Genomic DNA, 72,089 nt, shown 5'->3' with positions numbered 1-72,089 from the left:
CCTCTTTGACCATCAAACGTCGGAGCTCCTGTGTACAGTAGTGCCAGTCCCCCTTCCTCTGGGTACATTGCGGTCATACGGGTTACCTCCCTCTGTGTACACTACGGTCATACGGGCTACCTCCCTCTGGGTACACTACGGTCATATGGGTTACCTCCCTCTGGGTACACTACGGCCATACGGGCACCTTCGTCTGGGTACACTACAGTCATACGGGTTTCCTCCCTCATCGCAACACGCTGTCACAGGTTCATTGTACGTCACGCCAGTGGACAAACCGTCCCTCGAAACAATACGACTGGACGTGTTTGCAAATAGCTGCTCTGAGCCGCCCTGTTGCCCCAGTGAAACTATTGCTGACTACAGTCAAGAAATAAATATTAAACAAACTTCAGGCCATGGTAGCCCATCTGTTTTCACGTCTTGCATCAGCACAGATAATCATCGCAGGCACAGACAGGAAATTTGTTGAGCAATATTCCAGCTATATGTCAATAAAATATGTAAACAATGGATAAATAGGTGACTTGGTGGGCCAGCTGTCTATGACGCCAGGCAGTGATTCAGCGAATTTAGGTGCCGGGATCGAGCCCAATTGTAACCGGGTATAAACACCTTTCAGTCAACTTTGTGCAAAGGTTGTTTTAAACAGTGTTGTCACAACCCTTAGTGTACAGTATACACCCTGTCACTAAAAAGAACACACGAATCTGTTGGTATATGGTAGCCCATAAAAATACTTGCAAACACCTAGGTCCGGGTACAGGCACTTGCTATAAACGCGGAAGGCCTGCGACAATGTATTCCAGACCATACGGCTGTGATTGGGTACAATCACGAGGATGATAAAACCACATTAGCATAGTGCACCGAAATGGCTGTAGAATAGTATCATCCCCAGGGAGTTGAGACTGAACTTTACGATGTTCCTTTGAGATTGACATCCAATGATTGAGGGAAAAACAAAGCGCATTTGAGCACCTGAGCTGTGCTAGACATTGGCGCCCTGCAAATAAAAAAAACAGACCAGACAATCCGCTGATCAGCATGAGTATCGATATACTCATTTGGTATACTATCACATGTGTGAACAACGAGTCTGACTAATCTGACTTGATGTGGGGACGTGTCAAGTGAAGAGTTTATCCAACACTGAGGTGGCCTGCGTTCACAAGAAGGAAATTCTGTTCCTCCATTCATCCACGTCAGTTCTGTGTTTGGACATTTTATGGAAGTCAGCACTTGTCCATGTCCCGTGTGTTGCTTTGTTCTTGTTGGTCAGTGTCCAGACGGTTGTGACCCTCGGGCAGGAATACCAGCAGGAATATGGACAGACAGAAGACGGATACCAGGAACCAGTTCATCCAGGCCGTACCTAAACGGAAAGCTGCCAGTTACTGTGGACTTAGCACATGGATATATCAGTTATATAGTGTGCACAATACATGATAGTAAAACAGCCATCTAACACCATGTCGTTTAGTTTTACGCCACACACAGAGCAATATTCCAGTTATATGGCGGCGGTCTGTAAATAATCGAGTCTGGACCGGACAATCCAGTGATCAACAACATGAACATCGATCTGCGCATTTGGGAACCGATGGCATGGGTCAGCCAAGTCAGCGAGTCGATCACATTAGTCGTCTCTTACGACAAGCATAGTCGCCTTTTCTGGCAAGCAAGGGTTGCAGAAGACCCATTCTACTACGGATCTTCAAGGGCCCTAGCGGCTTGAAGGATATAGCGACATCGACATGGGTGTTAAGAGTATGCTGAGATGGTTCTGTTGACTACAGCACTATATGGCCGACTACATAATAATCTCATTCCAATCACTCTGTAACATTCTGTTCAAGTTTCACTTTATTACATCCATTCTTACTCTTCTTCTAACTCCTATGTCAGCCTAGAAACATCTTTACCTCTGTCACATTTGGGATTCAACGATATCCCAGACAATCCCGTTCGACGGGACTTTTGCCTCACACTGCCTTATGCTATGTTATCCTATCTCCTTTCACTTCAGTCTACAATATATCATCCAGCCAGGAGTTTATTTTTTCAAAAGCCAATTTCTTCATGGCAAGCGACTTTTAAAATGTAACTTATGATTTTATGACATAATCACGAAGATGTAATTATGAAAGAATAAATCAACATGGTATTTGATGTAAGCGTTTACTGGACTATTTATCGAAAAGTGATAAATAACCAAGAAAGAAAACCCTACTTTATTGTCATTTAATAGCTTTTGAGCACACATACAATGAAATCTAAGTTTATTTGCAGTTTGAAACTTTAAGCAGAAATTATTTTGTAGCCCACGGACAAGTAAGATACCAGAATTGGATTGCCCGAAATGACAAATGACTTGTCCCGGGAGTCGGGCTATGAGACCTGTTAACCCCAGCAAGCGTATGCTATTTTATTCTATATCAGTCATATATCTGTACATATACAGGAAATGAGCAATATAGTTCATGTATTCAATGTGTAAAATCAGAGGACAGCATTTCCATTACTCCTACAGTTGGTAGGGTACTCCATTCTTACCATTTAGCTAGGGTTCCGAGTTTCGGCAATGTTGATTATTGCAATAATTACAATTTTTCGACTAGAACTGGACTTGTTTTCATTTTACCTATCCCAGCCACAGACATAACTTCCGAGAACATATCTATCCCAGGGACAGACATGACTCCCAGGAACATACCTATCCCAGGCACAGACGTGATACCTAGGAACATAACTCTCCCAGGCACAGACATAACACCAAGAAACATACCCATCCCAGCCACAGACATGACACCAAGGAACATACCTACCCCTGCCACAGACATAACATCCAGGAACATACCTACCCCAGCCACACACATAACATCCAGGAACATACCTACCCCTGCCACACACATAACATCCAGGAACATACCTACCCCTGCCACACACATAACATCCAGGAACATACCTACCCCAGCCACACACATAACACCAAGAAACATACCTACCCCAGCCACACACATAACATCCAGGAACATACCTATCCCAGCCACACACATAACATCCAGGAACATACCTACCCCAGCCACACACATAACATCCAGGAACATACCTATCCCAGCCACACACATAACATACAGGAACATACCTACCCCTGCCACACACATAACATCCAGGAACATACCTACCCCAGCCACACACATAACATCCAGGAACATACCTATCCCAGCCACACACATAACATCCAGGAACATACCTATCCCAGCCACACACATAACATCCAGGAACATACCTATCCCAGCCACAGACATGACACCAAGGAACATACCTACCCCAGCCACACACATAACATCCAGGAACATACCTACCCCAGCCACACACATAACATCCAGGAACATACCTACCCCTGCCACACACATAACATCCAGGAACATACCTACCCCTGCCACACACATAACACCAAGAAACATACCTACCCCTGCCACACACATAACATCCAGGAACATACCTACCCCAGCCACACACATAACACCAAGAAACATACCTACCCCTGCCACACACATAACATCCAGGAACATACCTACCCCAGCCACACACATAACACCAAGGAACATACCTACCCCAGCCACACACATAACATCCAGGAACATACCTACCCCAGCCACACACATAACATCCAGGAACATACCTACCCCTGCCACACACATAACATCCAGGAACATACCTACCCCTGCCACACACATAACATCCAGGAACATACCTACCCCAGCCACACACATAACATCCAGGAACATACCTACCCCAGCCACACACATAACATCCAGGAACATACCTACCCAGCCACACACATAACATCCAGGAACATACCTACCCCTGCCACACACATAACACCAAGGAACATACCTATCCCAGCAACACACATAACATACAGGAACATACCTACCCCTGCCACACTTATAACATCCAGGAACATACCTATCCCAGACACACACACAACATCCAGGAACATACCTACCCCAGCCACACACATAACATCCAGGAACATACCTACCCCTGCCACACACATAACATCCAGGAACATACCTACCCCTGCCACACACATAACATCCAGGAACATACCTATCCCAGCCACACACAAAACATCCAGGAACATACCTATCCCAGCCACACACATAACATCCAGGAACATACCTACCCCAGCCACACACATAACATCCAGGAACATACCTACCCCAGCCACACACATAACACCAAGGAACATACCTATCCCAGCCACACACATAACATCCAGGAACATACCTACCCCAGCCACACACATAACATCCAGGAACATACCTATCCCAGCCACACACATAACATCCAGGAACATACCTATCCCAGCCACACACATAACATCCAGGAACATACCTATCCCAGCCATACACATAACATCCAGGAACATACCTATCCCAGCCACACACATAACATCCAGGAACATACCTATCCCAGCCACAGACATAACATCCAGGAACATACCTATCCCAGCCACACACATAACATCCAGGAACATACCTACCCCTGCCACACACATAACATCCAGGAACATACCTATCCCAGCCACACACATAACATCCAGGAACATACCTATCCCAGCCACACACATAACATCCAGGAACATACCTATCCCAGCCACACATATAACATCCAGGAACATACCTATCCCAGCCACACACATAACATCCAGGAACATACCTACCCCAGCCACACACATAACATCCAGGAACATACCTACCCCTGCCACACACATAACATCCAGGAACATACCTATCCCAGCCACACACATAACATCCAGGAACATACCTATCCCAGCCACAGACATAACACCAAGAAACATACCTACCCCAGCCACACACATAACATCCAGGAACATACATACCCCAGCCACACACATAACATCCAGGAACATACCTATCCCAGCCACACACATAACATCCAGGAACATACCTACCCCAGCCACACACATAACATCCAGGAACATACCTACCCCAGCCACAGACATAACATCCAGGAACATACCTACCCCAGCCACACACATAACACCAAGAAACATACCTACCCCAGCCACACACATAACATCCAGGAACATACCTACCCCAGCCACACACATAACACCAAGGAACATACCTACCCCAGCCACACACATAACATCCAGGAACATACCTACCCCGGCCACACACATAACATCCAGGAACATACCTACCCCTGCCACACACATAACATCCAGGAACATACCTACCCCTGCCACACACATAACATCCAGGAACATACCTATCCCAGCCACACACATAACATCCAGGAACATACCTACCCCAGCCACACACATAACATCCAGGAACATACCTACCCCTGCCACACACATAACATCCAGGAACATACCTACCCCTGCCACACACATAACACCAAGGAACATACCTATCCCAGCCACACACATAACATCCAGGAACATACCTACCCCAGCCACACACATAACATCCAGGAACATACCTATCCCAGCCACACACATAACATCCAGGAACATACCTACCCCAGCCACACACATAACATCCAGGAACATACCTGCCCCAGCCACACACATAACATCCAGGAACATACCTACCCCTGCCACACACATAACATCCAGGAACATACCTATCCCAGCCACACACATAACATCCAGGAACATACCTATCCCAGCCACACACATAACATCCAGGAACATACCTACCCCAGCCACACACAAAACATCCAGGAACATACCTACCCCAGCCACACACATAACATCCAGGAACATACCTACCCCTGCCACACACATAACATCCAGGAACATACCTACCCCTGCCACACACATAACATCCAGGAACATACCTATCCCAGCCACACACATAACACCAAGGAACATACCTATCCCAGCCACACACATAACAAACAGGAACATACCTATCCCAGCCACACACATAACATCCAGGAACATACCTACCCCTGCCACACACATAACACCAAGGAACATACCTATCCCAGCCACACACATAACAAACAGGAACATACCTACCCCTGCCACACACATAACATCCAGGAACATACCTACCCCTGCCACACACATAACACCAAGGAACATACCTATCCCAGCCACACACATAACATCCAGGAACATACCTACCCCAGCCACACACATAACATCCAGGAACATACCTATCCCAGCCACACACATAACATCCAGGAACATACCTACCCCGGCCACACACATAACATCCAGGAACATACCTACCCCTGCCACACACATAACATCCAGGAACATACCTACCCCTGCCACACACATAACATCCAGGAACATACCTACCCCAGCCACACACATAACATCCAGGAACATACCTACCCCTGCCACACACATAACATCCAGGAAGATACCTACCCCTGCAAAACACATAACATCCAGGAACATACCTACCCCTGCCACACACATAACACCAAGGAACATACCTATCCCAGCCACACACATAACATCCAGGAACATACCTACCCCAGCCACACACATAACATCCAGGAACATACCTATCCCAGCCACACACATAACATCCAGGAACATACCTACCCCAGCCACACACATAACATCCAGGAACATACCTGCCCCAGCCACACACATAACATCCAGGAACATACCTACCCCTGCCACACACATAACATCCAGGAACATACCTATCCCAGCCACACACATAACATCCAGGAACATACCTATCCCAGCCACACACATAACATCCAGGAACATACCTACCCCAGCCACACACAAAACATCCAGGAACATACCTACCCCAGCCTCACACATAACATCCAGGAACATACCTACCCCTGCCACACACATAACATCCAGGAACATACCTACCCCTGCCACACACATAACATCCAGGAACATACCTATCCCAGCCACACACATAACACCAAGGAACATACCTATCCCTGCCACACACATAACAAACAGGAACATACCTATCCCAGCCACACACATAACATCCAGGAACATACCTACCCCTGCCACACACATAACACCAAGGAACATACCTATCCCAGCCACACACATAACAAACAGGAACATACCTACCCCTGCCACACACATAACATCCAGGAACATACCTACCCCTGCCACACACATAACACCAAGGAACATACCTATCCCAGCCACACACATAACATCCAGGAACATACCTACCCCAGCCACACACATAACATCCAGGAACATACCTATCCCAGCCACACACATAACATCCAGGAACATACCTGCCCCAGCCACACACATAACATCCAGGAACATACCTACCCCTGCCACACACATAACACCAAGGAACATACCTATCCCAGCCACACACATAACATCCAGGAACATACCTACCCCAGCCACACACATAACATCCAGGAACATACCTACCCCAGCCACACACATAACATCCAGGAACATACCTGCCCCAGCCACACACATAACATCCAGGAACATACCTACCCCTGCCACACACATAACATCCAGGAACATACCTATCCCAGCCACACACATAACATCCAGGAACATACCTATCCCAGCCACACACATAACATCCAGGAACATACCTACCCCAGCCACACACAAAACATCCAGGAACATACCTACCCCAGCCACACACATAACATCCAGGAACATACCTACCCCTGCCACACACATAACATCCAGGAACATACCTACCCCTGCCACACATAACATCCAGGAACATACCTATCCCAGCCACACACATAACACCAAGGAACATACCTATCCCAGCCACACACATAACAAACAGGAATATACCTATCCCAGCCACACACATAACATCCAGGAACATACCTATCCCAGCCACACACATAACATCCAGGAACATACCTACCCCTGCCACACACATAACATCCAGGAACATACCTATCCCAGCCATACACATAACATCCAGGAACATACCTATCCCAGCCACACACATAACATCCAGGAACATACCTATCCCAGCCACAGACATAACATCCAGGAACATACCTATCCCAGCCACACACATAACATCCAGGAACATACCTACCCCAGCCACACACATAACATCCAGGAACATACCTATCCCAGCCACACACATAACATCCAGGAACATACCTATCCCAGCCACACACATAACATCCAGGAACATACCTATCCCAGCCACACACATAACATCCAGGAACATACCTATCCCAGCCACACACATAACATCCAGGAACATACCTATCCCAGCCACACACATAACATCCAGGAACATACCTACCCCTGCCACACACATAACATCCAGGAACATACCTATCCCAGCCACACACATAACATCCAGGAACATACCTATCCCAGCCACACACATAACATCCAGGAACATACCTATCCCAGCCACACACACAACATCCAGGAACATACCTACCCCTGCCACACACATAACATCCAGGAACATACCTACCCCTGCCACACACATAACACCAAGGAACATACCTATCCCAGCCACACACATAACATCCAGGAACATACCTACCCCAGCCACACACATAACATCCAGGAACATACCTACCCCTGCCACACACATAACATCCAGGAACATACCTACCCCTGCCACACACATAACACCAAGAAACATACCTACCCCTGCCACACACATAACATCCAGGAACATACCTACCCCAGCCACACACATAACACCAAGAAACATACCTACCCCTGCCACACACATAACATCCAGGAACATACCTACCCCAGCCACACACATAACACCAAGAAACATACCTACCCCAGCCACACACATAACATCCAGGAACATACCTACCCCAGCCACACACATAACATCCAGGAACATACCTACCCCTGCCACACACATAACATCCAGGAACATACCTACCCCTGCCACACACATAACATCCAGGAACATACCTACCCCAGCCACACACATAACATCCAGGAACATACCTACCCCAGCCACACACATTACATCCAGGAACATACCTACCCCTGCCACACACATAAGATCCAGGAACATACCTACCCCTGTCACACACATAACACCAAGGAACATACCTATCCCAGCAACACACATAACATCCAGGAACATACCTACCCCAGCCACACACATAACATCCAGGAACATACCTATCCCAGACACACACATAACATCCAGGAACATACCTACCTCAGCCACACACATAACATCCAGGAACATACCTACCCCAGCCACACACATAACATCCAGGAACATACCTACCCCTGCCACACACAAAACATCCAGGAACATACCCATTCGAGCCACACACATAACATCCAGGAACATACCTACCCCAGCCACACACATAACATCCAGGAACATACCTACCCCAGCCACACACATAACATCCAGGAACATACCTACCCCTGCCACACACATAACATCCAGGAACATACCTACCCCAGCCACACACATAACATCCAGGAACATACCTATCCCAGCCACACACATAACATCCAGGAACATACCTATCCCAGCCACACACATAACATCCAGGAACATACCTATCCCAGCCACAGACATAACATCCAGGAACATACCTATCCCAGCCACACACATAACATCCAGGAACATACCTACCCCTGCCACACACATAACATCCAGGAACATACCTATCCCAGCCACACACATAACATCCAGGAACATACCTATCCCAGCCACACACATAACATCCAGGAACATACCTACCCCAGCCACACACATAACATCCAGGAACATACCTATCCCAGCCACACACATAACATCCAGGAACATACCTATCCCAGCCACAGACATAACATCCAGGAACATACCTATCCCAGCCACACACATAACATCCAGGAACATACCTATCCCAGCCACAGACATAACATCCAGGAACATACCTATCCCAGCCACACACATAACATCCAGGAACATACCTACCCCTGCCACACACATAACATCCAGGAACATACCTACCCCTGCCACACACATAACACCAAGGAACATACCTATCCCAGCCACACACATAACATCCAGGAACATACCTACCCCAGCCACACACATAACATCCAGGAACATACCTACCCCTGCCACACACATAACATCCAGGAACATACCTACCCCTGCCACACACATAACACCAAGAAACATACCTACCCCTGCCACACACATAACATCCAGGAACATACCTACCCCAGCCACACACATAACACCAAGAAACATACCTACCCCTGCCACACACATAACATCCAGGAACATACCTACCCCAGCCACACACATAACACCAAGAAACATACCTACCCCAGCCACACACATAACATCCAGGAACATACCTACCCCAGCCACACACATAACATCCAGGAACATACCTACCCCTGCCACACACATAACATCCAGGAACATACCTACCCCTGCCACACACATAACATCCAGGAACATACCTACCCCAGCCACACACATAACATCCAGGAACATACCTACCCCAGCCACACACATTACATCCAGGAACATACCTACCCCTGCCACACACATAAGATCCAGGAACATACCTACCCCTGCCACACACATAACACCAAGGAACATACCTATCCCAGCAACACACATAACATCCAGGAACATACCTACCCCAGCCACACACATAACATCCAGGAACATACCTATCCCAGACACACACATAACATCCAGGAACATACCTACCTCAGCCACACACATAACATCCAGGAACATACCTACCCCAGCCACACACATAACATCCAGGAACATACCTACCCCTGCCACACACAAAACATCCAGGAACATACCCATCCGAGCCACACACATAACATCCAGGAACATACCTACCCCAGCCACACACATAACATCCAGGAACATACCTACCCCAGCCACACACATAACATCCAGGAACATACCTACCCCTGCCACACACATAACATCCAGGAACATACCTACCCCAGCCACACACATAACATCCAGGAACATACCTATCCCAGCCACACACATAACATCCAGGAACATACCTATCCCAGCCACACACATAACATCCAGGAACATACCTATCCCAGCCACAGACATAACATCCAGGAACATACCTATCCCAGCCACACACATAACATCCAGGAACATACCTACCCCTGCCACACACATAACATCCAGGAACATACCTATCCCAGCCACACACATAACATCCAGGAACATACCTATCCCAGCCACACACATAACATCCAGGAACATACCTACCCCAGCCACACACATAACATCCAGGAACATACCTATCCCAGCCACACACATAACATCCAGGAACATACCTATCCCAGCCACACACATAACATCCAGGAACATACCTACCCCTGCCACACACATAACATCCAGGAACATACCTACCCCAGCCACACACATAACATCCAGGAACATACCTACCCCTGCCACACACATAACATCCAGGAACATACCTATCCCAGCCACACACATAACATCCAGGAACATACCTATCCCAGCCACAGACATAACACCAAGAAACATACCTACCCCAGCCACACACATAACATCCAGGAACATACCTACCCCAGCCACACACATAACATCCAGGAACATACCTATCCCAGCCACACACATAACATCCAGGAACATACCTACCCCAGCCACACACATAACATCCAGGAACATACCTACCCCAGCCACAGACATAACATCCAGGAACATACCTACCCCAGCCACACACATAACACCAAGAAACATACCTACTCCAGCCACACACATAACATCCAGGAACATACCTACCCCAGCCACACACATAACACCAAGGAACATACCTACCCCAGCCACACACATAACATCCAGGAACATACCTACCCCGGCCACACACATAACATCCAGGAACATACCTACCCCTGCCACACACATAACATCCAGGAACATACCTACCCCTGCCACACACATAACATCCAGGAACATACCTACCCCAGCCACACACATAACATCCAGGAACATACCTATCCCAGCCACACACATAACATCCAGGAACATACCTATCCCAGCCACACACATAACATCCAGGAACATACCTATCCCAGCCACACACATAACATCCAGGAACATACCTACCCCTGCCACACACATAACATCCAGGAACATACCTATCCCAGCCACACACATAACACCAAGGAACATACCTATCCCAGCCACACACATAACAAACAGGAACATACCTATCCCAGCCACACACATAACATCCAGGAACATACCTACCCCTGCCACACACATAACACCAAGGAACATACCTATCCCAGCCACACACATAACAAACAGGAACATACCTACCCCTGCCACACACATAACATCCAGGAACATACCTACCCCTGCCACACACATAACACCAAGGAACATACCTATCCCAGCCACACACATAACATCCAGGAACATACCTACCCCAGCCACACACATAACATCCAGGAACATACCTATCCCAGCCACACACATAACATCCAGGAACATACCTACCCCAGCCACACACATAACATCCAGGAACATACCTGCCCCAGCCACACACATAACATCCAGGAACATACCTACCCCTGCCACACACATAACATCCAGGAACATACCTATCCCAGCCACACACATAACATCCAGGAACATACCTATCCCAGCCACACACATAACATCCAGGAACATACCTACCCCAGCCACACACAAAACATCCAGGAACATACCTACCCCAGCCACACACATAACATCCAGGAACATACCTACCCCTGCCACACACATAACATCCAGGAACATACCTACCCCTGCCACACACATAACATCCAGGAACATACCTATCCCAGCCACACACATAACATCCAGGAACATACCTATCCCAGCCACACACATAACATCCAGGAACATACCTATCCCAGCCACACACATAACATCCAGGAACATACCTACCCCTGCCACACACATAACATCCAGGAACATACCTACCCCTGCCACACACATAACACCAAGGAACATACCTATCCCAGCCACACACATAACATCCAGGAACATACCTACCCCAGCCACACACATAACATCCAGGAACATACCTACCCCTGCCACACACATAACATCCAGGAACATACCTACCCCTGCCACACACATAACATCCAGGAACATACCTACCCCAGCCACACACATAACACCAAGAAACATACCTACCCCTGCCACACACATAACATCCAGGAACATACCTACCCCAGCCACACACATAACACCAAGAAACATACCTACCCCAGCCACACACATAACATCCAGGAACATACCTACCCCAGCCACACACATAACATCCAGGAACATACCTACCCCTGCCACACACATAACATCCAGGAACATACCTACCCCTGCCACACACATAACATCCAGGAACATACCTACCCCAGCCACACACATAACATCCAGGAACATACCTACCCCAGCCACACACATAACATCCAGGAACATACCTACCCCTGCCACACACATAACATCCAGGAACATACCTACCCCTGCCACACACATAACACCAAGGAACATACCTATCCCAGCAACACACATAACATCCAGGAACATACCTACCCCAGCCACACACATAACATCCAGGAACATACCTATCCCAGACACACACATAACATCCAGGAACATACCTATCCCAGCCACACACATAACATCCAGGATCATACCTACCCCAGCCACACACATAACATCCAGGAACATACCTACCCCAGCCACACACATAACATCCAGGAACATACCTACCCCTGCCACACACATAACATCCAGGAACATACCTACCCCAGCCACACACATAACATCCAGGAACATACCTATCCCAGCCACACACATAACATCCAGGAACATACCTATCCCAGCCACACACATAACATCCAGGAACATACCTATCCCAGCCACAGACATAACATCCAGGAACATACCTATCCCAGCCACACACATAACATCCAGGAACATACCTACCTCTGCCACAGACATAACATCCAGGAACATACCTACCCCTGCCACAGACATAACATCCAGGAACATACCTACCCCAGCCACACACATAACATCCAGGAACATACCTATCCCAGCCACACACATAACATCCAGGAACATACCTACCCCAGCCACACACATAACATCCAGGAACATACCTACCCCAGCCACACACATAACATCCAGGAACATACCTACCCCTGCCACACACATAACACCAAGAAACATACCTACCCCTGCCACACACATAACATCCAGGAACATACCTACCCCAGCCACACACATAACATCCAGGAACATACCTATCCCAGCCACACACATAACATCCAGGAACATACCTACCCCAGCCACACACATAACATCCAGGAACATACCTACCCCTGCCACACACATAACATCCAGGAACATACCTACCCCTGCCACACACATAACATCCAGGAACATACCTACCCCAGCCACACACATAACATCCAGGAACATACCTATCCCAGCCACACACATAACATCCAGGAACATACCTAACCCAGCCACACACATAACATCCAGGAACATACCTACCCCAGCCACACACATAACACCAAGAAACATACCTATCCCAGCCACAGACATGACACCAAGGAACATACCTACCCCAGCCACACACATAACATCCAGGAACATACCTACCCCAGCCACAGACTTGACTCCAGCTAACATACCTATCCCAGGCACATACATGATACCTAGGAACATACCTATCCCCGGGACAGGAATAACACCCAGAAACATACGTATCCCAGGTCAAGACATGACACCCAGGACCATACCTTCCCCAGCCACAGACATAACACCCAGGAACATACCTATCCCCGGGACAGACATGACACCCAGGAACACCAGGGCCGCCAGGTTGTTGATGGAGGTGAGGCTGACGTTAGTGATGCCCTCTGCTACTGGGTACGACGTCTCACACACAAGTTCATAGAACAACGGACTGAGAGACCCGCTACTCACACAGGTGAGGATGTAAGATGCATACATAGAGCCTGCAGACAAAGACACATGTGTCATGTCATATATAGAACCTGGTGTGAAAACGCCAGAGGCATACGATACTGTAAACCATTCAATATTGTATAATTACTTACCAGATAAATAACACATTTCGTCAACAATTTGGGCTTTGGTTTAGTTCAAAAATGGCACCGCCAACATTATTAGCGGAGCCGAGGCCAGCCTTTACCTTGTAATTCGTTGCTTGCTGTTATATCCAGCACTTTTGTCAGTAATCGGGTCTGGGCCAGAAACTCCACCTATCAAACGTACGAGCTTCGATCAATGCAAATGGGATACGAAGTCCAAGACAGCGAGTCTGACCATCCGTCAGTCGCCTCTTACGTCTAGCATACATGGGTGGCCAAATTGTTGTATTTCCTACAGTTACTGGGATTATATCAAGTTTTGCATAGCAACTGAAAATCAATTGCACTCTGCATACTACAATAAATGGTATTTTATACAATTGTGTTAACCCTATATGGTCGGGCTTCACGCATTCATTTAGCGGAATCCCATGGGGTTTGAAGGATAAATATAGTTGGTGGGATCCTAGGGCGAGATGATGGTTCACCAGGTGACTTCTTTACCAGCGTAACACTGCACTACAATAGTGGTGATCTTTCCTCATAATCATGTCATACTTTCGATTATCCGGATCAAATTAGGATTAATGACAGGCCGCCGAGATATACGACAATGTAGATAAGTGCGGCCTTCGTTAACCAACTTGATTGATTTGAATCGTTAACTATAAGACGTAGTTCTGGTAAGGGATTGAATATTATATGTATAATTTATGTATGACGGAGCATGGCACACTTGCTACATAGGATGTGATAAATCCCTGCAAGCAGAACCCGGTACACTTCCACCAACCACCTGTCTACGAGATATATCTGAGGTGTTAGGGCAAAGCACTTTCATTTGATAACTATTTCCTTTAACGTTTATCTTCAACTTTTCCTACCCTTTGACTCGGGTAAAATCTCCAGTATCAGCAACACCAACCACAAATAGGACACTGTGGTGAGAATCATCAGCAAAAAGATAAATGTCTTCAAACGTCTCTGGAAGTGATCGGCAAATCTGTGAAAGTAGATAATGTCAGTGAAACAGGATAATGCAAACCAACCCCTCACGCATGCATGTATGTATGTATGTGTGTTTGTGTGTGTGTGTGTGTGTGTGTGTGTGTGTGTGTGTGTGTGTGTGTGTGTGTGTGCGTGTATGCAAAAACAGACAAAAAAAACCCCACAAAATCATCGTTGCTAGGATACTTTCATGGCAAGCATGGGTTGCTGTAGGCCTATTCTACCTCTGACCTTCACGGGTATTTCAGTGGACTGTTCATGACTGTATTATGCCCTTCACACCAACCATCTGACTGTGAAGGAATGGTACCCAACAACAATGGTAATATGTCTCAGAGGCATCTCAACATCTCTCCAGTCAATTCCTTGCCATCGTTTTGCAGTAGACAATGGGAAGGTGGAGCGGTTGGCATTCTGTCAGTTGTTGTTAACTTAAAGGCTTCAGTATAGTTAGAGGACGTAGAACGACCGTTAATCGTGACCATTTGTGTGTGACGTTGATTCTGAAGGTGCCATACTGTAATATACATTCCTGAACGACTAGTGCCTTACCTTGCTGTAGTAATGACTGTTATTGCCCCAGCTATAGTCCCGTAAAACCCAAGCCATCCTGCCTGCTTCTGTGGAGCAAACGTTACTTGTATTAATACGTTGACACAGTGTTTAAGGATGCTACACCACTGTATACATACATCATTCTGTTTCTTGATGTTACACCACACCCATGTATACATGTAGCATAGTGTTTCATGATGCTATACAGTTGTATACATACAGAATAGCGTTTAGCCGTACAGCGAATGATGATTGCAGAGTGCGATGTTTGTTTGTTTTGTAGCGTATCAGGCTACGTGTCATCGTATGAAAGCAACCTAAATGTTTTCAAATAAAGACATAGCAAGAAATATCTCTATAAATGCTTGATTATGCATAGCTTATAATAAAATCGAAAATAACTATTACATTTTTATGTAAAATTAAATAGCATTTCCTATACCGTAGTGCCTTCTGATTGTCAAAATAGAAGCAAGCATATTTTTTGCTTGAATGTCTATAAGACATTTGAGGACATGAAGTTAAGACATCACCGTCAGAGGTACTCCCGTTCTTGGTGATATTTGGTGCCTGAATTGCACCCAATGTTGTTCAGTTGACGATTTCTATGAGCCCCATACGGCCTTTGCTACAGTGTTGGCTTTGTTGACGTTAATGTTCCGTTTTGACGCAGGAGTGATAAAAAAGACATTCGGTGCAATATTCTAATGTGACGTACTATCTGCTCTGCGTGTGCTTAAAACCTCTGAGCCTAATGCTATCACTAAATGACCTGTATCAAAAACAAAGACTTGTAGCCTTATTAAGTATCGGGCATGGTAGTGCTGTAGCTGGAGTACTTGCGGTATCCCGTGTGCCTTCAAATTGACGTCAAGCAATGAGGACCAGGCGTCTCGTGTCCCCGTGGATGCGCCATAGGCCAGTCCTATCTGCCAGAATCGTCCCTTCCTGTGGGTTTTATAACACAGTATCACACAAAACACAGAGGGGTCCATGAGAGATATAAACATCCCGCATTGCCATTGTATGAAGTGCTGACGCGTCGCATGTGATAGTATTATACATCGCAGTGTCACATGTGGCAGTATTACACATCGCAGTGTCACATGTGGCAGTGTTACACATCGCAGCGTCACATGTGATAGTATTATACATCGCAGTGTCACATGTGATAGTATTACACATCGCAGCGTCACATGTGATAGTATTATACATCGCAGTGTCACATGTGGCAGTATTACACATCACAGTGTCACATGTGATAGTATTACACATCGCAGTGTCACATGTGATAGTATTACACATCGCAGTGTCACATGTGATAGTATTATACATCGCAGTGTCACATGTGATAGTATTACACATCGCAGCGTCACATGTGATAGTATTATACATCGCAGTGTCACATGTGGCAGTATTACACATCACAGTGTCACATGTGATAGTATTACACATCGCAGTGTCACATGTGATAGTATTACACATCGCAGTGTCACATGTGATAGTATTATACATCGCAGTGTCACATGTGGCAGTATTACACATCGCAGTGTCACATATGGCAGTGTTACACATCGCAGCGTCACATGTGATAGTATTACACATCGCAGTGTCACATGTGGCAGTATTACACATCGCAGTGTTACATGTTCCAGTGTTACACATCGCAGTGTCGCATATGTCAGGGTTACACATCGCAATGTCGCATGAGGCAGTGTTCCACCTCGCAGTGTTACATGTTCCAGTGTTATTTATCTTACCTCATACATGAATGTCGTTTTCTGATTGGCTGAGCGCACTTCTGTTATTTTCAAAGTACGTAACCCCGCTTACAGGCGAGGTACTTTGCAATGTACCACCACTGCTCATTCTGTACTTCGTGGTAGTACTTCGTTATCTCGAATAAAATTGAATCACGCATGATGCACCGAAATTATCGATGTTTTGCAAATGGAGACTGATGGAAGGGAGATAACTCTAAATATGTTTCGCTTGTGTCTTCTGCAAAATCTATCGATGGCTACGAAAAGGTTTGCCTCGCATTCCAATAAATATATTTTGACGAAACGTTCAAATGTAGTCCCTGTGAATATTAAGAAGGGGAATCACACTGGGGCGATTTTACGAAGACAATGTCTGGGGGAAAATGAGCAGGATACAAGATTCGAATCGCTTGATTCACACAAGGTGGCTGAAGTGTACGATCCGATACCCATGCTTAAAATAGTTTTGGTTATTCGGAAAGATAAGTAAAGTGTTCTCTGGTCCCTCGGGGCCCATAGGTTGATGTACCATCGATATTTATTTATGTTCCCTGAGCCCTTCGTCGCAGTGTTACACGTCTCAGTGTAATTGGATGCAGTATTACACGTTGCAATGTTGCATGAGGCAGTGGTATATGTAGCAGTGTTACATGTGGCTTTGTCACAGGATGCAGTGTTACGTGTTGCAGTGTTACATGTCGCGGCATTACATGTTGCCTGTGTTGCAGGATGAGGTCTTACATGTGGCAGTGTAACAGAATGCAGTGTCACATTGGGCAGCGTTACAGGATGCAGTGTTACATGTTACATGTGCCAGGGTTACAGGATGCAGTGTTACATGTGGCAGGGTTACAGGATGCAGTGTTACATGTGACAGTGTTACAGGATGCAGTAACACATGTCACGTTATTACAGGTTGCATAGCTGATTACGTAACAGAATGTCAGTGAGCAGGGTATTTCTCTCACCTCAAGAGTTGTTTGAGGCCGTCCAGGTAGTCCAGTCTAGCGGTTGCAGCTGATGGAGAAGGAGGTTTGGGGGGTTGACTTGGGAAGTAGATCAGCATAGTGAAAAAAACAGCAGCACACACGCCAAATGCTGCAATTGACAAAATTCCAATTTCCGAAATGCTTACCTAATGCCCTATATAAGGAAAATATACTTAGCGTTTCAAGATCACAGCAAATATTGTCGCACTAAATTCCTTCATAACATCAGCATGGCATCCAAGACGGTGGTATCGCTAGTGATACAAGCATTTCAGTTATATATATGTTTTACTATCACTTCCGTTCTTGTAGGTACTGACCGAGTAATCTTCACCACAACTGATTTGTTTTCTAAAAAAGATTCAATTGCTATGTTTGATTGTCTATATAATGAAGATATAAAATGAAGATACGCTCATTCATGCTGAAAATACTTCCTATATAGAAGTTGTGTTATGCCGCACTCAGCGATATTACAGCTATACGACGTCGGTCTGTAAATGAGTCTCGACCGGACAATCCACTGACCAACAGCATGAACATTAATCTACACAATCGGGATATGATGACATGTGACAACAAAGTCAGCCAGCCACCCGGTCACGTTAGTCACCTCTTGCGACAAGCATGGTCACTGAAGATCAGTTAACGGACATTTACTTTTGTGTAATGTGGATCAGCTGTGATCATGTTGAAATAGGGCTGTACAATACTCACTTGCATACTGGTAATTCATGATTTGCTCTCTCTGCTCACTGACAACATCGGCTGAAGACGAAAAGAACCCTCATTTACATATTAGCATGACCTTATAAAGGCAAACAGCGTCGGGGTGATGAATCCAAATAAGTCCGATTCAAATATCAGCGGATCTTATTGCAACCAAGGGATGTCACTGTGCAAAGATGTTACCTACACCCGAGACAACAGCAGAACATGCTTGAAGTAATTCTACCATGTGACACGCAATCATTTGGAAAGATATCTCATAGTGAGTGCATCATTCTGATGCTTGTGGAGACATATTCACAATAAATGCATCACACAGAAGCATTTTAGGGAAATAAGTAGACAGAGTGATGTTGTCTTACCTTCCCAGACGTTTTCTCTAGCGCTCATGGAAGACCTACAACACAGGTTGTGATATCAGTCTCATTTCAGTGTAGATCTGCTGCTGAATCACAGCAGCGAAACATTCAGACTAGTAGTCGGGAGTCCGTGTATCTCTATGGCTGCCCTTATTAATGGAATATTTTAACAATGCTTCAAAAAGTTACGTTTGCGATAGTGCCTTTACATTCACAACGTGTACTCTCCTTCACTGACGATCCTAATCATTACTAATCTTTTCAACTTGAATTTCAGAAACTAAGGAATTAGTAACTGCTTTCAGACATTAGACAAACAACATAGCACTCATCAGTTTAAACATACCCTTGAAGTAGGTAGAGAGTAATGAAATCTATAGGCCAACTGGTTGAAGAAAAATGGGTGTTCACGACAAACACACTGGGTAATGTCGTTTATATATGTAAACCTTAACACCAACAGACATGCAGTAGTAACGACCAACATCATGGAGTGGCGGCACATCCGGACCAAGGGTGTACTTCCTCATGTAATACTTTCAAGGAAGATGGAATAAATTTTGTGGATCAATATTTTTGCCTGTAGCATTGAATTTGTTTGTCGCGCAGTTGTTATTTACGCGATAGTATTCAGTGTGGTGGACCGGTGGAACGTGACAGTGTGGCATACCTTCAGTGTCAATGCTCAGTAACTGGTCCAGCACCAAACTGGCACCAACAAAACCAAGACGATCTGTTCAGGAGGTCCCAGGTTACCAAGAGTACAGGGTCCCAGGTCAACAAGATTACATGGCTCAAGGTCAAGAGGAGTACAGATTCCAATGTCAACAAGGGTACAGAGTCTTTGGTCAACAAGACTGCAGAGGCCAAGTTTAAGGAGAGAACACTGCCAAAGGTCAGCAACAGGGTACCGGATCGAAGATCAACAAGAGTACAGAGCTCAAGGTCAACAGGAGTACAGAGGCCAATGTCAACAAGAGTACAGATCCCAAGGTCAACAAGAGTACAGGGTCCCTGGTCAGGAGTGTACAGAGACCAAGGTCAACAAGAATACAGAGCCCAAGGTCAACAAGAGTACGGAGACCAAGGTCAACAAGAGTACAGGGTCCAAGGTCACCAAGAGTAGAGGCCCGATGGGTCCGAAATCAGGTTTTACGAAACTGAGCTGAGCCATATTGCTAAAACATTGATGAGCGACGAGGATTACAAGTCAGGCTGCTAGAGATAGAGCGACCGGTCAGGTTAATGAGTACGAGTTAAGGGTGCGGCTAAGACTTTCAGGTCGGGCTACTGGCTACTAACCAACAATACTTTTATTCCATGACGTATTCGTCTCTGAAACGTGACACTGTGGTAACACTTTGTGCTCTGTTTATATGTTTGCGCTATGTACCTGGTGAGGAGTTTGGCGCTATATACATGGTCACACTATCATTATTATGAAATGTGCAAAACATTAATGAAGTACCTACATTGCCTAAACTAGTTTCACTGTCACCGCGAATTGAGAACTAAGCAGTAATGATTGAAGTTAGCTAGAAACGGGAAGTTATATGGTAGCGTCCGTAATCACGTATGTTAATAAACATTGAGAGCATTCTTTGTCTCGTACGTTTCCCTGTGCAATACAAGTTATGACAAGTAGATTAGAGCTGGTTGTATTGTCTGAAACATGTACTGAAGATTAAAATGCTTCAGGCTTTTCATTTCTTATTTCTGTTACTTTCATCTAAGTCTGAGAACAAGTAACTGTTATGTTTAGAGTTGTATGGGTCTCCAGCTGAAGATCGTTCACGCTCTGCACGCTTTGCCACAAGTACACATGTCAACTATGTACGTACGTGTTGAACACGGTGCAGTTGCTGTTGTCTTCTTGCACCACCTGAGGCCCTGGAAAGAGAGATCTGTTGGTCTATCAACATATTTACTCTGTGTACGCCTCCAAAATAAAACAAAAGCACAACATATTCATAATGGAAGAACACACAGTGTTTCACTGAGTTTCTTTAAGGATGAAATCCAGACTGGGATCCTGATATACGACTAATAGCTGTAGATTACATACCGATCACAAACGTCAGCCCTATGCTCAGTCCTTGAACTACATAGCCAATGGACGTCGCTGTGGTTCTTTCGTTCGGTGGGAACCAAACGGATGACACTTTCGCAATGCCACCCATACCAATGGGTCCAGCCGCTCCGTTTAACAGCTGCCCTGCGTTAGCAACCCTGAAGTAATTAGGTGAGGAATCACGTGTTGTCAGGTGGCAGAGAAGGATTGAATACAGAAAGTGGTACACAGGATAGTTTCTAGAATCACGTGTTTTTGGAAGGCACCGAAGACTGAATACGGAACGGGGTATATGGGATAGATTAGAGGATCACGTGTTTTGGAAGGCACAGGAGGACTGAATACAGAAAGTGGTGTGCAAGATACTTCATAGAATCACGTCGAGGGTGATATGAGTGGCGAAAGGGAAAATGTTATGGCATATTCCTTTTCGGAAACGGTCAAAAATGAAAAGAAAAGACTCACACGTCCACCATTTCTTGATGGACAGCAACACGAACAGACGACGCAAGGCACGTAACTTTAAATAAACTAGGCTCCGTCTATTGAAGTTTCGAGCATTTACGTGTATTCATTCCGTTCCAGCTCATATGGATTTTCAGTCACAGTGCTAATATGATATGCACTTTGAAGGTACAATCATTGTGTAGTAGCTGCATGTAGTCAGAACCTTAGGGAGTGAGAGGAGAGCATGTCGAGGTTTGAAGTATCTTGGTACACCCACGTGAATGGTGAAACTCTTTCGTGTTAAGGTCATGCCTGGTGTAAATATGCGTTCCAGGAAGCTGTGTGAAACATTGAGTATGACATGGGAAAGATTAATGTACATGCTAACGTGTTTCTCACCATGTGTATGCCGGAGGCGTTCCGATCAGACAGCGTAGACCGCATCCTGCAGCTATCAGTGCCATGGCGACCAGACACGACACCCGCAACCCTGGAACAGTTGAGTTTGAGTCAGTGGAGTGCCGGTAGTCATGCTGTGGGGCTGCTGTTATAAGTTGATACTTTCATCAGTCACATTTATATATGAAAAAGGACAACATTTTCATCTACTGGGAGAACACGGGAAACGTTTTGAGATTAACTATGCACTACGGTTAGTGTTGAATATATTTTGACTATACGTCAAGGATAACTAGGTACCTTTAGTGTCCAGTACCCATGACCAAAGAGGTGCCGTAAGAATATAGGCTATTGGTCCCCAGTTGCTCATTAGGGCAATGGTTCCGTCGGTCCAGCCGAACACACATTCACTAACCGCTGCTATGGGCCCCCACTGGTTCCACACTGCGGCCTGTAGACCGCTGAAGGCCGAGAACAGGGCCAGGATCACCCATCGCCTTCTGTACACGAACAGGTCCAGCTGCTCAACTCTCTCAAAACGAATCTGTGTGACGTTCTCATCAAATGTCACTGACGACTTTCTCCTTTCAGTCTTGCGGACATTGTCTGGAACATCAGTCGCTAGCTGACTTGTGTCATTCTCTATTTTGACTTTATACTCACTAGTAGTGTCTCCATCAGTGCAGGTTTCAGATGCCTGGGTTTCTGTGGGTACAGATTCCGTCATACTATGAATGAATGTTTATCCCAGATAGTAGCAGACTACGATTTGAGGGTGCCGGGTATTGACAGATTACGATCGGATGGTTGAGGAGCTAAAGGTCCACAGGCGGATGGTGCAGGTGTTGAAAGTGTACAGGCGGATGGTGCAGGTGTTGAAAGTGTACAGGTTGATGGTGGAGATGTTGGCGATCTACAGGCGGATGGCGCAGGTTTTGGAGATGGACAGGCGGATGGTGCAGGTGTTGAAAGTGTACAGGCGGATGGTGCAGGTGTTGAAAGTGTACAGGCGGATGGTGCAGGTGTTGAAAGTGTACAGGTGGATGGTGGAGATGTTGGAAGTCTACAGGCGGATGGCGCAGGTTTTGGAGATGGACAGGCGGATGGTGCAGTGTTGGAGGTCTGCAGTCGTATGGTTGAAGAGTTGAAGGTCTACAGGCGGATGGTGCAGGTGCTGGTGGTCAACATTCGGATAATGCAGGTGTTGAAAGTCTACAGGTGGCTGGTGTAAATGTTGAAAGTGTACAGGTGGCTGGTGGAGATGTTGGCGATCTGCAGGCGGATGGTGCAGTGTTGGGGGTCTACAGGCGGATAGAGCAGTGTGGAGGTCAGCAGGTGAATGGTACAGTGTAGGAGGTCCACAGGCGGATGGTGCAGGGGTTGGAGGTCTACAGGCGGATGGTGCAAGGGTTGGAGGTCTACCGTAGGAAATACTCGGCGCACTACTGATGTTTTGACTGCTGGCACTACTATGGGAACAGATGATCCTGGGAGTGTGGAACCAGCACAGTGAATCCTTGCTGTAAGTATCTGCCCGTATTAGCTGCTGGTACTGCTATAATAACAGGTAATCCTGGGAGAGTGGAACCAGCACAGTGAATCCTTGTTGTAAGTATCTGCCCCGAATTGGCTGCTGGTACTGCTATAATAACAGATAATCCTGGGAGAGTGGAACCAGCACAGTGAATCCTTGCTGTAAGTATCTCCCCGCAGAGTTCACACAATAGCCCACACTAACGATTTTGATATGAGGCAGATATTCACCAAAAAAATGGACACAGACGTTTAGTCACCCTATTCTACACTGTTGACGGACATATCCTACTTCGGTCGTCTGAACATACTACGGAGAAATGCACCCCTGCATGCTTTGTGTGATATTTACATTGGTTTTTAGGTCAGACTACATCTGTATGTGTTTGCTTGGAGCGTCCATATGATAAGCTCTACCTAACGACGATCCCATTTCTGAATCCGATACTGATGTGTCTTAATGACCCGACCTCACACCCTAGATTATTGTGTATTGCTAATGTTCTTGTCCTTATGTCCAGTTTGTTCGTGATAACTCGAACAAAATGTTTGGTGTTTTTCTGATATCTTATGTCCTCCTGACAAACCGACCCCTTGTCCAAGCCACAATGTCTGGTGTGTTTCAAATAACCCAGCCACAATGTCTGGTGTGCTTCAAATAACCCAGCCACAATATCAGGTGTGTTTCAAATAGCCCAGCCACAATGTGTGGTGTGTTTCAAATAGCAGAGCCACAATAGCAAATTTGTTTCAAAGAACACAGTCACAATGTCTTGTGTATTTCAGATACCCCGGTCACGATATCTGATGTGTTCTTTACTACCCGACTATAGTTTTAGTTATAACCCGACAGCAACGTTTACATCTGAGTTATTCTGAGAATCCACATATTGCTGTTATGAGAATCCACATATTGCTGTTATGAGAATCCACATATTGCTGTTATGAGAATCCACATATTGCTGTTATGAGAGTCCAAATATTGCTGTTATGAGAATCCACATATTGCTGTTATGAGAATCCACATATTGCTGTTATGAGAATCCACATATTGCTGTTATGAGAGTCCAAATATTGCTGTTATGAGAATCCACATATTGCTGTTATGAGAATCCACATATTGCTGTTATGAGAATCCACATATTGCTGTTATGAAATGGGACAAGGCGACGGTGTTTCATGCTGACGTTTTTTTGGTTAAATGAAAATTTAATTGAAGATGGAATACATGTTTTACTTTATGGTAAAGCCTACCTAGGTATAAGGAATACATTTCTGGATATATATTCGATAAAAATATACAATTTTATAGGGCGTATTTCCAGTTACTTTCAACTGCTCAAGAACGCAAGTAGCCAGTGACTTGTCCTGGGAAATATATACAACAGTCAGTCTATATACATGGGGAGTTACAATGTTGCATACAATGTTGAGAAAATAAAACAAAATCAGATGTTTTGATGTTTTTTGCTGTAAACACGCGTAATTTCATGCAAAATATACACTCTTCTGAAAAAAAGAAACTTGATATGGGAGAAAATTGATTTTGAAGAATATATTTGACACAATTCATGATGGGGGTGGGGGGGGGGGTGTTTGCAGCAGACAAAAGGATTAAAAAAGAAACGGTGAACAAAATGTTGTTACACTCACGTCTGTAGTGAGAATCTAAAACGCATTATACATGAAATGCACGTGCATCATGACTGAAGGCTCCACATGCATTATTGCTTTAAGCCACTAAAGACGTCAAGAGAATGAAAAGTCTAGCTCAACGACAGTTCAACCTCACGTAGTTCCCCTTATCAACATCAAGGGTTGATATTTGGAGTATGACAGTGCTCGACCTCACGTTGCAGGTGTTTGTCAGGACTACCTCCACCAAAGCAATGTTACGGTGTTACCTTGGTCTTCTCGATCACATGATGCTTTTACTGTAATTGAGCAATGAAGCCATGTTTGAATATGTTCTGTGGCCTACGTGTGAATAAGATGTCTGTTTGTCTATCTTGGTTGTCATGTACCTGGCCAATTGTTTATGATTCATATTATCTCAGTTCTACGTCATGTTTACGACTTAAAACTGCATGAACCTCGAAGCCGTACAATGGCATACATCTCCATGCTGGATATATTGGTGTTCTTGCATTTGTCATCTTCCTTCATAGCCACATCCACTGCACTGACATCAAGCAAGAACAACCAGCCAACATATATTCTGCATAGTTTCAACAACATATCAGGCAACAGTGGGGTGTGTCAGGAATACACTGTGCAATACATTTCCGCATAGGCAACTGTATCCGGAAAACAGGAGACAATAGGCAGACATATCAGGAATACATAAGGCAATAGGCAGTTTTACCATGATTACATCAAACCATAGGCAGTTTTATCAGGGACACAACAGGTAAAATGCAGACATGTCGGGAATACATCAGAAAATGGACAGTTTTACCCAGAATACAATGGACAATAGGCAGATAAATCAGATATACAAGAGATGATGTTATCAGGAATGAATCTCATGATGGCCAGATTTATTCCCAATGCACCAGATAACAGGCAGATTTATTAGGAATACATCAGACTAAAGGCAGCTTTATTCCAAACAAATCAGACAAGAGATAGCTTTAATCCTAATACTAACAGGAATACATCAAGAGCAGCTTTATGAGGAATACATTAGACAATAGGCAGATATATCAGACATACATCAGACAAACGGCAGATATATGATATATACATCAAACAAATGGCAGATATATCAGATATAAACCCAGGCTGTAATTAAGGAAGCCCGGTGAGATGTCTTTACTATCTACTATGACTACGGGTATGGCACTGACAAACCTATGTACATAAGTCGTATCGGAGATTCGAACCGTTGTGGTTTGATGTCTGGATAGGAACAAGAACAGACATCTAGATATGAACCAGCGTAAGTGGCAAAGACGTGGTTTCACTGTCACTCTGTACAGTGGTTACGTTATATCGCTGAATATATGGGACATGCAATTGATAATTAGGGTTTGTAAGCGGGCAATAACATTGTTTTCGATGAGTCAATGAATGTATGAGGGAAAACACGTTTTGTCTTGTGGGCCGTGTTTAGTGACAGCCCTGTGTGCACTTGACATGATGGTTTGTGTGCAGACTCCTTGGGTGTCCACATCACGGTGGCTCCAGGAACCAGGGGCTTTACCTTGTACGTGGCGACCAATGGTCTGTCCACGCTGTGTACTGGGCTGCAGCCACGTCAGCGATTCCGCTATGCGAGAACAGCTTATATGTGTCTCTGTGTGTGAGGCATATACACTTGAATACGTTTTCACAAGCGACTATTGTGTATGACAAACCTTCCACCAAGTGAAGATGGTATGTAGCCACCATTATCAGTTAACATCATATATGCGTAACATACATGTTACAGAGGGTTCTACAATTCCATAACGCATTATTTTCACGTTCACCAGTTGTTACAAAATATCTCCATGTTTTCCCTTTTTTCATTTTTTTGTTTTGTTTGTTCGTCTGCTTGCTTTTTTGTGTGTTTTCCAAATTCACAAGCAAAAAAACAGGAAAGATGCCGAACCCGGCCACTTTGATGTATTGTCCAACTATCTTTCAGTCGGGCTTCTTGAGAGGCATGAGAGTCGGTATTCTATTATCCGACAAAATGTTATGAATGTCAACTTTTTCTTTATTGTTTACACAACGTTTCTGGTCTATTCATTGCCCCTTCGTCAGGTGGATGCTAACTGACAGCTTTGCGCAACAGTTAAACAGAATATGTATCCTAGTAATGTACTTGAAGCCAGAGTGATAATTATAGGCATGTATATACAATTCAAAAGTAGCATATCAAAGAGAATCACAATATACAAAACGATATACAAAAGCTGGGTTAAGATACTAAGGGTTGGGATGTAACAGTGGATTAAAGGGTGACTGGTGAAGCCCTTCATCTAATTAATTTCCCAGGCATTGGGCAAGTAAAACCCTTTGTCTCCGTTCATCTGTGGGGCTAATCTCTTGATGTTAATGACTTCTGAAATTTTGCTTCGTCACCAATCATGGATGTTCGATGATACTATAGGCGTTGCTTGCCAGTCAGTGGAGTGTGACGGATTGTTCGCCATGTGTTCAGAAGGGGTTGACTTTAGATCTGATTTCTCTGCGGAAGTTTAATTAGACGCAAGGCTTCACCAATCGCCTTTTAACCCACTGTTACAGCATCATCCCAACCGATAGTATCTTATCCCAGCTCTGGTATATCGTTATCGACTCACAACCCACTATCGTACACCAGTCAGACACATTGGCGTCAATTGCATAATCCACAGTAACAACACCATACCGGCTTTTGTATATTTAATTGTCTTTTATCTCCCCTTCATTTTAATTGTATATACGTGTTTAAAATCATTACTCTGGCTTCATGTACAATACTAGTGTATATATCCCGTTTAACTGTTAGCATCCATCTGACGAAGGGGCAGGAATAGCCCAGAAACGTTGTGTAAACAGTAACGATGTTGACATCCATAACATTTTGTCGTATATCTTTCAGTCGACGGATAATGACTTTTTAGTTGAATCAAAGATGTTTCGACATTTGTTTATTCCAGAGCTTGGCAACCATGGCAACTGATGACATGGACAAGAAATCAGCCACTGAAGTCAACGGTGTCACCATTGTCCCCGAGTCACGTGATCTGGGCGTGTATAAGCGACGGTGGTACATCCTGACGATGTTTGCCCTGCTGAACTCCCTCCAGGCTGCCGTGTGGATACAGTGGGGGCCTATAGCTGCTGCTGCTGAACAGGCCTACGGATGGACGGATGGAACAATAGCCCTGTTCGCCAACTGGGGACCCATCACCTACATCCCTACCGCACTGTTGTGGTCATGGATGCTCGACAGCAAAGGTTGACATCCATCACCATGACTCCCTCGCTGACCAGCGTATCTTAGTGCCCATTGTTCTATATATTCATGTCTGTACATTGACTATGCTGGTTTTGTGTGGGACCTCTTACTATTGCTATGTCGTGCGTGTGTTCATGTCTTCGTCAATCAGACTCTTTTATATCACAGTACTATATGACTGTATAGCATCATGACACTGTAAGACTGTTCAGTACAATGGTGTGATAAAAATGTTTATCATCATGGTACTGTAAGATTGGTTAGTACCATGGTACTATAAGATTGTTTAGTATCATGGTACTATAAGATCGTTTAGTATCATGGTACTATAAGCTTGTTTAGTACCATGGTGATTGTTTGTTATCATGGCACCGATAAGTGGGATTCAGTACTTACCTAATAGCGACGTGAACATGAGAATCTATAACACACAATGTGGAATGACTTTTCATTCCTTCTGTACAATATGTTGAATATAGAACCTATTCGTAGTATTTGCTGATGAAGATAATCAGGTTATAGAGCATTTCCCACATGAAATCTTCAATGCTTCCATTGATGAAGGTGAGTGTGCGCGGTGTTGCAGGGCTTCGCACGTCTTGTCTGGGAGCCGCAGGACTCGTGGCACTTGGAACAGGCCTCCGGTGTGTGTACAAGGACCCCCCGGCTTTCACGGTGTAAGGACACTCCCCTTTATAAAACACCCTTTGTTACAGACATCACGAGGCTCCTCCTTCAGGTAGCAGCTCACTAGTCTGGAACAGCACAGTCGCTGTTACCGGGCATTGTGCATTTTAAGCATTAAGTGAAACTTGATAGCTTAACTCTTTGATGATTTGCCAAAATAAAGAAAATACATGCTCATAAAAAGGTCGAAATCGTAAACTGGACTGAATACGAAAGGGATTTGTCACTCTTTTCCCTGCTGACAAAGACTGGGTAGGAGTGTTGCAATGATGTTTATGGATGGCAGATTCTAAGGACCAGAGATATTCCTGTCAGTACATGAAATACCAAGAACGTTACATTCATATGCTCATTGCCATTTGATCGAAATGCGAGCTTCATTGTGTGTTATCTTAATAAATGTTTCTGGTTCTGGCTTCCTCAAGGCTAGTACACCTGTGCCAGATATTGAACGGGTTAGCCGGACCCATTGCAATGGGAGCTGTCCCTAAAGTGTCTTCGGTGTGGTTCCCGGCATCGGAGAGAACGACAGCATCAACTGTAATAGCCGTCGTCTTAGGTCTTGGTATAACTGCTGCTTTCTACATCGGTAAGAATACCTCAGCAAACCAACACAATAGACAACAAGCCTCACTAAAACTGCATAATAGATAACATGCCTCATTAAAACTACACAATAATAACAAGCCTCAATAAAACAGACAACAAGTCTCACTAACCCTATACAATAGCCTCACTAGCCCCACACAACAGACGAGAGCTTCACTTAACCTGCACAATAGACAAGCCTCACTAACCCTTTACAATAGACAACAAGCCTCACTAACCCTATACAATAGACAGCAAGCCTCACTGGCCCTAAACAATAGATAACACGCCTCACTAAAACTACACACCAGACAACGTGACTGAGGTGACGCCTGGCTACTGTACTTTTACAAACGTCAGTGTGTGTTATGTCTGTTTCAGGACTCCAAGTAGTACAAGAGATGACACCTCTCAAATGTACACTTACAAACGTCAGTATTTGTTATGTTTGTTTCAGGACCCCAAGTGGTACCTGAGATGACACCTGGCAACTGTACCTTTACAAACGTCTCCAGGTACATGTTCTCAGTCCAATTTAATAGGTCCTGTCCTCATTTCTCGAGTGGAATCGCTTGCAATATGCATCAATAGTTTGTATGGGTCAGACAAGGATCGTAACAGGAAGCCTTCAAGTATCTTGAAAACTGAGCAAGGTGTTAACATCACCCCAACAATACTTGTAATTGTAACTCACCCCCTGTTCACAATGACATGTTCATCTCACGTCATTACCTGGTCGTAATTAAAACGAGGATCGTATTGTAAATACCATGCTAGATAGCACCACCAGGTGGGAACCAGGCGTGCCTTGTAAAATGTGTCACTGTTATGCTTCAGAAATGCGTCGTTACTTTGCGAAGGTATGTTCCGACATTACTATATTTTGTATTTCGACATTCAGTTATAAAGCGGCTATAACTGTATATTGAATGTCAGCCTGAATGATACTTGCGCTGACAGAGATAGTGACAGAAAAGAGTTACGGTCGGTGTTTTAAGGCCGACGGCACGGTCGGTGTTTTAAGGCCGACAGCACATATAAACGCAGGTGTGATATATGTATGTAAGCCTCAACGTGCTGTCAGATACATATGTACTATACACTGTATACTATACACTGTTTCCTTCAGATGAGGTCATAGAAATTCAAAGACAAAACATCATGTACTACAACTACGGAAGTAAGTGAACCTGGTGTTGTAAGCGACTGTACATTGCCGGTCAGCTAGCCGTAAGTGAACCTGGTGTTGTAAGCGAATGTACATTGCAGCTGAGGTGATAGTAAGTGAGCTTGGGCATCGGCAACTTCGTTGTTCAGACCCATGCTGATTTGTAAACATCCAGGACGTTTTTCGGCGTTAATTATAAGCGGTCCATTGAAACGCAAAGCGACATGTAAATAATTTAAGTCACCAGCGAAGCAGACGTAGGTTTCATGTGCATGTCTTGGATATGTGTACAGTATGTTGCGAGTCGATCGCCAAGTTGAAAATCTTGAAACTTGAAAACTGTTTGTAAAATATCTAATAGTCAAAAGAGAAACTTCACATTCTTTCTTCAGGGAACTATAACAGAACAAGAGATGTTAAGATGGTTAAATTGTTATTATTTCATTGCTGAGATCCGTGTGATGTGCTCGATATACTGACAGTGCCACAATCAGTTCCATTAGGCTACACCGGCGTTCCAGAACGTGGGTATACAGAATGTCATGTCACAAGAGTAAAAATTCGAAATGTGTAAGTTCAATATTGTGCATGGCCACCCCGCGCATTTACCACCGCCAAACACCGTCTCCTCATCGACTGCCTGATGCTTGTGAACACGTGGTTGGGGAATCTGCGCCATTGCTCTTGCAAGGCAGAGCCAAGTTCCTGCAAATTCTGAGGTTGGTTCCTAAGACCACGGAGCCTTCTCCCAAGTGCATACCACACATGCTGTATTGGATTAAGGTCATGGGACCTCCATGACGTTAGTTCCAGCGTTTTGAAGGAAATTTCGTGTCAACATCGCGGTATGCGGCCGAGCATTATCATGCTGGAACTCCAGATCTCGAACGCCATGAAAGGAACGAGTTCAGGTTTGAGCACCTGGTCGCGGTAAGCAGCAGCTGTGAGGTTTCCACGGATGACCAGTAGTCGGGGACGGTTGCTCCCACAGAAGGCAACCCACACCATGCAACTTCCTCGCCCGAATCTGTCGACTTCCTGTACACAACATTGGGCATACCGTTCACGTCGTTTCCAGACTCCATGCCTGTCGTCCACGAATCTGAGGGGAAACCTGGATTCATCGCTAAAGACGACTCGATTCCAGTCTCTCTGGATCCATCGGAGGTAACGCTGGGCCCACAGCAGACGTTGACGTTGATGAAACGGCGTCAATACTGGCCCACGATATGGACGTCGAGAATGGAGATTGGCAGCCCGCAACCGATTTCGAATGGTCTGTAAGGACAGTCGACCTCTAAACATCTCAGCCCTTGTTCGTGTAGTCGGCAGATCTGTCACGTAGGTGACGTAGGACGATTTGACGGTCTTTTGTTCGTGACGTCACACGTGGACGGACCGACCTTGGGCTATCAGAATTGGTGCCAGCTTGTTGTGGAAGACCTCGCAAGTCATACACAGTACGGCGGCTGCATCCCATTGTTCTTGCGACGTCAATAACTGATCTTCCCGCTTGCAGCATGCTATCGGCACGTTCACGTTGCACATTTGACAGTCGTGGCATTTATATTACCGTTAGAACTGTGTTGTTTTTTTCAAGTCTTGAGGCCAATGCAAACACGTGCAAATGAAGAAAACTTCGATGCGAAGATCAAACCTGGTTTGGCACTAACGTCATTTGGACGACGAATGGGTGGGTTTGAGTGGGTTTTGCTAACGTTTATCTAGAGTCGAAAGATAGGGATCCCATTTTGGATACATAGATATATCATCAGAGAAAGATTATTCATAATATTTTAAAAATTACATTTTGTGAAGTTTCTTTATTGACTCAGTATATATTGATGTGACACCCACGAACAAAGAAATGCTACTTTGCCAGTGTATTCTAACATGACTAAGTTTACAAATCAAATCAGTGCCCAACACTACTATAAAATGCCAGCGGGTGTTGAAACAAGCTGTCAGTACATATGGCAGTGTAATACAGACAGTGATGGTCACCTCGCTGCCACTATAGTCAAGTTTCCTGGCCACGGCCACGGTGGGAGATGATTTGAGATGATGTGAAAATACTATGAGATGATGGGATGGTGTGCTAGAACATGTGAAATGATGTGATATAATGTGAGGTAATGTGAGATGAGCGAAATGCGAAATGATGTGAGATGATGAGAGATGATGTGAGATGTTGATGTGAAATGCTGTGAGATAAAGTGAGATGTTATGTGAAGTTTTGAGATGACGTGAGATGTGTGATGATGCGAGAGTATGTGAGATAATATGAAACGATGTAAGAGGATGCGAGAGAATGTCAGGTGGTGTGAGATGATGTAAAATGACGTGAGATAAAGTGGGATTTTGCGAGATGTTGGAAATAATGTGAGATGATGTGAGGTAATATGAGATGATGTGAGATGGTGTGGTATAACATGTGAAATGGTGTTATAAATGATGTGAGATAATATGAGATGTTGTGAGATGAGGTGAGATAATGCCAGATGAGATGAGATTATATGAGATGGTGTGGTATGGAGTGAGATGATATAAGATGCTGTGAGATTGTGTGAGACGTTTTAAGATAATGTTGTCGTCATACTGTTATATACTGTTGTGTAATGTAGTGGTACTGTTACATGCTATTGTATATTGTTGTAATGCTGTTGTGTGATGTTGTGTTGCTTTTGTTTAGAGTTGTGGTGCTGTTGTATTACGATATGATGTTGTATAATGCTGTGATTCTGTTACATGCTGTTGTATAATGTTGTAATGCCGATGTGTGATGTTGTGTTGCTGTTGTGTAATGTTGTGATGCTGATGTGTGATGATGTGTTGTTGTTGTATAATGTTGTGATGCTGCGTAGTGTTGTGATGCAGGTATACTCTTTTGTATGTGTAATGCTGTGATGCTATAGTATAATGTTATGTTGATGTTGTATAATATTGCGATGCTGTTGTACAATATTGTGATGCCCGTTACATGCTTCATTTATGCTCTTATAATGCTGTTGTACAATATTGGAATGCTGTTATACAATGTGTTTATGTTGTATAATAATGCGGTGATGGTACATGCTGTCGGTTTGATGCTGTTGTATAGTGTTGTGTTATTCTTGAATAATTATGTAATACTGTTACATACAGATGTATACTGTTGTGATGTTGCTTTATTTTGCCGTATATAAAGTGATGCTGCTCTATAAATGTTGTGATGCTGTTGCATATTGTGCTGGTGTTACATGATGTTGTATAATGCTGTGATGTTGTTGTATAATATAGTGACGCTGTTATATACTGTTCTATAATTCAGTGGTACTGTTATATACTGTTGTGTAATGTAGTGATGCTGTTGTATAGTATTGTGATGCTGCTGTATAATGTTGTAGTGTTGTTGTATGATGCTGTATTTCTGTTGTAAAATATTGTGGTGCTGTTGTTTGACGCGATACAGTTGTGTGGTGTTGTGGTGTAGTATAATGTGATGTTGTTACACAATGTTGTATAATGTTGTGATGCCGTTATGTACTGCTGTGTTTATATTGTATGATGTGAAGCTGTTGTATAATGTGATGCTTTTACATACTGTTGTGTTGCTGTTGTATAATGTGATGCTTTTACATACTGTTGTGTTGCTGTTGTATAATGGCTGTTATTGTTACTTCCGGTCACGTCTAAATGTTAAAGAAACGGAAAGTGAATGGTGCATGCTTCAGCCTTCGGCGTGTGTGCCTTGCTGTTTCTGGTGATGCTGGTTTATTTCCCAAACACCCCACCCAAACCGCCCAGCGTGTCGGCCGCTATACCGCGACCCAACTACAGAAAGGGACTCAGACTGCTTGTCAAGTAAGATATACTGGACAAAACTAGTTAGGGATGTATGTAAATTTTGACATTCTGAATAATGATCTATTTGTTCACTGACACACTAATAAGATATCAATCCTAAAAATACCCATATCCTTAACTTATTTTGTCCAGTATAATTAACCCAACTAAATCTATACCGACTACACGGGATATTACACACCTATGTCTTTCCTTTCCAAGTACAAAAACACATTTTCATTTCGTTCGTTTCATTTAATAGTGTATACCCCAGGTAAGACAGGATGTCAGTGTTGTGGCTCGCACAGATGTAACAGAACAATACGGAATATGTTTCTACTCATGGGCAATATGTGGCAGTTTACCTTTTTTCTTCTATTTTATTAGCACTAACACAAATGTTACACATGTGATACATAAGTACATATACAAAGTGAGATGTTGCTGCTATGTGAATACAAATATTGCCATTTTACATAGAGGTGAAAATGTCCACGGGGTGAAAGTAAAGCCCTCGGAAATGTACATTTCCTTTGCATACTACAATGAATTATAGCAAATATAATAAGTACTAGAAGTGAAAGTGTGGAGAAAGGTTCATTCTCAAGGGTTCGTCCTGCAGGTGCAGCCTGTTTGATCTGTGTATGGTATGATCTGTGGTGTGGGGCTCTGCCAACACGGCACCGAATGTGTTCCACAGGAGGCATGAGTGGGGACCAAGGGTCTGCCAGAGTTAAATAGTGGTCGCATAGTCTCGCAGTTTTCACAGAGATTATGCTACCATGACTTAACAATGCTGCAAATCCAGGTGTCCAGGGTTGTGACCCTTCGACATCGGGACGCAGACTGTCCAGCTTGCTGGAACCGTCTGTTAACACTGATAATGGCTTGTCTGCGACAGCAAAGGTTCCAGTCTGGCTACTCTCCATTCGCTGAGAAAAATATTGAGTTCTTTTGGCTAATTTGAAGCTATTCAGCAGGATAAATTGATTAATGGGCATCTATCGCAGATTGCACATCGCGAAATATATTTGAGTCATACTTTTCATCCAAAACGAAGTGGGCCGAGTTTGGTGAATCTGTGCGGTACGTGTCTGTAATGTTTCATGTATTTCCATCTTTTTCTGATTGTTACAACTTTTCATGATTATTAGTTACATACTAAATCTCAACATTTCCTTTTTGTTCATCACCTTTAAAGGGCGGAACGACACTATACATAATACATACAAAGCTGCTTGGGTAATATGGACTATTGATGAGAAAATACATGTTTTCAGAAATCCAAGATTTTGGCAGCTTGCTGTAGCGTATGGGGTGTCAACCGGTACCCGTGATGCTTGGTCATCTATGCTCGATGTCAATTTGAAAGCACATGGAATATCGCAGGTAGGTGTTTCTGATCATATAGATTCTAGGACAACTTGAAAACACATGGAATATCAGAGGTATATATGTGGGATGTCAGTTCCAGTTGACATAGAGCATCATAGGTATATCTGTAGAGAAATCAAGACGGCATAGAATATCATAGGCATATTTGTAGGATAAACAATGCTCTGTATCTTCTCAAGAGGACGAGAATATTACAGGTATATGTGTACTATCGTTAATGCCCATTGTTAAGTCAAGTGGACATGTGTGTATATATATATATATATGTGTGTGTGTGTGTGTGTGTGTGTGTGTGTGTGTGTGTGTGTGTGTGTGTGTGTGTGTGTGTGTGTGTGTGTGTGTGTGTGGTTGAAAACAATTTACAGGCAAGATATCATCACAGATGTCGTATCAGCTGTTTTCAGGTTCCACTGCAATGCACGTGGACTATTGCAGGTAGTTGATCGTTTTTTCTTGAATGATACAGACACTGGGTATTCAAGGAAATTTCGTCAGTGATGTGTACCGTGCATTTTGTATGTCAGGAAGACGCCAGCTACCTGGGGGTGTACGCCACGGCAGGGACCATTGTCATATCTCTCACTCTCGCCAGGTAGGCAGACCTCTAGCCAGGTAGGCAGATTTCTAGTCAGGTAGGCACATCTCTAGTCAGGTAGGCACATCTCTAGTCAGGTAAGCAAGCCGGTTGCCACACAAGGTCTGGCCTAACGTCCAGCCAAGTAGGCAGACCTCTTGCCACTCTGGGCTCGACCAAACCTCTCACCAGGTAGGTCCATTTCTAGTCGGGTAGGCAGACCTCTATCCAGGTAGGCAGACCTAAAGCTGCACAGGCACGGCCTAACCTCTAACTAGGTAGGCAGAAATCCCGCCACATAGGGCTCGGTCTGATCTCTGTTATGTTGACAGATACGGTGTCACAGTGCCGTCACTGTCGTTGACGGCATACATCTGATGACCAATACAGCCGAAAGTTCGGACAATGACGTTGTTGGTAGCGCCCTGCTCCGTCATTCCGACACATCTATCTGGCATTGCAGTTAGTGTTACATCAGAAAAGTCGTAGCGGATTTTTTTACACGTTCTCGCGATTCTTGCTTAGCCGTTTGTCCATGGAAAGGATGGGTCTATACGCGTGTGACATGGCTCAATATGATCATATCACTTCATTTGTATGTAATATTTTGCAATGTATAGTTTCTTTTGAGCACTAGGTTAAATGATTTACTTTGATTGAGTAAAATTACTCATTTTCAATTCTGGAAGGATTGTATTGTATACTATATACTACTAGAATAACGTAACTGTGCTTTAGTTGATGTTATCCCATTTTCACAGCACAAAAACCTACAACTCGACTTTAACTGCAATTACCGTTTCAGTGTTGAGTGGGTAAATCTGTATCATTTTACTTTAAGTATCGTGACACGCCCTTGTAGAGATATGGTGTCAGTTCACGATTTTAGAGTCGTGTGCACAGAAGACACAAAACGTTTGAAGAAAGCTTGGAGAGTGTTGTTATATGTCTGAACCAGTGTAAGTTCCAATTCAGTTAACGTCGATGGCTGATTCTGTGCTGGACGTAAACCTCACTCCATTTCATCCCAAGCCTGTGCGTTATAGGACAGGTCCGAGCAACAGCTGGCCAGGAGAGTACCGGAGAGTTCTGCTGTCGCGGGAACATTGGCGACATGTAGAAGGGCATTATATTGCTGAAAGGAGAAGTTATATTTCTGTCGTTGAATGACCGGCTGTACACGAGGCTCCGTAATCTCATCCCTGTATCGCAGACCCGGCAGATTGTCATTCACAATGACGAATTGTGTCCTACCATGAAATGTGATCTCAATACCATAACGTTCATGTATCCAAACGCCAGCATGCCATTTGCCTCGCCCTCTATGTACCCTTACCCTGCCATCTGAGCAGTCAAGAAGAACTCTGTCAGTTGGCAAAACACCATCCTAATCTTATCTCATGGATGTATAAATGATTAGTGGGTGCAGTTGGTGAGGCAGACTAGTGATCCAGCGAGGTTGAGGTGTCGGGATCGAGCCTACCTGTGAAAGGTGTAAAAGCCTTGAGGGAAGCAAATGCTAGTGCCTTGGGCAAGCACTAGTTGCATGGATATGTGACCTACGAGGGGATGTCAAAAAGTTTTGAGCCTTGCATAGAAAAACACAAAACACTGGTATGAACCACATTTATTTTTCAACATAGTCCCCTTGTGAGTCAAGACACTTCTTCCATCTTTTCTGCCAAGCGCTGATGCCATCTCTGTAGAAGGCGCCATTTTGGTCCTCAAACCAAGCCTCAGTAGCAGCAATAAGCTCATAATCATCCTGAAATCTACGACCACGCAAGTGTTTCTTGAGATCTGGGAACAGATGGTAATCACTTGGTGCCAGGTCTTGAGAGTAGGGGAGATTTCGTACCCGCATTCCTAGACAGCAGCGGCTGCAACGCGAGAGGTGTGTGCTGGAGCATTGTCTTGATGTAGAAGATTACCACGTCTGATCTTGCCCCGGCGCTTCTCCTTGATTGACTGTTGCACTTGCCTCAACAAGTTAGCGTAATATTCCCCATTCATTGTTCTTCCTTTTGGTAAGTAATCTATGTGGATGACGCCTTTGCTATCCCAGAAGACTGTCGCCATTACCTTCTGCACTGATCTGGAGGCTTTGAACTTTTTGGTCCTGAGAGAAGTGACATGTTTCCATTCCATGGATTCTTGTTTGCTCTCAGGATCATAGTGGTGGATCCAGGTTTCATCACAGGTTACTAGAATAAATTGAAACTCTTCTGGATTCTTGTTGTATCTGGTTAGCACTGAGTTGCTTATGGTGACCCTTGTTTGCTTCATTTCATCTGTAAGCATTCTTGGCACCCATCTTGCGCACACCTTAGACATGGCGAGATGTTCATGAAGAATTGTCTCGATGGATCCGTGTGAAATGCCTGTGGTCTCCTCTAACTCGTGGAGTGTGATTCGACGATTTTCCAGCACAAGTCTATGCACTCTGTCAATGTTTTCCTGACTACTGCTTGCTGTTGGGCGACCTGGACGGGGGTCATCTTCAAGACGCTCTCTACCATGCTTAAATTCATTGACCCATCGTTTGATGGTAGCAGATGAAGGGGAAGACGTCCCATAAACTGCTGAAACCCTCTCTTCAATGTTCTTCGCCGAGTTTCCTTCAAGAACTAAAAAGTTAATTATTGCTCTATACTCAATTTTATTCATTTTTACTGCCGTGAGGGTAGGGGGTGGGGGGTGGGGTGGGGGTGGGGTGGGGGGTCTCTGTCTGTCAATGTGAGCTGTTCAATAACTTCTGAGAGTAGGATACCAAAACTTATATATCACATCAGCTACACCCCAAGGTTCAATGTCCTACCATAGGCTGTGACACCTAGGTATGAAAAATGCTCAAGGCTCTACCTTATTGACATCCCCTCGTATATAAATACCCAATGATACTGATATCTGCCCCAGGCAATGCCTGCCGGTGACGTTGGACCAAACTTGGATACTGCAGGCCATCGGGGCCCGATGTTGTGCTCCCTCCGTCGGTACTGAAACTGATTGCACGAAAGCTAGGAATGGTCCAGTCAAACTGGCAGTATGGGGTCATTTCGTTAGATGGATCAGCCGAATCCGAGACAAATCTCACGTGAGATCTCATCTCCATAGAGATGTCCATCAAAATGTCTAGCCACTTCCATTTTGTCCATCCCAGTCTCCAATATACCCACAATGCGACGACGTGGTATGACGTACGCGCAATTTAGGTTGAAAATTACGAGTTTTCCACAACATTCAGTGGTTGGAAAATAATCAACAGTTTGTGTGAACTTTAGGTGTCAAAAAGCAAAAAGTAAGTACATTGTGCACGTGTGTATTTTGGGGTATTTTCAATTAACCTGTGTTTCATGCAATTTTATTCATGGCACTGTTACTTCTTTCCGTTAGTATATTACCATGTCTTTTGCCACGGAGAAGATGAGAGCACATAATTGCCCTGATGATTGTGCCTTGGTGCCATGTGAAGCTGGGGATTAGATACCAATTCACTCAATATTATGATATGATCCAAGGGTAGATGTTTCACAACATGACTCACTGTGGTTGTAGGGCTGCCGACTACCTGAAGACCCGTCACAAGTTGTTTCTGTGCGTGCAGTATGGTCTGTCCATTGTCTCCCGACTGTGGCTGGTACTTCTGATAGTTGGGATACTTCCACAATCAACAGGTAGGTTTTCCAATTTCGTGGGATAACAAACTGTGACTACCATTGCGAAGACAAACTGACATATTGACGCCAATGAAGGCTATAAAACAACCTGTACTACGCCAAGTATTTCCATGGTTGTATGTGTTGTGAGGTGGCATGTATGTCACAGATGGGCCAGGATACACTTACATTTTCTCGAACAGCTGGCATCATCAGTATTTCATAGCGATATGGTCACGATTGTAATAAAGACTTTGCTCTTAGCAGCGATTTCGAATGGATGTAGAGACGGTTTCTTCGGTAATATTTGATGTCTGCATGGGTTTAGTGTCTCCATATGTTTAATGTCTGCATAATATCTGCATGTGTCTAGTGTCTGCATAATGACTATGTGTTTTAATGTCTCCATAGGTTTAATGTCTCCATATATTTAATGTCTGCATCATATCTGCATGTGTATAGTGTCTGCATAATGTCTATGTTTGTTTAATGTCTCCAGGTGTTTGATGTCTGCATTATGTCTATGTGTGTTTAATGACTGTTTCTGTTTAATGTCCAGGTTTAATGTCTGCATTTGTTTATTGTCCGTGTATGTTGATGTCTTAATGTGTTAAATGTCTGCATAATGTCTATGTGTTTAATGTCAGTGTGTGTTCAATGTCTGCATGTGTTTGGTGTCATGTCGCCATGTGTTTAACGTCTCCATGTGTTTGATGCCATAATAAATTCTGTGAATATTTAATATCATGTGTGAATTTAATGTCGTCAGGACTTCATGTCTTTAATTTCACCATGTGTTTAATGCATCCATGTTTTTAAAATCTGTGTCTGTTTCGTGTTGGGGTGTATTTAATGTCTCGATGCATTTAATGTCGTGACAATGCCCATGTGTGTATACTGTTGTATGTGTGTAATATATGTGTGGTTAATGTCTGTGCCTTTGTGTGTCTGTACTTCAGCTGACAGTGTATTTCACATCATGCACCTTGTCATCTGTGGTGTTCAGCGTTGTGTGTCTGCGTTACAGCTGACAATGCATTTTACGTCATACATCTAGTCATTTGTGAAGTTACAGAAAGTGCATGGTACCTACACATGCTCGTCTGGCATGTGATGGTCACGTTACGGTGTGTCTGTATTGGTTTCAGTCTCCATGTATGTGGCCTATGGGTTTGTGGACCTATCGAGCGCATGTGTTGGACCACTTTTCTACGAGACAGCCTGTGATACATCATACCCTGTGGCTGAAGGAACCACAAATGTCTGCTTGACCACGCAAAACAACATTGCTGCTCTGATCTTTCTTGGCGTTTTGTCAATACCTGGTATAGGTGAGGCACTAATACATCCTGGGTCTCCCACTAACACATCTTGGGTTTCACATGCTGGGTCTCTCACTAACACACCCCGTGTATGTTACTAACACATCCTGGGTACCTCACTAACACATCCAGAACCTCTCACTAACACATCCTGGGTACCTTACTAACACGTCCTGTTTCTCTAACTAACACATACCCGTGTCTCTCACTAACACATCTTATGTCCCTGTCACCAAAGCATCTCTGAATATGTCACTAATATGTCACTACTACGTCCTTTGTCACTGTCACTACCACGCCATTTGTCACAGTCACTGACACCCCCTTTGTCACTGTCACTAACATATCCTGCTTTTCTCCAACCCAGGTACTGTGTGGATGAATTGGCTGCTCATAGCCGCCTATGTGTTTGCTTTCCTCCTCCTCGTCACTCTGCCCGTAGCTCACACCAGAACCGACGTTGATCAAAAGACTCATTGAGTATTCCCACGCGAATCACACTTTGTCCACGGGGCAACATCGTCTTAACAGTGTAGCCAAGCATGTGATTCAATATGGGCCTAGGTTTCACTTAATTTGATTCTATGGAAGAGCTAGTCCTTCTCCTGAAAGATGGCAAATAAACTTCTTGGAATCACGCTTTTGTCCTTTCTTCGGGCTGATGTCCCGTGTAATACATGTGATGACATTTTCATAATATACTTGTATCTGCGTGAGATGTTGATGCTCTAGGGACTATGACTTCAATGTACAACATAAGTCCGCCATCTGGTTCATAACGGTTTATTCTCTTGCTGTACGCAATACAAATATCAGCATGGAGATCGAAGGGATATGGGCCTTCATGTATGTGAAACATGGGCATCTCAGGGATGCGTCCTACATATATGGCCATTTTGACATTACAAAATACATCACCCTGGAAGAATCAGGCAGATACACTGTGTTCTGCCTCTAACTATCCTGAACAAACTAGACAGGTAGAAATTGTTGATGTTCACAGTCAATGTTCGTTATGTTAGAAAGTGCCTAAAAATTTCCCGATCATCGTCAGCATCAGCATCAAATAGAAATGAACCCGTTCCGAGGTGATACTTAAAGAAACGAAGCACGTGTTCAGTTCTCCTCATCACTTTTAATTTCCTCAACGTCAACATCAGACCGTTTCTTACCCTCCCCCAACAGCACCAGAAGCAGGATGGAGACGGAGAACGCAGCAATTAGGAACCAGTTCATCCACACGGTGCCTAAACAGAGTCAGTGACTGGGTTAGCTTGACTTAACGTCACAATAGCATGACTGAGTGAGTGAGTTAGCTGGACTTAAAGCCACAACACAATAAGTGGGTTAGTTTGACTTTGACCTAACGCAACGACACAATGAGTGAATTAGTTTGACTTAACGCCACTATAGCCTGAATGAGTGAGTTAGCTTGACTTAACGTCACGACACAGTGAGTGCGTTTGTTTGACTTAACGCCACAACACAATGAGTGAGTTAGTTTGACTTAACGCCACTACAGAATGGGTGAGCAATCCGGTGTATATGTTAATGGTACGTCACACGGGAGAATGCACATCATGAATTTGAAGTAAATGATTATTGCCATAGAGTGTACGGACATAGGAACTCAGATGGTTTCAGTGTACAGTACATGTCAATGTGACAGCTTAATGTAAGGCAAAAGGTAAATATTCACACGACTTGTCAATACACACCGATATTTCTGATGGAGAGAAGACCAAGAAATATAAGTGAAGCGACATTGTTGAAAGCAGTAAGACTTAGGTTGGTGATGCCCTCGGCCACAGGGTAGGAGACCTCACACACTAGCTCGAAGAACAGAGGACTGTCCGCTCCATTTACAACACTCTTCACAATGTTAGCTGCATACAGCTCCTCTGGAACACACATAGGTCTTTTCACATGCTACGTTCATTCAGTACGCAATCAGAATCTGTTATAACAGCAGTACGTCAAAGATTTGGACTAACGGAAAATGAAGGTGGGACAAGAAAGTAAAGTGAATGTAACCAGCGGTACTGATGAGACAAGTCTCACCGTGGACTCCAATTAAACGGTTGGGGTTCAGTTGCGGTCTATACCCGGCAACTGCATTCTCGAGGAACCATGAGTAGAGAAGTAAAATGATAATGCACATGACAAAATAAAGTCAGCATTGGTGTGTTTCATTATGTCTTACTGCCTGGAAAATCTGTAATCAATACGTCTAAGTCTGACTAGGCGTCATGGCCTTTTTAGGCGTCATGGCCTCATGACATTCGAAACCGGCAGTGGAAGCTGTCCCTTCGTACCCAAACAAAACACCATTACTCCGATATTTCAGTTGTCTAATGGATACGGGGAGGTTCCCCTGTAAAGGTCGAACAAAACCTTTCAAAAAGAATACTTCTTTCACTGACTCGAAGTTCTGTCCCACCACATGCCTGAACGCATAGTACAGATTATTGTCCAACAGATCGTGTGTTTGCTGGGTCTACTGACAATCTCGTGGAAGGTTAGGTCTATGCATTTTTCGACTATACAAATGACTCCTGACAATCTGGAGACCTACAAAATAGTCAATGTCACAAACATTGCTGCTGTGTCAGGCCTCCCATGGTCTTGGAGACGGAACAAGAAATTACTTGACATCATCACGAGAAGTATAACATCCGACAATAGATGTATGTCAGCCATTCAAGGAGTCATATCAGTTTGGCACAGACTAAGGTTTTAAGGGGTGTAATGGAAAATATGAACCACGGAATAGATTGGAATGACCCAGTATCCAAGCCAAAAGACCGGACCATGATGTTCTCTTTGTATTGAAATTTGTCCCTCTCGAGATAATTGACAATAGCAAGATTTGTTAAAAACATGACAGATGGGGGACCTCGCTTGCAAATGTCAGCTTGCATCAAACCAAGTTTTGTATTTCTTCACTGCTCTTGGTGCCTTAGGTTTGGTAACTCCCGATCTCTTGACGTGGCTTTGGAGAGTACCAGGGTTAATGCAATATTTGTATGGCGTCATTATCCAACTCAGCTCCAGCTCCATCATAGGATGTCAATCTCAACTGCATATCTGATTTTCTAAATCTAAACTCCATGGGGATCATATGACTCTTGCATCCATTTAGGCTCTCCATCCGAACCAGGTACCCATTTACAGTTGGGTGGAGTGGGATACATATATATAGTCACATTACTTTGCCCAGGTTTACTGGACGTACCTACACTCGCTATTATGTGTTTGCATGTATTCATGTGCACTCATGGGTTCTTTCACGTGCACGGGGTTCTGCACACAAAGCTGACTCCAAGGTTCTTGCACCCGGTCACCGGTGGTCTCGATCCCGGCACCGTAAGCTCGCTGGATCACTAGCCTGATGTCTTAGACAGGTCACCAACAGCAACACAGTCCTCTTGCCCTGCTGGTCATGAGAAACCTGCAGTGCTAGTGGGTCTTCACATTCTTGTAAAGGAACTCGGTGGGGTCGACATCTAAGCATTTCCTGGGGAAAATCCTGTACGCTTTTTAGTGCACACATGCATTTTGTGAAGATGTTAGTATAATAAGAATATTCTATACATCAATATTTTTGTGGAACGTCGGTGATGGTGAAAATATTGCCTGCCTTTTGTCCTGGGAATGATGTTAAGGATCAGCAGAATCATCCAGAGAAAGCTCAGCAATGCCAGAACATCAAGCAGTACCAAGATGAGGCGCAGTCGGCGTTGAAACCGGTCTGCAAACCTGTTGAACAAGATGTCATGGTGAAAACATCACTCAACAGTATCTCATTAAACATTCTCTAACCTCTTACACAAAATATCATGGTTAATCTCTCAAATGTGTCACTTTCGACAGACCAAGCGAAAAGATGCCATGGCCAGCAAGTATCTAAATTCAGTGGTTACAACACCTCTCTAAACCTCTATGTAGGACGGTTACAAGAACATGTTCACTAACATAAGTAATGGGCATTGATGACAGTACCGTTTACATTATTTCTTTTCTTTCATGTATAAGCCTTGCATTCATCGTCCATCTTATCCTGTCAACTACGCACCTTCCGACAATGATGCCAGTAGCAGCAGCTGCCAGGAATCCATAGAAGCCCAGCCAACCAGCATCAGCCTGGAGTACAAGCACTCTTTTTACACAAATACAACACGTGTCCCTGCCAACCAGCATCAGCCTGGAGTACAAGCACTCTTATTACAGATACAACACTTGCCAGAGCAGTCAACATAAGAATGGAATACTGGCACTCTTGTTACACGAATACAACGCCTCCCCAGCCAACCACCATCAGCCAGTTGTACAAGCACTCTTGTTACACAGATACAACACCTCCCCCAACCAACCAACATCGGCCTGGAGTACAAGCATTCTTGTGCTTATATCTGCACGTTATCAAATCTGGTCATCCACAGGACCATAGGATCTTATACCTGGTCACCCACAGGTCCATACGAAATGAAATCTGGTCATCCACAGGTGCATACGGTAGGAGAAGGTACGTCATTACTTCAAGGTCATATGGATCGCCCAGTGAGTGTAGGCGTGGTGAATGGGTTGCTTCGTGCAGTGTATAATGTAGTCATCGTTTGACATGTGATCCCAAAATAGTGGTCATCATTTACCTGAGATATGCCATGCGCCTTAAGGTTAACATCTAGCATGGCAAAACCCCAAACATCACGCGTCCCTGTCGACAGCCCATAAGCCCCTGCTGTCTGCCAGAAGCGCCTTTTCCTGCAAGTATATTAGTATATGTGATCTGACAGTTGTGGAAAGAATGTGTCCGTGGACATTGAAGGGCTGGCAGCAATGCGAACATTGAGTCTCATGGGGTAGTCCCACATCTGTCTATCGCTCATCACTGTGCGTGGCCGGATGGCCCTCGAAGGTTAGATTAATAACTTTTAATAGTGTCATGTAGACAGAATGAAGGTATAGCTGGAATAAACAGTGGTATTACCTGGTAAGGACTGTACCCGTTAATTGAGCATTCCGAGTTAGCTTTATCTGTGTAACGATGGTATTGTTGGGACATCAGTGTAACGATGATATTATGGGACATCAGTGTAACGATGATATTGTGGGACATCAGTGTAACGATGGTATTGAGGGACATCAGTGTAACGATGATATTGTGGGACATCAGTGTAACGATGATATTGTGGGACATCAGTGTAACTATTATATTGTGGAACATCAGTGTAACTATGATATTGTGGGACATCAGTGTAACTATGATATTGTGGGACATCAGTGTAACTATTATATTGTGGGACATCAGTGTAACGATGATATTGTGGGACATCAGTGTAACGATGATATTGTGGAACATCAGTGTAACGATGATATTGTGGGGCATCAGTGTAACGATGATATTGTGGGACATCAGTGTAACGATGGTATTGTTGGGACATCAGTGCAACGATGATATTGTGGGACATCAGTGTAACGATGGTATTGTTGGGACATCAGTGTACCGATGATATTGTGGGACATCAGTGTAACGATGATATTGTGGAACATCAGTGTAACGATGGTATTGTTGGGACATCAGTGTAACGATGATATTGTGGGACATCAGTGTAACGATGATATTGTGGGACATCAGTGTAACGATGATATTGTGGAACATCAGTGTAACGATGATATTGTGGGACATCAGTGTAACGATGATATTGTGGGACATCAGTGTAACGATGGTATTGTTGGGACATCAGTGCAACGATGATATTGTGGGACATCAGTGTAACTATTATATTGTGGAACATCAGTGTAACTATTATATTGTGGAACATCAGTGTAACAATGATATCGTGGGACATCAGTGTAACGATGATATTGTGGAACATCAGTGTAACGATGGTATTGTTGGGACATCAGTGTAACGATGATATTGTGGGACATCAGTGTAACTATTATATTGTGGGACATCAGTGTAACGACAATATTGTGGGGCATCAGTGTAACGATGATATTGTGGAACATCAGTGTAACGATGGTATTGTGGGACATCAGTGTAACGATGATATTGTGGGACATCAGTGTAACGATGATATTGTGGAACATCAGTGTAACGATGATATCGTGGAACATCAGTGTAACGATGATATTGTGGGACATCAGTGTAACAATGATATCGTGGGACATCAGTGTAACGATGATATTGTGGAACATCAGTGTAACGATGGTGTTGTTGGGACATCAGTGTAACGATGATATTGTGGAACATCAGTGTACCGATGATATTGTGGGACATCAGTGTAACGATGATATTGTGGGACATCAGTGTAACGATGATATTGTGGAACATCAGTGTAACGATGGTATTGTGGGACATCAGTGTAACGATGATATTGTGGGACATCAGTGTAACGATGATATTGTGGGACATCAGTGTAACGATGATATTGTGGGACATCAGTGTACCAATGATATTGTGGGACATCAGTGTAACGATGATATTGTGGGACATCAGTGTAACGATGATATCGTTTGCACCTCGGTATAAAGATTACCGATAACAGGAGTCATACCTGCCCAGGTGTTTGAGTCCAGAAACATAGTCCATCCTGGCTCTGGAGGCGGACACAGAAGGGGGATGAGGAGGCGAGTTGGGGAAGTACACACACATCATGATGAAGAGGAGAGCGCATACGCCAAACGCTGAGGAGTAGAAACTATTGTCACGCCAGACGCGAGTGAAGGAACCAGTGACATAACGATGCTTCACTTGATCATGATGTGTCAGCTTTGTTTGTCAAAAGCCATATTTTCAAAGCAAAACTATGGAATACTGTAAGGGACATTCTCGCGATCTCGCATTCTCGCGATCTCGACCTTTGGAAACAAGCTTAAAAAGCCAAAAGTGCGAGAATGCGAGATCGCGAGAACGCGAGATTTGGCCAAAATCTCGCGTTCTCGCGATCTCGCATTCTCGTGTTTTTGGTACAGAGCACGTTTCTGTCAAAAGTCGATAACACGAGAATGCGACATTTGTACATGCTGTCAAATCTCGCAATCTCGCAAACTCGACTTGTCAAATAAGGCCACAAAAACACGAAATCGCAAGAACACGAGAATGCGACATTTCCTTTTCTCGCGTTCTCGCGTTCTCGCGATCTCGCGTTTTAGACGTTGGCGTTGCACATGCGCATTATCCCGAGGTCAAGGCGCATGCGCTTGTTAGTAGCGTTGTGGTCATGCTTCATTCACGCTTTTTACTGCCCAAGCAGCATTTAACAAATTTATGACAATGCTTGAAAATCCTTTGTAGTCTATGTAAGCCCGCTTCCGTTGTTATAATTTCTTATGTACTTCAAAATCCTGAACATGTTCGATATAATTTAATAAACGAAATAGTGAACATGGATGTCTAATATAAGCGGAAACACTAAAGTGTGCAGAAGCTGGAAAAAGGTTAACGTCAGTGAGTGATAAACTATTGGTTAAAGCCGCATCAATTCGCGACTATTCGCAGCTACACTGTCAGCTATAGAAATAATTACTGGCCTGCGAGTTTCTACATGATGTAATTTCGTGTAAAAAAGCTAGCATTAGTCTGTCTCACAGTCCCTAAACACAATACTGTCTCTACTGCCTAGCCCTCTGTACAATGCTTAAGCCCTAAGTGAAGCAAGTATAGATTTCATCAGGTCAAGTTCAGGTCTGGTCTCCCTTGAACTCCTTTTCATTTTATACCAATCTATTTGTCACAATCAAAATTATACATTCACAGACAAAGCCTTAGTCTAGGCTAGTAGTGTGTAGCATGCTGCTAAAATGTGCTTGTCTGGTGTTTATTCGACACCATATTAACTACTTTCGGCCCAAAATACTAATTTGTCTTCCGCTCCCACCTGACTACAAAACATCCTGACTTAGGCAGTTCTTTGTCTCCTGACTCCAAGAAATAGAAATACATTTGTGTCGCTAATATTTGTGTTCCTGTAGTGGCCATGACACGGTAAGTCCAATGCTTTATTAACGCAGACTACGGGTTATGAGTGACTTAACTGTTCCATATCGGGGTGGAAGAAGGCTATCTGTTATAACACAAATATACACAATACGCATAACATAGCATCACATCTAAGGAACTTGTCGTCTTAATCATCATCATCATCGTAAATGCATAATCATAATGCATAAAGGTGCACGTACAGTGATTAAGCGCCGCAATATAGCACAGATGACTTACGTTATCACATGTTTACAGTGATATACAAAACGAGAGTTAGCATAAATATTTATAATAATGCATAGTATAATAATGAAATGGCTAAAGATACTGTGTACAGAACCTGGGGGTAACACGAAATATATTGTGCAAAGAAACCTTTAACGTGTGAGTGACACGAGAGTGGGTCTGCATATCCAGCAACATCACAGTCAACGCATGCATTACTGAAACGCATATATGTACAACACACTGATCAGATGTAACCTGTGTCAAGTACTTAAAATATACATGATAGGTGAGATATATCAATCTTTGAAGATACAGACACTAGATAGCAAACAAGAACTACTAGCCGCCATATTGACTAAACACAAAACAACTTAAACATAAATGATTCAAAATGATTCATACACGTTAAATGGTATACTGTATATTGACTTGTGTTTTGTTTACCAAGAGCATATTTGTACCTACTTTGTGCATTGATTAATATTAGGGTTAAATTGACTATGTGTGTCACAATTAAAATGCCTAGCAACTAACCTTTGACTCTGACCTAACTGTGACACAGAATTGTAAATGAAACTAAAAGAAAAGAGGCAGCTGACAACTACTTGCAGCTGAAATACATAAAGCATGCGTGCTCTACGAGACCACTATATTCTGATATAAGACAATATATGCCTATTATTTATTTATTTGTGCACACAATATTCAACCACTTAATTCATCCCTATTACATGATACTTTCTTTGCTGGGTGAAATACTCCACAAACGTAGCGCTATCGAAGATGCACGATGAATGTGAATCGAATCGTACGACAGTAATTTATACTGGTACCTAAAACAGCTCGCCTACAAAAAAAAGTAAAAAATACAACGTGGTTTAATATTCCTCCCGTCTTCCATGTTTTTTCGAAATTAATCAACCTCTCTGAGCTACCCGTGATCTCGGTTCAAGATGACTGTATACTAGGCAACTGGTAGGAAAGCGCGAGATTGCGAGATCGCGAGATTTGTCATGTGTGGAATCTCGCGTTCTCGTGTTTTTGAAAATGACTATCTAGAACTTTATATGCAATTGGTACAAAAGCACGAGAACGCGAGAATACGAGATCGCGATATTTGTCAAGTGTCGCAATCTCGCACTTTTGACATTTTAAGCTTGTTTCCAAAGGTGAGATCGCGAGAATGTCCCTTACAGTATTCCATACTTTAACCATCAACTGGCGCAGTAGATATTTTTCCATGGCATTGTAGCGATTTTCAAAAACACGAGAACGCGACATTGCGAGAACGCGAGATTGCGACACTTGACAAATCTCGCGATCTCGCGTTCTCGTGTTTTTGTTCCAAGTGCCAATATAGTACTAGACTGTGATTTCAAAAAACACGAGAACGCAAGATTGCGACACTTGACAAATCTCGCGATCTCGCAATGTCGCGTTCTCGTGCTTTTGTACCAATTGCATATACAGTTCTAGATAGCCATTTTCAAAAACACGAGAACGCGAGAACACGAGATTGCGACACTTGACAAATCTCGCGATCTCGCGTTCTCGTGTTTTTGTTCCAAGTGCCAATATAGTACTAGACTGTGATTTCAAAAAACACGAGAACGCAAGATCGCGAGATTTGTCAAGTGTCGCGATCTTGCAATCTCGCGTTCTCGTGCTTTTGTATCAATTGCATATAAAGTTCTAGATAACTATTTTCAAAACACGAGAACGCGAGAATACGGGATTGCGACACTTGACAAATCTCGCAATCTCGCGCTTTTCTACCAGTTGCCTAGTATACAGTCATCTTGAACCGAGATCACGGGTAGCTCAGAGAGGTTGATTAATTTCGAAAAAACATGGAAGACGGGAGGAATATTTAACCACGTTGTATGTTTTACTTTTTTTGTAGGCGAGCTGTTTTAGGTACCAGTATAAATTACTATCGTACGATTCGATTCACATACATCGTGCATCTTCGACAGCGCTACGTTTGTGGAGTATTTCACCCAGCAAAGAAAGTATCATGTAATAGGGATGAATTAAGTGGTTGAATATTGTGTGCACAAATAAATAAATAAATAAATAAATAATAGGCATATATTGTCTTATATCAGAATATAGTGGTCTCGTAGAGCACGCATGCTTTATGTATTTCAGCTGCAAATAGTTGTCAGCTGCCTCTTTTCTTTTAGTTTCATTTACAATTCTGTGTCACAGTTAGGTCAGAGTCAAAGGTTAGTTGCTAGGCATTTTAATTGTGACACACATAGTCAATTTAACCCTAATATTAATCAATACACAGAGTAGGTACAAATATGCTCTTGGTAAACAAAACACAAGTCAATATACAGTATACCATTTAACTTGTTTGAATCATTTTGAATCATTTATGGTTAAGTTGTTTTCTGTTTAGTCAATATGCTGGCTGGTAGTTCTTGTTTGCTATCTAGTGTCTGTATCTTCAAAGATTGATATATCTCACCTATCATGTATATTTTAAGTACTTGACACAGATTACATTTGACCATTGTGTTGTACATATATGCGTTTAATGCATGCGTTGACTGTGATGTTGCTGGATATGCAGACCCACTCTCGTGTCACTCACACGTTAAAGGTTTCTTTGTACAATATCTTTCGTTTTACCCCCAGGTTCTGTACACAGTATCTGTAGTCCATTTCATTATTATACTATGTATTATTATAAATATTTATGCTAACTCTCGTTTTGTATATCACTGTAAACCTGTGATAACGTAAGTCATCTGTGCTATATTGCGGCGCTTAATCACTGTACGTGCACCTTTATGCATTATGATTATGCATTTACGATGATGATGATGATTAAGACGACAAGTTCCTTAGATGTGATGCTATGTTATGCGTATTGTGTATATTTGTGTTATAACAGATAGCCTTCTTCCACCCCGATATGGAACAGTTAAGTCACTCATAACCCGTAGTCTGCGTTAATAAAGCATTGGACTTACCGTGTCATGGCCACTACAGGAACACAAATATTAGCGACACAAATGTATTTCTATTTCTTGGAGTCAGGAGACAAAGAACTGCCTAAGTCAGGATGTTTTGTAGTCAGGTGGGAGCGGAAGACAAATTAGTATTTTGGGCCGAAAGTAGTTAATATGGTGTCGAATAAACACCAGACAAGCACATTTTAGCAGCATGCTACACACTACTAGCCTAGACTAAGGCTTTGTCTGTGAATGTATAATTTTGATTGTGACAAATAGATTGGTATAAAATGAAAAGGAGTTCAAGGGAGACCAGACCTGAACTTGACCTGATGAAATCTATACTTGCTTCACTTAGGGCTTAAGCATTGTACAGAGGGCTAGGCAGTAGAGACAGTATTGTGTTTAGGGACTGTGAGACAGACTAATGCTAGCTTTTTTACACGAAATTACATCATGTAGAAACTCGCAGGCCAGTAATTATTTCTATAGCTGACAGTGTAGCTGCGAATAGTCGCGAATTGATGCGGCTTTAACCAATAGTTTATCACTCATTGACGTTAACCTTTTTCCAGCTTCTGCACACTTTAGTGTTTCCGCTTATATTAGACATCCATGTTCACTATTTCGTTTATTAAATTATATCGAACATGTTCAGGATTTTGAAGTACATAAGAAATTATAACAACGGAAGCGGGCTTACATAGACTACAAAGGATTTTCAAGCATTGTCATAAATTTGTTAAATGCTGCTTGGGCAGTAAAAAGCGTGAATGAAGCATGACCACAACGCTACTAACAAGCGCATGCGCCTTGACCTCGGGATAATGCGCATGCGCAACGCCAACGTCTAAAACGCGAGATCGCGAGATCGCGAGAACGCGAGAACGCGAGAAAAGGAAATGTCGCATTCTCGTGTTCTTGCGATTTCGTGTTTTTGTGGCCTTATTTGACAAGTCGAGTTTGCGAGATTGCGAGATTTGACAGCATGTACAAATGTCGCATTCTCGTGTTATCGACTTTTGACAGAAACGTGCTCTGTACCAAAAACACGAGAATGCGAGATCGCGAGAACGCGAGATTTTGGCCAAATCTCGCGTTCTCGCGATCTCGCATTCTCGCACTTTTGGCTTTTTAAGCTTGTTTCCATAGGTCGAGATCGCGAGAATGCGAGATCGCGAGAATGTCCCTTACAGTATTCCATACAAAACAGCAAAAACATAACTGAATCCATCCTCGATATCTCCATACGTTCTCCACTGTACCCTGGACTCATCTACTGCTAGGCACGATAATGTTATTACCACCCTTGGCTGGCTTATCCAAACAGGTATCGAGGCTGGAAAGTTGAGCGTACCAATCACAACTCACATTCGCTTTTAAAATTATCTAACCGTTTAAATTTGGCAACACAATTCATGCAGAGGAATTCTGGAAGAGGTAGTTCTTGCATATATTGCATTTATTGCATATAAGTTTGGACATAACAATTTGTCAGAGTCGAAATGTGACCAAACCTTCATAGCTGCGACCGCTATCTTTGTGGACACTGGCAAGCTCGGTTGTAACGGCGACTTACAGCTGACTGACTACTGTCAGAACGCGTAGCCAGCAAAGGGAGGTTTTAACATAGTCGCTCAGAGCCGTAGATGCGTCCAGGGTATACCCTGGAGATATCGAATATTAACCGAATCGGAAAAGCGTTGTTACTTGGTACACATCCACGGGGGCGGTGAACATTAAGCTGTATAAACGGACTCCAGTTTGGGGAGGACGGGATGACACATTTGTTATGTAAATATTGTGGATTCAAGGAGTGATGGACCTTGCCGAATTCATGTATGGTTTCAATAGTGAAACCCCTGACTTCCTCTTCAGTTGCGAAAATGATACCCATGTTTCGGTATAATTACTACCATATAAGTACTTCACCTTCTAAGGCTCGCCATGATAGAACGTTTCTATACTTACTACCATATAAGTACGTCACCATCTAGGGCTCGCCATGATAGAACGTTTCTGTATTTACTACCATATAAGTACGTCACCATCTAGGGCTCGCCATGATAGAACGTTTCTGTATTTACTACCATATAAGTACGTCACCATCTAGGGCTCGCCATGATAGAACGTTTCTGTATTTACTACCATATAAGTACTTCTCCATCTAAGGCTCGCCATGATAGAACGTTTCTGTACTTACTACCATATAAGTACTTCACCTTCTAGGGCTCACCGTGATAGAACGTTTCTGTATTTACTACCATATAAGTACTTCACCATCTAGGGCTCGCCATGATAGAACGTTTCTGTATTTACTATCATATAAGTACTTCACCATCTAGGGCTCGCCATGATAGAACGTTTCTGTATTTACTACCATATAAGTACTTCACCATCTAGGGCTCACCGTGATAGAACGTTTCTGTATTTACTACCATATAAGTACTTCACCATCTAGGGCTCGCCATGATAGAACGTTTCTGTATTTACTACCATATAAGTACTTCTCCATCTAAGGCTCACCGTGATAGAACGTTTCTGTATTTACTACCATATAAGTACTTCACCATCTAGGGCTCGCCATGATAGAACGTTTCTGTACTTACTACCATATAAGTACTTCACCTTCTAGGGCTCACCGTGATAGAACGTTTCTGTATTTACTACCATATAAGTACTTCACCATCTAGGGCTCGCCATGATAGAACGTTTCTGTATTTACTATCATATAAGTACTTCACCATCTAGGGCTCGCCATGATAGAACGTTTCTGTATTTACTACCATATAAGTACTTCACCTTCTAAGGCTCGCCATGATAGAACGTTTCTGTATTTACTACCATATAAGTACTTCACCTTCTAAGGCTCGCCATGATAGAACGTTTCTGTATTTACTACCATATAAGTACTTCACCTTCTAAGGCTCGCCATGATAGAACGTTTCTGTATTTACTATCATATAAGTACTTCACCTTCTAAGGCTCGCCATGATAGAACGTTTCTGTATTTACTACCATATAAGTACTTCACCATCTAGGGCTCACCGTGATAGAAAGTTTCTGTATTTACTACCATATAAGTACTTCACCATCTAGGGCTCGCCATGATAGAACGTTTCTGTATTTACTACCATATAAGTACTTCTCCATCTAAGGCTCACCGTGATAGAACGTTTCTGTATTTACTACCATATAAGTACTTCACCATCTAGGGCTCGCCATGATAGAACGTTTCTGTATTTACTACCATATAAGTACTTCACCATCTAGGGCTCGCCATGATAGAACGTTTCTGTATTTACTACCATATAAGTACTTCACCTTCTAAGGCTCGCCATGAAAGAACGTTTCTGTACTTACTACCATATAAGTGCTTCACCATCTAGGGCTCACCGTGATAGAACGTTTCTGTATTTACTATCATATAAGTACTTCACCATCTAGGGCTCGCCATGATAGAACGTTTCTGTACTTACTACCATATAAGTACTTCACCTTCTAGGGCTCACCGTGATAGAACGTTTCTGTATTTACTACCATATAAGTACTTCACCATCTAGGGCTCGCCATGATAGAACGTTTCTGTATTTACTATGATATAAGTACTTCACCATCTAGGGCTCGCCATGATAGAACGTTTCTGTATTTACTACCATATAAGTACTTCACCATCTAGGGCTCGCCATGATAGAACGTTTCTGTATTTACTATCATATAAGTACTTCACCATCTAGGGCTCACCGTGATAGAACGTTTCTGTATTTACTATCATATAAGTACTTCACCATCTAGGGCTCACCGTGATAGAACGTTTCTGTATTTACTACCATATAAGTACTTCTCCATCTAAGGCTCACCGTGATAGATAGTTTCTGTATTTACTACCATATAAGTACGTCACCATCTAGGGCTCGCCATGATAGAACGTTTCTGTATTTACTATCATATAAGTACTTCACCATCTAGGGCTCACCGTGATAGAACGTTTCTGTATTTACTACCATATAAGTACTTCTCCATCTAAGGCTCACCGTGATAGATAGTTTCTGTATTTACTACCATATAAGTACGTCACCATCTAAGGCTCGCCATGAAAGAACGTTTCTGTACTTACTACCATATAAGTGCTTCACCATCTAGGGCTCACCGTGATAGAACGTTTCTGTATTTACTATCATATAAGTACTTCACCATCTAGGGCTCGCCATGATAGAACGTTTCTGTATTTACTATCATATAAGTACTTCACCATCTAGGGCTCACCGTGATAGAACGTTTCTGTATTTACTACCATATAAGTACTTCTCCATCTAAGGCTCACCGTGATAGATAGTTTCTGTATTTACTACCATATAAGTACTTCACCTTCTAAGGCTCGCCATGAAAGAACGTTTCTGTACTTACTACCATATAAGTACTTCACCATCTAGGGCTCACCGTGATAGAACGTTTCTGTATTTACTATCATATAAGTACTTCACCATCTAGGGCTCGCCATGATAGAACGTTTCTGTACTTACTACCATATAAGTACTTCACCTTCTAGGGCTCACCGTGATAGAACGTTTCTGTATTTACTACCATATAAGTACTTCACCATCTAGGGCTCGCCATGATAGAACGTTTCTGTATTTACTATCATATAAGTACTTCACCATCTAGGGCTCGCCATGATAGAACGTTTCTGTATTTACTACCATATAAGTACTTCACCATCTAGGGCTCGCCATGATAGAACGTTTCTGTATTTACTATCATATAAGTACTTCACCATCTAGGGCTCACCGTGATAGAACGTTTCTGTATTTACTACCATATAAGTACTTCTCCATCTAAGGCTCACCGTGATAGATAGTTTCTGTATTTACTACCATATAAGTACGTCACCATCTAGGGCTCGCCATGATAGAACGTTTCTGTATTTACTATCATATAAGTACTTCACCATCTAGGGCTCACCGTGATAGAACGTTTCTGTATTTACTACCATATAAGTACTTCACCTTCTAAGGCTCGCCATGATAGAACGTTTCTGTATTTACTATCATATAAGTACTTCACCATCTAGGGCTCGCCATGATAGAACGTTTCTGTATTTACTATCATATAAGTACTTCACCATCTAGGGCTCGCCATGATAGAACGTTTCTGTATTTACTATCATATAAGTACTTCACCATCTAGGGCTCACCGTGATAGAACGTTTCTGTATTTACTACCATATAAGTACTTCTCCATCTAAGGCTCACCGTGATAGATAGTTTCTGTATTTACTACCATATAAGTACGTCACCATCTAGGGCTCGCCATGATAGATAGTTTCTGTATTTACTACCATATAAATACTTCACCATCTAGGGCTCGCCATGATAGATAGTTTCTGTATTTACTACCATATAAATACTTCACCATCTAGGGCTCACCGTAATAGATAGTTCCTGTATTCACTACCATATAAGTACTTCCTTATCTAGGGGTCACCCTAATAGACAGTTTTTGTATATACTACCATATACGCACAGGCTGTTCTGCTATATAGATAGTTTAGAACCACGAGTACTTACTGCTATGTAGATAGTTTAGAACCACGAGTACTTACTGCTGTGTAGATAGTTTAGAACCATGAGTACTTACTGCTGTGTAGATAGTTTAGAACCATGAGTACTTACTGCTGTGTAGATAGTTTAGAACCATGAGTACTTACTGCTGTGTACATAGTTTAGAACCATGAGTACTTACTGCTATGTAGATATTTTAGAACCATGAGTACTTACTGCTATGTAGATATTTTAGAACCACGAGTACTTACTGCTGTGTAGATATTTTAGAACCACGAGTACTTACTGCTATGTAGATATTTTAGAACCATGAGTACTTACTGCTGTGTAGATATTTTAGAACCACGAGTACTTACTGCCATACAGGTAGAAGGAGATGATCCTTCTCTGCTCAATGACGGCATCAGCTGAAAGAAGGAAAGGTAGGTCATGGTCAATACTGATCACAGTCGGAACTTGTAACATGATTGTTTAAACCTATTATGAAGACAAAGGTTAATGGTGCGAGGATGTACACTGTCTGATTGTCACGGGTTATACACTGTCTGATTGTGCGAGGGCGTACACTCTCTGAGTATGAGGACGTACACTGTCGGATGGTGCGAGTACGTATAATATCTGAGAACGTATACTGTCTGATGGTGACAGGATATACACTGTCTGACGGTGCGAGGACGTACACTGCTTGACGGTGACAGGATATACACTGTGAAATGGCGCAATTATGTACACTGAGGATATGAAAATGTACATTGACTGGTGGTGAGAGACTGTTCACTGATGATTAGAGGATGCAATGTGAAGGTGCAAGGATGTATAGTTTCTAAAGTTGCAATTACACACACTGTCTTCAGCTGCTGGCTTACCTTCAGTGGTGTTCCAACCTTCGGTGGCGCTAATTGTGACGTTCTCCAAGGAGCTGCAATATACATTGAAACATTCACAAGTAAACGCTGCTCACAAAAGTGTGGCCATAGGATCAGTTGAAGTCATCACATAACCACAGAAATTGTAGCCTTGTCACCACCGGTATTAGTCAACAACCTTCAAAGATTACATAGAAATCCTTACTCCCAGAAAATGTTACATCGTGCGAGCGTAATGGGGACGTATAGGTTTACCTGGTGTATGCAGACCACTGATCACGTGTACATGTTTAGAGACCGCAGATCCCATGTGTACAGATGACAGACCACGTGTACACGTACCACAGACGCCATGTATACAGATGAGAGACCACGTGTATACGGACCACACATCCCATGTACAGATCAGAAACCACGTGTATACGGACCACACATCCCATGTACAGATCAGAGACGTGTCTACACATCCCATGTCCAGATCAGAGACGTGTCTACACATCCCATGTACAGATCAGAGACCACGTGTATACGGACCACACATCCCATGTACAGATCAGAGACCACGTGTATACGGACCACACATCCCATGTACAGATCAGAGACGTGTCTACACAGACCATATCTATACAAACCACAGATCACGTGTATACAGATCATAGACCTCGTGATTGCAGAGGCAGTTTACCGTTTTTGCAGATCACAGACCACAGACTACATGTACAGGGACCTCAGACCAAGTAACACAGAATTAGTTATCCTCGTATGTATTACATTGTCTTAGTATTACTTAACAAACATGCGTGGACGGACGACCGATGTTCGACCTGCATACCTGTATACGTCATTAGATTCATTCAGGGTTTGTGCAAAGATGGAAACTGAAATACTGATCATATCAGCGTTAAACTCACTCACATGGTCAGATGGTCTCACCTTACTGTCCCATTATTCTGGGGAGTCTCAATTTCCGGCACCAGCAAGGGTCCTACAACACAAACGTTTGGACAAGTTATGAGTGAGTGAATACCGTTATGCATCATGTCGGCACCTCCTCCCTATCTTCTTCAGTCCATTCAGGTGTGGGTATGAGGCAGAAATGAATAGCCATGTTCCTCCGTTGTTGTAACTGCCGACGATGTATTGTTGCCAGTTCATGTCTCTCCGCACATCTCTCAACCGCACATTAGGAATAGAACAATCAAGAAATTATCGTAACTCACCAACCAGAAATGTCAGTCCTAAACCCAGACCAATGACTACAAAGCCTATAGTTGTTGACGTCGTGCGTTCTTGGCGTGGAAACCAAACTGCTGACAATTTGGCCACACCCCCTTTACCGACGGGGCCGGCGAGTCCGTTCAAAATGTGGCCTACATGAACGAGCCTGAAACAAACCACCATGAATATGACAACGAGATGCACTGTCTCGATACAGCACTTGTCGATCCTAAATGCACCCTCCATTACAACCCAGTGTCCCAATACCACCTTTACAATATGCTCCCTTATACCCAATGACCCAATACCATCCTTGCAACACCCTCCTTGCAGTCAATGTCCGAATGTCACCCCTACAACCAATGACACAATACTACCATTACAGACACCCCCTTTCAGTCATGACAAAATGCCATCCTTACAAAACTTCTCCCTCATAACGCCACTTAGACAGCTACATACAACGCCCTTCTCTACTGAACATCACATAGACACCACACCATATCACACCCTCCTCCACAACGCCCGTCTTTTTCAACACCCTCCGCTACAACAATCTCCCTACAGACATCACATACAACACTGTTCCCTTCAACGCCCCGCCTCTTTCAACGCCCTCCGCTACAACACTCTCAATATAGACATCACGTACAACTGCCCCCTCCAGCGCCCCGCACCATACAACACCCTCCGCTACAACACTCTCCCCACAGACATCACATACAACACTGTCCATTCCAACGCCCCGCTTCTTTCAACACCCTCCGCTACAACACACTCTCCAAAGACATCACTCACAGCACTGTCCCCTCCAACGCACCTTACGCTCCCAGCAGACAACACTTACAACAAGTGAAGGTGTCTCCTACAACGACCCGCCCCTTTGACAGTCCTGTGGCTACGCCCATCCATCCACCAGTGTTAGTAACACCCCGGTTTGCCTGCACTTCTGCTTCTCGTGTTCCTTACCATGTGAAGGTGGGCTGCGACTGGGTGATACAACGGAAGCCTGTCCCCAATGCTATCAAGGCAGATGCTAGCAGACATGTCGGGCGTAACCCTGAAATCATATCCCAGTGAACATTTCTCAAGAGCCAGTACAAAACAGCACTACACCGCTAGCACCACGGAGCAGGTTTGGTTTGCGGAACAGTGCGTTTGTTCCCGTAGGTTAATATCCGATGTATGCATCCGTACGTAGATGAGCACCATCCTATATGTTTTGCCAATTAATTTTGCCTGAAATGAAATTCTAAACCCTTTCCGAATATAGCCTTCATAATTAATATAGCAAGCATTTCAACATCAAAATCGGAAGCATCATTTAAATTACTATGTACTTTAATTAGGATAATTGCCTATATTAAAAACAGGTCTCTAAAACAAGTTACCTTATTTTGAATAATGAAAGTATTTACTGATTGTTATGTGGCCTAAAACTCGTTATTTATAGTGAATGTATACAAGTTTGTAAGCTAAAATTTAGGGCAAAGTTACAGTCAAACTGAAAAAACTAGACTTCAAATACAATAAAGTTGCTTTAGAAACAAAACAATCAGATTTAAGCTGTGATTATCAGCATCCGACAAGGAAAAAGTCTTATTCGACACAATAAACTCAAAATCATTGCAAAAGACATATTCCAAAATCTTATCAATGTGGCCTTTTCAGTTTTTGTCAAATAAGAAATCTGAGTTTGGCAAAATGTCTGAATCTTTGACATTCGGGTTCTTCCTGATAATGACACAGCCAAGCCAATGCAAACAAAGGACAACCCATATGAAAAAATACCGTGTCACGTAGGCGAATCATGTCTAGACGATAACCGCACGGAACTATGTGAAGAACAGTGATACCTTTTGTGTCCAGCAACCAAGACCATGCCAGGCATGAAGGCAGAAACATGATCGGTCCCCAGTTGGCAAGTAATGCAATATCAGAGTCCGTCCAACCATACATGCGTTCGGTGGTCCTCGCTATAGGTCCCCACTGGTTCCACACTCCAGCTTGCAGACCCGCCATCAGGGAGAACAAGGCTAAGATGTACCACCGACGTTTGTAGATCTGTCGTAAGGGTGAAAGCAATGCTATTATCTTCTTAATAAGTACGTAAGGGTCGATATTGTATGCATAGTTAAGCTATGTCCACACATATTCTTCCTTTCTGTCAGTTCAATTTCCTTCTTTCAGTGGCATTCTTTATATTCACTCAAGGCGTCCCTTAACGTGTTACTCTGTTTGGCATTAGTGTGGATACGGGGCTTGAATAGGACGAACCTCTATGCGAGTTGTGACGAATCTCTATGAAAGTTGTTACGGGTGTTTGGTGTACTACATGTGCCAGACATGATGACATGAGTGTGGGCACGGGGCATGACTAGGGCGTACCTTTATGCGAGGCTTTTCCGGTGCCGTTGCTTGATCACTGTTACTGCATGCTGTGCTAGGGCTGTGGTCGTTGAGTATAGTCTCAGTGACTTCGACTTTGCTGTCAGTTAATATGTCACTGGATTGGAACTGGTCAGTATGGAGACTTCCACGAGCAGGCAATTCGTCCACACGGCTTTTCTCACTCGTAGAGATCTGGTCGGTCTGTGTCTTCATGGTGGCGAGCCAACCTCTGCATTATGTATTTTATAAAAGAACCACTATAGCAACCACACAGACATCCAACGTAGAAACCACACATACAACCACTAAAACAACCGTATGAATAACCACTATATCAACCACACAAACATCCACTATATCAACCAACCACACAAACATCCACTATATCAACTACACAAACATCCACTATATCAACCAACCACACAAACATCCACTATATCAACCACACAAACATCCGTTACACCAACCACACAAACATCCACTATATCAAACACACACACATACACTATATCAACCAACCACACAAACATCCACTATATCAATCACACAATCATCCACTATATCAACCACATCAAACTTCCACTATATCAACCACACAAACATGGACCATATCAACCAACCACACAAACGTCCACTATATCAGCCACACAAACATCAACTATATCAACCACTCAAACATCCACTATATCAACCAACCACACAAACATCCACTATATCAACCACATCAAACTTCCACTATATCAACCACACAAACATCCACTATATCAACCAACCACACAAACATCCACTATACCAACCACTCAAACATCCACTACAGCAACCACACAAACAGCCACTATATCAACCAACCACACAAACAGCCACTATATCAACCAACCACACAAACATCCACTATATCAACCAACCACACAAACATCCACTATATCAACCAACCACACAAACATACACTATATCAACCACACAAACATCAACTGCAGCAACCACACAAACAGCCACTATATCAACCACACAAACATCCACTATAGCAACCACACAAACAACCAATACAGCAACCATTACAGCAAGCACATAAACGTCCACTACAGCAACCACACCAGCAAGCACTATCTCAATCAAACAAACACTCACTACAGCAACCATACAAACAACCACTATCTTAACCACACAAACAACCACTATCTTAACCACACAAACAACCAGTGTAACACCTACATAAACAACCACCGTAGTAACCACACAGACAGCAGACAACAGGCAACCACAGACAACCACACCTATGTGATCACAGCAGAACATCCCCACAGCAACCTCTGTACCCAGAACAATGATATGTACCACTTTCTTACTGTTTATAAACTGCACGTGATGATAAGCAAGTGGGTTCCGTATAAGATCGTATCGTAAGTATTTCACATGTACTCTAATAGGGTACAAATGCAAAATCACTTGCTAACATCGTTATAAATGAAACCCCGTCATTAACACTGCTCATTTACCTTAAGTCGACCTTTTGGTCAGCAATGTGTAGTAAGCAGTCTTGATTTTATAAACTCGATGAAACTTGAACTCCCATTTTCTATCCTGGAAGCGTGGTAGGGGGCGAACCATCCGATTTAGTATATACCACAGGCTTCCACATGCTCGCTTCGCACACACTAACAACCAATTTAAGCACAAACTACTCGGTCCGGTGGAAATCTGTGCATAGTGACACCATCACCCGACCCCAAGGAGCAATTGATGGCATCACAACAATTCGGCATGTCTTTGGTGACGTCGAGAAATGACGAGCTTACTACACACTTTGTATACAATTGATTGGAAAGCGTTCCTTCTATTACGTCACGTCCGGTTCTCTGTCGACAGAGTGACGTAACCGTGTCTGTGGTTTCGTTTGCGGGCGAGAGAGAAGCAGACAGCTTTTTAGCAACTTGGTATTAATTAACCACAAGATGTTTTTTTTAAAAAAGATGGTGTTTCGTTTATGACTAACCAGAAGTCTTTCATATGCAGTGATAAAAAGAGTACCAAAAATATGAGTTTAGCGGTCCTTTAAACCCAAGCAAACAAGAGTGGTTCGAAATTTGGGGAAATCTAGCATTAGGATTCATGAAGAAACAATCCTGGTGTAATTCATAATTCTGAGTGCTCAGAGTTTCATACACGGGCTTAATTTGTTGGTAATTACTGAGCCCGAGTCCCCCACAGCGGGACTTTAGGAATCACGTCAGTGGTACGTATTACGGTCCCGGTATTACCACCCCACCAGTAATAGTAGCAGTAGGAGGAGGAGCAGTGGTAGTAGTAGTAGTAGTAGTAGTAGTAGTAGTAGTAGTAGTAGTAGTAGTAGTAGTAGTAGTAGTAGTAGTAGCAGCAGCAGCAACAGTAGTAGTATATGTAGCGGTATTGGTGGTGGTGATGGTGTTGGTGGTGTTGGTGGTGATGGTGGTGATGGTGTTGGTGGTGTTGGTGGTGTTGGTGGTGTTGGTGGTAATATTTGAGTAGTAGTGGTGTGGTGGTACTCACGTCGTCGTGATAGTAGTTGTTATAGCAGCAGAAGTCGCTCAAGACAATGTAGTCCAGGAATTCTCTCCTGGTAGTCATGAACTAGTGACCACTTCACTGGAATATGTCCCGGTAGATGCACATGTAGTCGTCGCTGTAGAAGGAGTAAGCAGCAGTGAAAGGAAGCCTCGCGGCGAACAAACGCTGAGTGAAGCAGCTGTATTGGTGTATCACACAGACATGGGGAAACTCTGGCAGCAGTGTCTCAAGTTACCGACATCTGAATACCTGTGCTTCATGGAACGCTGCCGCCTGTGAGCTATTTTGTAGGGACGCAAATGTGGAGCGTTCCTAAGCCAACAACCGAAGAGTCACCCCTGGCTTATGTCTCGTGTTATGTGCATTACTGTGTCCACCATCCCGTCTCTATCTGTGACGTTGTGTCAACCATTGTATCTTTACTGTGCGCTACTGAGTCAAGCATCATTTTGTGCCTTTATGGGAATAATTGTGACCTGAATTGTGTCACGCACATGTATTTTGAAGAGAACACCGCAGAAGTTTATTTAGAAGCCTGTGATACAATAATTATTACTGACAAAGACAATAAAAAAGGCACCTGATCATAAATAAGTGAATTTCACATAGATCGTACTGTAAACATTTGATTGATTGAGTGAGTGAGTTTAGTTTTACGCTGCACTCAGCAATATTACAGCTATATGGCGGCGGTCTGTAAATAAGCGAGTCTGGACCAGACAATCCAGTGATCAACAACATGAGCATCGATCTGCGCAATGGGGAACCGATGACATGTGCCAACCAAGTCAGCAAGCCTGACCACCCGATCCCGTTAGTCGGCTCTTACGACAAGCATGGTCGCCTTTTATGGCAAGCATGGGTTGCTGAAGGCCTATTCTACCCCGGGACCTTCACGGTATATTTGATTGAGACAGAAAACTGTTAGATGCTGTACAATTACTAATAGAGGCATGAAAACTGCCCGAATGGATACTGGGCCGTTGTAGACTGCTGTAGCTTGACTATATACTTGTCTCAAACAAAGGATGATTACAATTCACAGATGGGGGTGATCTCCGTTATATCTTTACTGGGTTCTTAGCTTGTTTAACGATGCTCTAGATTTGAAGTAAAGTCTTATTAGTTGTTTGTTGCTGATGTTCGTGGTACCTGATTCTCCTCCAGTGAAATCTTGAATGAAGCGTATTGGGTAAGGGAATTGAATTGTTTATCTCATAATGCAAATTTTACAATGGAGTATCTTTGAGGCGCTCTTTTAAACTTGATAAGAAATTCTTTACATCTCCGAAATCCTGATCCTTCCATACATGAACAGAGTTTGAACAATGTTTGTCGAATATCAGATGTCTAATTTCTTTTCCCTACATTATTGTGTGATTCAAGTATTCGGAAATACTGGGGTGCGTGACTACTACTACTTCGTTTAGCCAGTACTTGGTGGCCTGTACTTGTGTTGATATATAATATATCAATCAAATTCGTCCAGTGTCACTTGGAACTGTCTTGTTCAATGCAAATTTTCCAACTTAAGGGAGTTGTTTAAAGTACTTTTTCAACTGAAGCTGAATACTTGCATTCCACACTTCTGTTCCATAGAGGAGTATTGGTAAAACTTTAATGTTGAATATTGTACGTGCAGTTCAAAACGTTATTTCTTTTTTTGTCTGTAGGAATCTGAAGATTGCGAGGCATGCCTAACTAGCTTGTTGTAGGACAGTGTCACTTGCAATTGTCTATACCAGTCGTGAAAATAAGTCCAAGGTATTTGTGGTAAGTGACGGTTTCGATAGGCAGTCTTTTAAATGTCCAGTTTTCGCTCTGTGCTAGTTTTCCACCGTTTCTAGAAACAATCATCTTGAATTTATTGAAATTCAGTTGTAGTCCTCATTCTGAGGAGTAGGAGTACAGTATGTGAAGCTGTCTCTGTAACCCGATGGTGGTAGACGAAAATAGCATGTCATCCGCAAAATGTAGGACCATTAAGTCTGCAATATCTTGGGTGACAGATATTCTATTTGAACACGATCTCTGTAACAAAGTGGACTCAGTGGGCCATGACCACTGTGTTAACAAATCCATTTTAACGAAAGGGAGAGAGAAGAAGCCATGAAGGAGTTCACAACACAGCCTCGCTAATACCCAGGCTCTCTCTGGGTTCTTGATTGGTGCAGTGACCAGGATCCTCCTCGGGCGGAAACTTGGAGCGCTCAGTGGACTGTGAAATACGAGTGAGTAACTAAGGGTTTCTTTGTTGAAATGGCTGGCCAGGAATTAGGCGAATTTTTACAAAGGTTGACAGGTAAGATAATGGGGCAGATACGGAATTTGTCAATCACACTAGGGGCTCAGGGTATTTCCAGTGTAGTGCAGAATTTTGAGGAGGATCCCAAGAAATACAAGGGATGGATTAAAAGTATTGAGAAATACGCTATCCTGACTAATGCTAATGACAACAAAAGGAAACTAATTGCCTACCAAAGTATTACGGGTACAGTTAGTGATTTTATCCAGCGATACATGACGGATCATGAGCAGGCAACATCCATTGAATCTAAAACTGTCAAAATGTAGCTTTGCGCAACAGGAAACTGATTATTTAGGTTTTGTAATTAATGGGAAAGGGATAAAACCAGATGAAGAAAACATTCCATTAGCTGAATTGGCTAAACGACTACACAATAGTAAAAGAAATCACCTGCATGACAACACCTCTAACAAGCCATCCCATACGACTAGCGAACAGCCTGATATGGCTACGTCAAGTGATGAGGAACATGTCCTTGCTGGCGCTGTAAGCCATAGATCCCGATTAAGTTATAGGTTAATCACCCTAACAAGGTAGTTATTTAAATAAATTTAAATAACGACCAACAACAACCGTCGAGATACCGACAAGGTGAGTACCGCGCAACATTATTTAATCAACTATTCGTGATATTAATATAATTACATTCCTTAACTAAAAATGATTCATGCTCATGAAAAAATAAGCAAATTAATTTCGTACATCCTTTCTGAAAATAATCAGTCAGAAAATATTTCAGCAAAAAACTTGAGCATTGGTTACCATTTATATTCTGTCGTTAATGGCTGAAATACTGCATAAATGACATCAACAAAAATTCACTTTATTTGTAAGAAATAGACATTGCGACGTTAGCCTTGTTTTATCAACATTTTCCTGTTTTAAGGACGTCGTCGTTAATGCTGAACTACTGCCCAAACGGCGCCAAACCAAAACTCTCTGTGCAGATACATCTTGGTTCCATTTTGATGACGGCAACTTGTGCACGTACAATACTTAACTACAATTATGCAATTAAAATTCGGATCCTTTCCTTCGCTCCAGGTGTGCGCACATATTACAGGACGAATGACGAGGAACAGAAGGCGGTCAGTGCTACGGAACGGAGACAACAGAGCCAGCAGAGTCCAACAGGATCGCGACTGAGTCTGATGACAATGTCCAAATGTCGAGACACATGTACTTTGAAAACTGTGTTGTTCATTTCAATTAAAATGTTTGAAATGTTTGTGTTCATATTTATTTCAAAAAGATACTTACAGAGAAAATTACTGATGTATTAATATCTTAAGGGAAGATACATCAAAATACCGAATCCGAGGTATTTTGATGCATCTGCCCGCGGTAAAACACATTCTTATTAACCCTTTGACTGTGGTGCGAAAGTTAAGAACACAGAACATTAATGGTTATGAAATTTGAAAACCACATTCAAGGGGTTGAATTGCGTACAAACGTGATCTCAAATAACTCCCTAGGGAGATATTAGGATGCGTCCCTGATCAGAGGGGTGTGTTGAAAGGTATGCTAGGTAACCACTTGCAAAAACAACTGACATAACTTGCCCTAGTGGTGTAAACAGTGATAGGAAACACGATAGTAACGTTAAAATCGTGTTAGAAGCTATAGCCCAACTGTTACAAGACTTCAGTGAGGGGTTAGCACAAATACTGTATATATTATGTATCCAGTGACGACATATTTATATGTAACCACAAACTGCATGATGAGTAATTATAGACTGGATGAGTGAAACTTGTCATGACAATACATGTGTGCTTATAGATAATTATTGTGTTTTCCAGAACGCAAGAATGGGTGGTCTCTTGTTCTTGTTAATTGGCATGGCCAGTGGTACCATGATGTTTGAGAACGTAGTATTCCAGAAATTACCTGACATAACGACAGCGCGTACTAAATTGCTAATTACCCTTGTAATTGACTTGGGCCCATACTATGTTTTCCTCAATAAGTGTCCCAATGACATTGACGCAACAACGTTGACTGTGCGAGGGTTAATTAACAAACATCATCATGATAATTTAACTAGTATATTGGGCATGTTCAGAAAGTTGGATCAAGATCTCACTGGACTCAATGTATCCTTAAGGGCACTTGAGAGCAGTTTTCACGAATATCAACGATTGTCACGACCAAAAAGGTCATTGTTACCGTTTGTAGGAAAAGCGTTAAGTTTTTTATTTGGGACTGTGTCAGATGAAAATCTATCAGGAATTAAAAAGCTAGGCGACAAACAAGCACGTATGGCACACGTAGTACATGAAGGACTGACAATCTCAAATGTATCACGAGTAGAAATTAACGACAATAGACATGCGATAAATAACATTATTGGCAGCTTACACGTAATTGAAGAAAGACTGGCAAACGTGACTTATCGACTCGATGTGCGCATCACGAATTTGGAATGGGCCGTAAGAACATATTTACAATTGGAACTGGTGATCCAAGAGATATGGGACACTCTACAACTTCTGTCCACATACCTTGAACATATCCACCTGCAATTAAACATGCTATCTTTGGGCCACATGTCTCCAAGTACTATCACCCCTATTACTTTGCTGACAATACTGAACGATGTTAAAGTTCATTTACCACGGAGGTTCAGATTAGCAGGAGATCCGGAAAAAGAATTGTGGGAATTTTATCAAACACTAAAATGTAACACGGTCCTTTGTGATAACAAGATATTAGTAATTGTTTCTCTGCCTTTGCTTGACTTAGACCAGGGATACTCTATAACAGGGATTGGTCACTCGCTTGCTTTCCTTACCATTTGTACTGATTAACGTGTGCCTCGTCATGCTTCACTGCACACGTCGACTTGGTTTGTTCTCAGCGCAAATCGGCTGCGCTTAACAGTATTTC

The 72,089-nt window shown here is 43.2% G+C and overlaps 3 protein-coding genes and 1 pseudogene across 5 annotated transcripts in view; 1 reads left to right on the top strand and 3 right to left on the bottom strand.

Annotated features, from left to right (window-relative positions):
* LOC137255592 (solute carrier family 49 member 4 homolog) overlaps positions 1–25,193 on the bottom strand; it is a 26,813-nt gene extending 1,620 nt beyond the window's left edge. Inside the window, exons 1-12 of the mRNA XM_067793028.1 lie at positions 23,745–25,193; positions 23,445–23,535; positions 22,593–22,756; positions 22,369–22,417; positions 20,531–20,565; positions 20,157–20,207; positions 19,419–19,548; positions 17,527–17,635; positions 16,685–16,752; positions 16,009–16,127; positions 14,846–15,028; positions 1–1,375 (exon numbers count right to left, since the gene is read on the bottom strand). The exon at positions 1–1,375 is cut by the window's left edge and continues 1,620 nt beyond it. Of these exons, the coding sequence (XP_067649129.1) occupies positions 1,236–1,375; positions 14,846–15,028; positions 16,009–16,127; positions 16,685–16,752; positions 17,527–17,635; positions 19,419–19,548; positions 20,157–20,207; positions 20,531–20,565; positions 22,369–22,417; positions 22,593–22,756; positions 23,445–23,535; positions 23,745–24,171 (1,566 nt within the window). The 5' untranslated portion in view covers positions 24,172–25,193 and the 3' untranslated portion in view covers positions 1–1,235. The remainder of the gene's footprint in view (positions 1,376–14,845; positions 15,029–16,008; positions 16,128–16,684; positions 16,753–17,526; positions 17,636–19,418; positions 19,549–20,156; positions 20,208–20,530; positions 20,566–22,368; positions 22,418–22,592; positions 22,757–23,444; positions 23,536–23,744) is intronic.
* Positions 17,746–18,456, bottom strand: LOC137256395 (uncharacterized; annotated as a pseudogene).
* Positions 25,194–28,292: 3,099 nt separating the features above from the next.
* LOC137255593 (solute carrier family 49 member 4-like) lies at positions 28,293–43,763 on the top strand. 2 transcript variants are annotated; one of them, XM_067793029.1, is made up of 13 exons: positions 28,293–28,355; positions 29,609–29,909; positions 30,497–30,587; positions 31,023–31,186; positions 31,643–31,700; positions 32,023–32,045; positions 32,315–32,365; positions 36,067–36,196; positions 37,459–37,567; positions 38,098–38,165; positions 41,703–41,821; positions 42,952–43,134; positions 43,493–43,763. In XM_067793029.1, the coding sequence occupies exons 1-13, from the start codon at positions 28,353–28,355 to the stop codon at positions 43,603–43,605; spliced, it is 1,413 nt and encodes a 470-aa protein (XP_067649130.1). In that variant the 5' UTR covers positions 28,293–28,352; the 3' UTR covers positions 43,606–43,763. The 2 variants fall into 2 exon arrangements, with proteins under 2 accessions (XP_067649130.1, XP_067649132.1); XM_067793031.1 differs by lacking the exon at positions 32,315–32,365 and having other exon boundaries at positions 28,295–28,355.
* A 129-nt stretch (positions 43,764–43,892) lies between these two features.
* On the bottom strand, positions 43,893–67,060 carry LOC137256141 (solute carrier family 49 member 4-like). 2 transcript variants are annotated; one of them, XM_067793845.1, is made up of 14 exons: positions 66,872–67,060; positions 64,343–64,574; positions 63,811–64,018; positions 62,924–63,014; positions 61,957–62,120; positions 61,670–61,721; positions 60,737–60,789; positions 60,227–60,277; positions 49,689–49,818; positions 47,778–47,889; positions 47,201–47,268; positions 46,766–46,884; positions 44,844–45,026; positions 43,893–44,372 (listed from the first exon to the last, which is right to left on the bottom strand). In XM_067793845.1, the coding sequence occupies exons 2-14, from the start codon at positions 64,556–64,558 to the stop codon at positions 44,242–44,244; spliced, it is 1,578 nt and encodes a 525-aa protein (XP_067649946.1). In that variant the 5' UTR covers positions 64,559–64,574; positions 66,872–67,060; the 3' UTR covers positions 43,893–44,241. The 2 variants fall into 2 exon arrangements, with proteins under 2 accessions (XP_067649946.1, XP_067649944.1); XM_067793843.1 differs by lacking the exon at positions 66,872–67,060 and adding an exon at positions 65,842–66,183.
* Between the last annotated feature and the right edge of the window lie 5,029 nt (positions 67,061–72,089).

Source organism: Haliotis asinina, chromosome 11 (genome assembly GCF_037392515.1).
Source record: "Haliotis asinina isolate JCU_RB_2024 chromosome 11, JCU_Hal_asi_v2, whole genome shotgun sequence".
Classification (NCBI taxonomy): domain Eukaryota; kingdom Metazoa; phylum Mollusca; class Gastropoda; order Lepetellida; family Haliotidae; genus Haliotis; species Haliotis asinina.
This window is presented reverse-complemented; position numbering and strand designations above follow the sequence as displayed.

What these genes read in the sequence shown, in the direction of transcription:
- LOC137256141 (XM_067793845.1), bottom strand. Translation starts at nt 64,558, where the DNA reads ATGAAGACACAGACCGACCAGATCTCTACGAGTGAGAAAAGCCGTGTG. An exon ending in TTGGTTGCTGGACACAAAAG is followed by an intron (nt 63,015 to 63,810) that starts GTATCACTGTTC and finishes ATATGATTTCAG; the next exon opens with GGTTACGCCCGACATGTCTG. An exon ending in AGGACTGACATTTCTGGTTG is followed by an intron (nt 61,722 to 61,956) that starts GTGAGTTACGAT and finishes TTTGTGTTGTAG; the next exon opens with GACCCTTGCTGGTGCCGGAA.
- LOC137255593 (XM_067793029.1), top strand. An exon ending in CATGTACTACAACTACGGAA is followed by an intron (nt 32,366 to 36,066) that starts GTAAGTGAACCT and finishes TGCATGCTTCAG; the next exon opens with CCTTCGGCGTGTGTGCCTTG. An exon ending in TTTGTCAATACCTGGTATAG is followed by an intron (nt 43,135 to 43,492) that starts GTGAGGCACTAA and finishes TCTCCAACCCAG; the next exon opens with GTACTGTGTGGATGAATTGG.